Source organism: Malania oleifera, chromosome 12 (assembly GCF_029873635.1).
Source record: "Malania oleifera isolate guangnan ecotype guangnan chromosome 12, ASM2987363v1, whole genome shotgun sequence".
NCBI lineage: Eukaryota > Viridiplantae > Streptophyta > Magnoliopsida > Santalales > Ximeniaceae > Malania > Malania oleifera.
Window position 1 is genome coordinate 48,121,836 of NC_080428.1, and position 72,089 is coordinate 48,193,924.

Sequence of the window (72,089 nt, forward strand, 5' to 3'; positions counted from 1 at the left end):
TCAAGTCTCAAATCCTCACCTGATTAGGGTTTCATTTTCATCCTTTCCATTTCCAGCTACACAGGATGCAGCCACATCCCAGTGATTGGTGATCCCACGACGTCGAGTCAACGGTGATTCCCATTGCTATCGCTGACTGCCACCCACAGCTGAGCCACGGCCACGACTCACGAGCGGTGTAGACCAAGTCTAGAGCCACCATTTCCTTACGCTCGCGGCCTCACCGACGCCCAGTCATCTTCGTCTCTCGCTAGCGGCCACTCGGCCTCGGCCCTGCCCCTTGCCCAGGCCCCAGTCTTCCTTTGCAGTTTGCACTTGCAGGCCTCGCCCAGTCGTCCCCTTTCGGCTTGCAGGTACTAAAGATTAATCTTGCTTGATATGATCCAATAAAAAAAAATTTTAAATTCTTTGATGTACTCACTAATAAATGCACAAATATGTATGAATTGCATTTATATGTCATATAGGTAATTATCAATTAGTGACCTTTAGAATGAAAAATATACTTATTTGAATTTTAGCAGGTAAGGGTGAAATAAACAACAAGTGCCTTATAAGAGTTTTTGAGATCAAGTTAATGAGTTAAAAATTATATTTTCTTTTCTTTCTTAAAAACAAATCCAAGTTAAAATGTGTTAATAATAAACCCCAAGGGTTGAATACTTGAATAAGTGAATATAATTTTAGATATCAATAGTTTTTGGGAGCATATATTTCTAGGCTTGAATTTGAATTTGTGTTGATTTGTAAGAAATTTAATACAATTTTGCATTATATTTTGTCTAAGTTTATACAAATTCAAATCTAAGACCCGAAACTCATAGTCTCAAACGTAAGATAAATTCTTGGGAATTTAATTGGCACATTTTTTTAAAGATTTATTAAAGCCTAATCTTTTCTTTTTTTAAAAAAAAAAAAATTGATTGTTGGATAGTTGACATATATCTACGAAGATTTGAGTTTGTTAGAAACTTAATTTATATATTTATGAAAGGGCAAGCTTACCAACTTTGATTAATTGACATCTAAAGGTAATTTTGTCCAAAAATTTTTGTACCATGTGCATAGTTAATTTCATTAAAAGTTTAGCATTATTTCTTAACTGAAAAGTTTTAGTGTCAACTAAAACATTTAATCCCATTTCATAATTTTTTGCAGTGCATTACAAGGATTCGGGAAAAAAATGTCTCAGTCAATAGCGAATTCAATTGATCAAAATGATGAAATGAGTGAAGAAGAAGTTCAGTTGCCAGATTCATCAAACACAGAACCTACAAAAGAAACAATTCCACAGGTAAAAAGAGCTAGGAAAAAAACATCTAGTATTTGGACAGATTTTGAGTTGATTGAAAGTGGAGATAAACAATATGCCCAATATAAGTATTGTCCTAAGAAATATTTCTACCATAGTAAGAACTCTGGGATATCAAACTTACATTGTCATACAAAAAAATGCATGGGAAAGAAAAACAATGATCTGAAACAAATGCTATGAGTCAAGGTGATGGAAAGTTGTCTCTGCATACACGAAAACTTGATTAAGTTGTACAACGTAGGAAGTTGGCAATGGCAATTGTGAGACACAATTTGCCATTTTCTTTTATTGAGTATGAAGGAATTCATGAATGAGCTTTAAAATTAAATCCAGAGACAAAATTTGTGACACGAAATACTACAAAAGCTGATGTTATAAGGGTTTTTTTCAAGGAAAAAGAGCACATTCGTGAGCTTTTATTGAATAATTCTAGTAGAATTTCTCTTACTTCGGACTTATGGACTTCGTTAAATACTGATGGCTATTTATATTTAACTGCACATTTTGTAGATAAAAATTGGAAGCTTCAGAAGAAAGTATTAAGTTTTTCAAGCATGCCTCCTCCACACACTGGTCCAGCACTTAGTAACAAAGTCATGGACTTATTGGTGAATTGGGGTATAGACAAGAAACTATTTTCCATAATATTGGACAATGCTACATCCAATGATTGTTTTGTAGAGTATTTGAAGTCTAATCTGAACTTGATAAATGCTTTGGTAAGGGAAGGAAAATTTTTTCATGTTCGCTATTGCACTCACATATTGAATCTCATTGTCCAAGATGGCCTAAAATTATCTCATTTCGCTGTGGACAAAATACGAGATTATGTCAAATATGTGAAGCATTCACAACATCGAAAGTTTAGATTTCATGAATGTTGTGAAAAGGTGAGAGTGCCACGTGTGAGAGGATTTCGCCAAGATTGTCCTACTAGGTGGAATTCTACTTATATGATGCTTGAAAGTGCTTTATACTATAGAGATGCTATTTGCCAATTCAGGTTTAGTGAGGAGAATTTCAAGTTTTGCCCAAACGATGATGAATGGAAGGAAATTGAGAAAATTGCTAGTTTCTTGAAGGTTTTTTATGACTTGACAAATCTTTTTTCTGGGACATCTTATCCAACTACAAATTTATACTTTCAAGGAGTATGGAAGGTACAAGTAACTTTACTTAATGCGACATTGGGTGATGATGTCTTTTTAAGGAATGTGGCTACTCAAATGCAAGGGAAATTTGACAAATACTGGTCAGATTATAGTAAAATTTTGGCAATGGCTGTTATTTTGGATCCTCGTTTCAAGATACAATTTGTATCTTTTTGTTTAAAAGAAGTGCAACCAATGTCTTGGAAAGATCGAGTAAACGACATCCAACGTGAGATGCATTCACTTTTTGATGAGTATGTGAAGCACCACTCCCCTTCAACTTCTAAGAAAATGCCTTCCTTTGAAGCAACTATTAGTCATGATCGTGGTCATATGACACCTATTGCAACATCAGTTGATATGACACTAAAAGTAAGATTTTTTTTTTAAGTACAAATTTTATTTTACTTTTATTATACATCTATAGAATTTTTATATTTCTATTGTTATATACTTGTTTTTAGGGTTTTAAAGCTTTTGCTAAAGAAGATGAAGAAGCTCCAATGTCAGAACTAGAAATGTTTTTTAGAGAGAGGATGGTAGATTGTGATAAAGAATTGGATATTTTGGACTTTTGGAGGAGTCATGAATATAGGTATCCAATTCTTTCTCGAATGGCAAGAGATATCTTATCAATTCCAATATCAACTGTTGCATCGGAATCAGCATTTAGTATTGGAGGAAAAGTGATAAATATGTCACGTAGTTCTCTTACGCCTGATAATGCTGAAACTATCATTTTAACTCGTGATTGATTGTATAGTCGAGGAGGTATGCTTATTTAATTATATTATAATTACTATTTATTATGCAATATTTATTTATTTATTTATATTTTGAATTTTGAATGCAGTTGAAGATTTTGTAGATAAGGAAGAACTTGCTGAAGATATTGCTCAAGCTGAAAGAGCAGGTCGTACCTCATCTAGTGTATCATCTTACTCTATTTGACTTTATTTGAATATTACTACACTAGCACAAGTTGTGCAGCTAGTACTTCTATTTATCTTTGAAAATTATGTAGTCAATAAATTATTGTTTGTTTGTTGTTTTAACTTGTAGTGTTGAATAAATTATTTGTAAATTTTTTTCCCAGTTTGATAACTTGTAACTTTTGAGATGCTAATTAATAAGTTCAATTTATGTTATTTGATTCATAACTTAAATTATATTTTGAATTCTTTCATGATAGGCACACGAGGAGAAGAAGATGAAAGCTTTGATGTCACAAATGAAAGCATTTCAATTAATTTAAGGCATTCAAATGATTTTGAAGTTATTTGAAGGATGGATTGAGATTTTATTTTTGTTTGTTGATTGTTTTATTTTGGGAGATTCACACGATTTGACAATAGTTGTATTTAAAGAAACTCACATGCTGTAAGAACAATTATAATGTTTAGATTTTAGACTCACACGAGTCACACAGTTTGAGTTTTTATTTTGAGTTGGATTGAGATTAATTTATTATGTTTTATTGCTTATAGTTTTACTTGCATGAATTAGGAGTTGTTAATTAGTATAAATGATTGAATGATTGATATAGTTACTAAAAAAGTTAATACACAAACTAATTGCAAGTTATCATATACAATTTAAATTATTATGACAAAAATAAATTATTAATAAAATTATATTTGAGAATGGCGGATTTTCTGCCCATCCTCCATGAATTATCCAACCCGAAACCGCCTAATCCGCCACTTAAACGAGTCGAATATGGATTATGATTTTTTCACCCGATAATCCGCCTTATCCGTCACGGATAAACCGACCCGATCCGCTTTGCCAGGTCTACGGCCGGGGCATTCTTCAGACCAACGACATAACGAGGAATTCATAGTGCCCGTACTTGGTCTTGAAGGCTGTTTTCGTGACATCCTCTGCTATTATTCTCACTTGATGATACCCAGATCTGAGGTCAATCTTGGAATATACCCATGTACCCTAGAGCTGATCAAACAAATCGTCTATACAGGGTAGAGGATATTTATTCTTAATGGTAACCTTGTTTATCTCCCTGTAATCAATACACATCCTCATGGACCCATCTTTCTTCTTTACGAATAACACTGGAGCTCCCCACGGCGATACATTGGGTCGTATAAATCCCTTATTCAACAAATCCTACAACTAATCCTTTAATTCCCCCAATTCAGTTGGAGCCATATGATAAGGAACCTTAAAAATCGGTGCAGTCCCTAGAGGTAAGTCTATAGGAAAATCCACCTCGCGCACAGGAGGTAACCCAGTAACTCCTCTAGAAAAACATATAGAAATTCTCGTACTACTGGGGTGCTATCAATCTTTAATTCATTTTCAAATACTTCTTTCACAAATGCTATAAACCCCTGACCTCCATCCAGGAGTAATAAGCTCGCCTGCATAGCTGATACCAACTGCGTCAGAGCACGTACCTGTGAACCAACGAATCTGAATTCCTGTGTACCAGGGGCTCTGAAAATTACTTCTTTCCGACGACAGTCAATACTGGCGTGATTGGCAGCCAACCAGTCTATACCCAATATTATATCAAAGCCATACATATCAAATAAAATTAAATTAGTTGGTAACACCTTCCCCTGAATTTCTATCGGATAGCCTCTAAGTACCCTCCGACATCTAATCACTGACCCTAATGGTGTAGCTACAGACAGCGCTATATCTAATGATTGGGTCTTACTCTCAGATAATTTAACATAAGATGCAGAAATGAAAGAATGAGTAGCACCCGAGTCAAAAAGAATAATAATTGGATATGATGAAATAGTAAATGTACCTGTCACCACATCCGTAGCAACCTCTGCATCACCTAGCGTTAGAGCGTATACTCGTACTGGAGCCACATTCCTCTGCTGGCCACCACGAGGCGCCTGGTGTCCTCCCCGAGCTGCCTGATGTCCTCCCTGATAGGGCCTGGGAGCTAGGACCTAATCCTGCTGACCTGGGCATTCACGTACCACGTGACCGAGTCTCCCACAATGATAACATACACCTCTGCTTACCCGCCACTCCCCCAGATGATGTCTCCCACATGTATAACACACCGGGTAAGTAGGCGCACCTTGGTTCCCATGAGGTCCTGCCATCTGCCTCTGGTCTCCCCTATTGCGACCTCCTTTCCATGGACCCCTACTGGTGCCAGCCTAAAAACCCTGAGGTGCAGGCCTCTTCCTCTGACTTTGAGTTGCTACACCTATTTGAATGCCACTCTCGATAATCGCAGCTCTGTCTACAATCTCCGTGAATGTCTGAGCTCTAAAACCAATCACCTACTCAAACAGATTCTGCCTCAGTCCTTCTTCAAACTTCCTTACTTTTTTCTCTTTATCAGGTGCTAAATGTGGAGCAAAATGCGACAACTCAACAAACCGAGCCGCGTACTGGAATACAGTCATCTGCCCCTGTACTAGATGCAGGAACTCTGCCGCCTTCGCACTCCGAACGATAGCAGGGAAATACCGCTCGAAGAATAGTTCCTTAAATCGGTCCCATGTCACTGGAACTGGATCTGGTCTCTGCTCCTCTATCAGACGCGCTGCTCTCCACCAGCACTTCGCCTCCCCTGTCAACTTAAATGCTGCAAATACTACCTTCTATTCATCCGTACAAGGAAGCACCACCAATGTCTTTTCGATATCCTGGACCCAATTCTCAGTTACGATCTGGTCATCTCCTCCAGCAAAGGATGGGAGCTTCATTTGCGTAAACTACTCAATCGAACAGCCACGCTCCCTAGAGCTCCTGGCCATCTCAGCCATCACTTGCTGAGTGACACTGTGCAGTACAACATCTATATCTCCTCCACCTATGCTGGAAGGTCCTGGCCTATCCTCTCCAGCATTCGTGCCACTGCTTCCTAGGTCCATCTTGAAAACAAGAAACACACTTAAACAACTTATCTCCTATAGGGACCTATCCTGTACCAACTCAAAATTAATTACCTTCCCTGACCTTACCCAATATCCAGTTCTGTCACCTAGACACACGACCCGACAATAGTTTACTATGGTTTCCCAAAAATCGTCACCCCAGGAAAAACACAGAAACCACCACGGAAATCTTGCATCTAGACAACCAAACAAACCTCAAATCCTTTTCCTATACTTTGGTATTGCTTCTGCTGCACTCTAAAGTCTACAAAACCTAGCAACCTAGGTTCTTATACCAAACTGTAACGACCTGCTTAATTTCCATGTTTTTTTTTTATACTATGACATTTTACATGCTCTGATACGATATTAGGATAAACCCAATCATTAGCCTAAGCAGCGAGATGCAGAAATCAAATAAACATATCCATATATAAATATATACAATACAATACTAGAGTGCTAACATGTTTTCCAAAATATACACATATCACTATTCTCAAAATATCCCCAACTATGCTAAGATATACAAAAATCCTCCACAAACATACTCACTATCTACTAACAGGGCAATACTGGAGCCCATCTATCTATGAGCTTAGTCTGCTCGCCTACCTGAATCACCTGAAAAATGATTCAACACTGGTATGAGCCAACGCTTAGTAAGACGAAATATGTTATTACTAGTGTGTGGCAAATGAGCTATAATATTATGAAAATATATTTCTATATTATCGTGTATAACTAGATACGTAAGTACAGTACAAGTAATAAAATACACCACCCTTTCCATGTTGCTTAACATAACAATATTGTAGGTTACTATTCAAAATACTTCTAGTTTACATAAGTATGTTCCCTGTTTCTGTAAATCTGTATATACGTAATAATAACTGAAAATTTTCCCTGTGGATAATTGTGTGTCATGATTTAACCCCTCATGACAGGGATGTGCGGCCCGTAGGCGAGATCTACACTGGCTGGCCGACCAGGGTAAATCACTATACTCCATCGGTCTGATCTACCCACCTCAACCTATATCTGATGGGGAGCCTATCCACGTCAAGGGCCTAGGTGATCGACCTACTACCACGTATTATCTAAATAGGTGGTTGCACTCATAACATAAATATCTATAGCAATGGTACCATGCTCTGTAACTGCATAGTCCAACAGGGTCTGATATTATATAATATATCTCTATGTACCACTATTTGATTTACCATAATTTTGAAATAACTGTAATAACAATGATACTGAATAAATTGTAACTGTAATTCATACGCCATGGTACAGAGAACTGTATAATCATAACACTAAAAACTGCATAATCATAATACTGAAATTCGTATAATCATGGTACTGAGATTCGTATAATCATGTTACTAGCATTCATACAATCATGGTACTAAAATTCGTAAAATCATGGTACTGCCATACGCAAAAACATATCTCCGTACTATATTCATATTCTCAAGCCACATCATACTTTAATACATAATATTCATAATTTAATAAACTGTATAATATTTTAAAATTACCTAGCATAGCATATTTCCCTTACCTGACTACTGGAAAGCCCCTATGGTATACTGGCCTAACACATGTAGGGCCTCCTACACAACACCCAGAAAACAACATTTTTCAGAACAAAATATCAGTATTTTTTCGCCTACATCATTTCCTATAATTGTCATAAGATCAAAAATGGACTAAAATGTCTTACCCTGAATTTGGAATGAAATCCAACTTCGTTTTACTAACGATCCGCTCCGGCAGACTTGTAGAGAACTTTGTTAGGAGCATCGTGGTGGTTTCGAATCGTCGATCCGGTGATTGGCGGGACCGAAATCGAAGAGAGAAATAAGAGAGACCGTAGGAGAGAGAGAGAGAGAGAGAGAGAGAGAGAAGCGCTTCAATTGAATAAAATTTTGATTTTTCACTATTTATAGGGCCAAATTCATCGACGAGACACGTCACCTCGTCAACGAGTCCTTCAGTAAATTCGTCGACGAACATTACCCTTCGTCGATGAAATTAGTAGCCCAAATCCTTCTCTCGGTATTTTCTCATTGATGAGATGAGACCTCGTCGATGAGACGGGACCTCATCGACGAGGTCCTGAAGACTTTCGTCAACGAATCCTTGTATTCGTCGACAAATCCCTGTATTTGTCGATGAAGCTTGGAAATTTTTGAAATTATTATTACTTCTAAAATGCAATGTCATCGACGAAGCCTACTGCCTCCTTCTGTTTATGTTTCCATTTCTCTCTCTCATTATTATTTAAATATTATCATTCTTCGGGTCACTATAGGATTTCCCTAATACAGTAACCATTTTCCAAACTTTGATTTTGCACCTTAATACTACTTGAAGTGGCTCGAATCCTTGTATCCGCTATGGCTCGGATTCTTACATTTGCAGAAAGTCATCATTGTGTTGTGTGGCTTGGATCCTCGTATTCGCTACGACTCAGATTCTTACATTCGCAAGCCATCATTGTGTCGTGTGGCTCGGATTCTCGTATTTGCTATGGCTCGGATTCTTACATTCGTAGCAAGTCATCATTATGTCGTGTGACACGGATCCTCGTATCCACTACGACTCGAATTCTTACATTCGCAGCAAGTCATCATTGTGTCATGTGGCTCGAATCCTCGTATTCGTTATGGCTTGGATTCTTACATTAGCAGCAAGCCATTATATTGTCGTGTGGCTCAGATCCTCATATCTACTATGGGTTGGATTCTTACATTTGAAGCATACCATCATTGTGTCAAGTGGCTTAAATCCTTGTATCCGCTATGACTCAGATTCTTACATTCGCGCCAAGCCATCATTGTGTCGTATGGCTCGGATCCTCGTATCTGTTACGACTTAGATTCTTACATTCGAAACAAACTATCATTGTGTCGTGTGGCTCGGATCCTTGTATCCGCTATGGCTCGGATTCTTACATTCACAGCAAGCCATCATTGTGTCGTGTGACTGGGATCCTCGTATCTGTTATGGCTCGGATTCTTACATTTGTAGCAAGTCATCATTGTGTCATGTGGCTCGGATCCTCGTATCTACTATGGTTCGAATTCTTACATTTGTAGCAAGCCATCCTTGTGTCGTGTGGCTCGAATCCTCGTATCCGTTAGGGCTCATATTCTTACATTCGCAACAAGTCATCATTGTGTCATGTGGCTCGGATCCTTGTATCCACTATGGCTCGAATTCTTACATTCCCAGCAAGCCATCATTGTGTCGTGTGGCTCGAATCCTCGTATCAACTATGACTCGGATTCTTACATTCGCAGCAAGTCATCATTGTGTCGTGTGGCTCGAATCCTCGTATCCGCTATGGCTCGGATTCTTATATTTGCAGCAAGCCATCCTTGTGTCATGTGGCTTGGATCCTCGTATCCGTTACAGTTCAGATTCTTACACTCACAGCAAGCCATCATTGTGTTGTGTGGGTCGGATTCTCATATCCACTATGGCTCAAATTCTGGATTCTCATATCCGCTATGGCTCAGATTCTTACATTCGAAGCACACCATCGTTGTGTCGTGTGGTTCAGATCCTCGTATCCATTACGGCTCAGATTCTTACATTCGCAGCAAGCCATCATTGTGTCGTGTGGCTCAGAACCTCGTATCCACTACGACTCGGATTCTTACATTCGTAGCAAACCATCCCTGTGTACCTCGGCCTAGATTCTTACATTCAGTATAAGACCTCCCTATGTACTTCCGCCTGGATTCTTACATTAAGTGAAAATCATCCCTGGTTGGCAAAAGCAAACAACACTTGATTAACCTGAAAGCCATAGGTAGTTGTATAGCCTGATTAAAATAAGTGTCTTTTATCTTTGCAAACTTGCTGCTACAAATAACGTAAGTTACATTGAAACAACAAAGCCTACAAAGAGAGGCAGCTGTAGACACCCCATTTTGTCCAGGCCAAATATAACAAAAGGGTTATTATTATTATTATTATTATTATTATTATTATTATTATTATTATTATTATTATTATTATTATTATTATTATTTTGTATTTTCAACTATTTTCTATGTTTATATTTTTTATTGCAATATTTATTATTTCTAGTATGTTTGTATTATTTTATTAAGTATTTTTGTGTAGTACGTTCATTATTATTATTAGTATTACTATTATTAGTATTAGTATTATTATTATTGTTAGTCTTATTATTATTATTATTATTATTATTATTATTATTATTATTATTATTATAACAAAAAATACAAAAAAATAATAAAAGGAGAAAAAGACTTTCTTTTTACGGTTTTAAAGGAAAAAGCCTATAAAAAGAGAGAGAGAGACACACACACACGACTGTTTGGGGGTGGAGGCCAAGCAAAAAAAGAAAAAAACCCTAACTTGTTCTTACTCTCTCCCCCTCTCGCTTTCTGCCTCTCTCCGCAACCTTACGACCCCTCTTTATCTCTCTTTGTCTCTCTCATTCTCCCATATCCCCAACACACAGCACATCACCCTATTTTCTTCCTCACGGCCAACCTCCCACGACCACACCAGCCTCCCTTGACCCTAGCCCCTTCAGTCACACAACAGCAGCAGCTTACTCCGAATCTTTTTCCATGATTGCTTCATTGGCGGCTATAACGTCTCCATCCTCAGAGTACTCTACCACAACACCACCCTCACCAACCTCGCATGCCCCGCAATAGCACCATCTCCAGTTCGTCGTTGTTGCTCACGCTCCTCACTGTCGTTCGTCTTAGTCACCGTCGCCTACACCACTCGCTGTCGTCTCTACCTCTGTCACCATCATCGCTCTCCGGCCACGCACTGCTGCTGCAACTCCACACATGCCCATCCCAGACCACTACGCAGTAACACCTCGCGGAGCTGCGGTCTCTTGGTCGTCCGAACACAGCACCCTGGGTGAGTATTCTCCATGTAAACACTCACACACTTTCATAGCACATACACCCTCACACCACTCACGCACGCACACTATGCATGCACAACACACACATACTGACTTGTTTTATTATTATTAATGTGGTAAGTTTTTTTATGTTGCAATAATTGTTTTACTAATATCCATGTTTATATTTTTGTAGCATTTATTATAAATATTAATTGGTTTATCCCTGTTATTGTAGGATTTTTGTTGTTGTAGTATTTGTTTTATTATTTATTATTTGAGTTTAAATTTTTGTTGTATCTATTGTGAATATTAAATGATGTATTATCAAAGCAGAGTTTTTTATCATCATATCATATGTAAAGTTATTATCATGTTTCATTATTATATCTAATAGATTAAATATTTAGGATGGTATTCATATTGGGTCACCATATTGATTGTTTACGTATTAGTAATAGTTTGAATTTGTTTCCATAATTTCACAACTTTCTTGCCTTGGTATAATTACCTACTAATTTTAGGGTTACTTGGTTTCCATAATTTGATTATAAGATTGTTTCCTTAGTTTTGGTAATTTTGTTTCTATATGTATTGTGTATATCATTGATTATGTGTTCATATTAAGGTAAGTACTATATTAAGTATATTATCATTATTACTATTATTAATATTATTATTATTATTATTATTATTATCAATGTTGGCATTATCAATTAGAAGTATTACTAGTATTATAATCATTATTGTATATATTTATATGTACATAAATATATGTAGAAGTATCATCACTATTAGTATTATCCATTAAAAGTATTATTGTTATTACCCTTATGATGTGTGTGTGTATATATATATATATATATAGTATATATTTATATGTACATAAATATATGTAGAAGTATCATCACTATTAGTATTATCCATTAAAAGTATTATTGTTATTACCCTTATGATGTGTATATATATGTATGTTTGTATGTATGTATGTATGTATGTTTGTAGAAGCACGCATTATTATTGCTATGTGACATTACTCTATATTATGGTGTGTATCGGGGGATAGCTTGTTGAGGTTATTATAGTTAATATGTATTCTATTTTAATATTTTAGTTTATTTTATTATAGTATTTTATTTTTAGTATTTTATATATTTTTGGGTGGGTGCATCCCTATGATTGTAAGAAAGGGGTATGAGCTTTTCAAGCTCTGTGTACCCCAATTCTGAGGGAATATATATATATATATATATATATATATGTATATTTTTGTGTGATTAATTTCTTTGCATATGTATTTCACAAATTCACAAAGGGAGTAATTTTAAAGATTTATTAAATTTAATTGGTGGGATAATTTTTTATTAATTCGGTACTGTTCGTAAAAATGGCCGCGTAGGGGGTGTTCGTACCTTCCTCTCAGGTAATCGAACTTCCGATCCTGGTTTTGGTAACGCAGACCGTTCTACCCTCAATTGAGTAGTAATCAAGTGTTATAACCACACTAAAAGGTTAGTGGCGATTTCATTCATATTTTTCCCGAAAATTAGATATACAATTTTTATTTCGCTACCCCTGGGCACCCACGCTCCAAGACGTCGCGACAAACACTTTATTGTATGCTTTAGATACTAAAATCCTTCATGAAGTTATGGCATGTTAGAATGCTAAAGAAATGTAGGAGCAACTCGAAATGAGTTATGGAAAAACTAAGCGAGAAAAGGCTTTCACTCCAAGCAAATCAAACTCAAAAGATCATGGAGGAGAAAATTAGTGTTTTATAGCCTTAACCGACAAAGAGGTAAATTCATCTCCTTCTATCTCATTAAATGATTCATGCGATAAATCTTATTATACATTTGATACTGAATCATGTGATAGTTCTGGTAGTGAAAGCATGCCCACTTATGAGGAACTCAAACAGGAATATATTAAAACTCACAAGTCTCTTGTTAAAGCACTTAAACACTATACTAGTTTGAAAAACAAGAATGAGGCATCATTGAAAGAACTTGAATAAAAAATTCTTGTTGAAAAGGAAAATGATTTGAAAATCAAAAATTTGATAAACAAGAATGAAAAATTGGAAAAAGAGCTGAATGTCTTAAGATCCCAAATCTCTAGTAATAATAAAAAGAATCTTCTCATTTCAGAACTTGAGTGCAAAGCAAACACAATGTCTAAAGAATTCATAAAACTACAAAGTGTTTGCAAGGGCTTAAAAGTTTCAAAAACTCAAGGCCTTGAAAGAAAAATTGAGGACCAAACCAAAATCATTCATACATTTACTAGGGGAAAGAAAACTTAGACAAGCTTCTAGGTTCACAAAAGATGACCTTAGACAAAGAAGGTATATGTTATAATGGGATTGAAAATAGGAAAAGAAAGAACCCATATATAGGATACTTTGTAAGAGCATCAAAACACTATGCTAGTACCTCCTCCAGTCCGTATACTAACACCACTTGCATCTTGTGTAAAAGGAAGGGGCACATAAAATTTGTTTGCCCGTTTAAAAGGAAAGATGTGAAACCCAAATAGATCTGGAGAGTCAAAGTACCACCTGGTCCTAACCTATCGAGATTCAAAGATAGAAAAATGACTTGGCTTGTCAAGGAAGCAAACCCCATAGGACTTGAGGAAGAATGGGATCAAATAAGAATTATATATTCGTTTTAAATTCTTCCTTAGTTCCTAGGCTTAGGGGGTAGTGATGAACAAAAGGCTAGGAAGTGGTATATGCTTAAAATGTCAAATCTTAGTATGTGCATATATTATACACTATCATTATATACTAAGATCATTAGAAAATCTAGCCAATATGAAATCTCAAATAAAATATCCAATCTAAACTTAACACGAATATAAATCATAATGATTGGATAAAATATGAAAACATTGGCTATAGCATACTTGAATGAACTCCACTTCCAAATGGACATGACATTCTTGCTTGGTAAATAATTATAAATGCTTAACTCATGCATAAAAATAAAACATTTTAAATTAAACAACTATTATCCATTGTACAGAGATAAGCTTTAGGGATCCATCCTATTTTATATATCTTTAACCCTAATCTCATTAATCAAAATCTGGTCATCACTTTTGGCATAAGCACCAATGATAATAAATTCCATATCTATCTAGTGCTAATAAAAAATCATCCTCCTAGTAACCAAAATTAGAGGCATCCACTAGGGGATTGTTCCCTTTGAGTTCAAAATACAAATCCTCTGATCTTGGTTCACATATCTCCTCCAAAGGAAATCTTTACCACACCATGATCACATTCGGTAAAAAGTCACCTATTCCTTGGTTTGTATCCTTGCTTTAAATTATGATTATATTTATAGGATACTTTCCATTCTCCAAGGAGCATTGTTCAAGAAAATTCATATACTCACAAATGCTCTTTGCCTAAGCAGTTGGACATATTCAATTCCACGCAAATATCTTGAATCATGTTCACTTATAATGAATACTCTTTGAACTTAACAAAAATTTAATTATTAAGAGTATTTATCCAAACTCGCTTCATAAGCTTTAAAAACTTGAAGTCAATCCATTTAGAGCTTTATTTCCTTTTGAATTTGATTGAATGGATAAAATGATTGCTATAGGTTTTAATATATATGGAAACACAAATAACCAAGAAACCTATGCACAAACAGTAAGACTCCAAAGCCATTCTGATCTTGTGCCTCTTACGCATTGAAAATGATAAAGAGGCAGAAACTGGCTTATCACACCTAAACAAATATACATTATGACTTTTTGGTCCAATAAGCTTAAAGCATTCATTGCCAAGATTAAATCATTGAAAATCTTAAAACACTTGGCTAAAAATTTGAAAATTCAAAAAGACATAAAATGAATAAGTGCATAACTCAGGGGGAGCATTTCCATTTCATGGCTATATACTTTGAATGCTCTCATGATATTTATATTCATATGCCATTATGATAAATGCATTGCAAATTAATGTCCATATCATACTAATTAGTTAAATATCTTTGATGGATAGCTTATTTTTTTATGAACTATTGATTACTACTAGATTGCATACTTGTATTGAAAGCCTCCTGCATGGCGGATAGAGAGATGTGAATTGCATGCTAGTAGTGAAATTTAGGTTGTTGCATGCTTTATATGAATATTTTATTGAGAACAATTATTTATCAGGTATAGGTTTTATGACAAAATATCCAATTTATAGACGGCATGCTGCCGAAATTTTGAAAAAAAAAATTTAAAATAAAACCTTATACAAAGATGATTATGATAGAATAAATGTTAAAATCTTTTTGAAAGGATGAGTGAAAATTAAGTGAAAATTAAACTTCATCCTAACATAATCATTGGATATTTAGAGAAGCCAAGCACCATCCCTATAGAAAGAACATAAAGGATCCATATGCATCATTTTCATTCCTTTTAAATGTTGAGGCTATTCTAAAAAATCATGAACATTATATCCCACGCTTAAAACATTATGAGCTGATAAGAAATGTTCCTGGGTCATGAATTACATAACATGTCTTAATATACATTCTCTGATGCATTTATGGTCTATAGGGACAACTATACTGATAAGGTAATAAATATAGTTGACAAATATTCGGTATAGTTGATTTAAGAAATGCAAAAATGATTGCTTATACTCTTGACATACTTAGTGAAATGAATCTTGATGAGTATAAGTGGTTTATTTCATCTAAGCACAGATTCAAATCGAAAAGGGGAAACATCCAAAATCAAATTTATATCATATTATGCTCACCAATATGTATAGCTTAGATCTTGGATAAACCTATTGTGGCATGTGTTAAAATGTATTGATTTTATTGAAAATCTTAAATAGAAATGTGTTGTCTAGCCACACTCACTTGTTCAAAAGATTTTGCACTTAAAACTATCTATCTTTAAGTTTCATATGGCTATAATTTTTCTGGTCACAAGTTGTTTTGTGCTTAAATGTTCACCAGAAAAATTCTGCTTGCCTGAACATGATTTTTAAAGTTTCTTTTTCAGCAAGCACACCCCCTAATATCTTTTGAAAACATCAAAGGGGAATTCTTTGTTTGTTTTGGTTGTTTAATTTTTTATGGCAAGAAACATTTTCCCAAACTAAAATTCTTTATCTCTTGCCTTATTATATATATATATATATATATATATATATATATATATATATTATTGCATGACTGGTTTATAATTATATATAAAAATGCATGTTAACCTGTTAGACCCAATTTATGCTCAAACCTACATTTGTCATCATATGTCATACAATTTTCACTTCAATCTTTTTACGGGTCTTATAATGTGTTTTTGAACTGCAAAATGTTTGTGGATATTTCTTGTCTGACTATGTTTATCAGGTTTTTTTAATCTTTGGTGACCAGTTATATTGTTTTGTGTACTCAATTGCCATATTTTTTCAAAAGTAGTTATGTTTTTTTGTATGCCCAATTTTTTTTTAAATAGGGGGATTTTTCTTAAGTTAAGAACCTCTAAATTGCCCAAATCTTATATTAAAAAGAGGGAGAATTTTACTATACCTAAATGCTAAAAAGGGGGAAAGTTTTCAAGAAAGAGGGAGTTCTTTTAGCTAAGAAGTTTCTTATACTCAATATTTCTACACTTAGCCTAACCCTTTTGCTAATGCCAAAAGGGCAAGAGGGAGAGAAAAATGATAAAATTTTGAGCAAGCTATTTTGCATGCTACATGTTTGTGCCTTACGGTCAAAACTAAATGCATATGATTTGAAATGTCTTCTTTTCTTAATATGTCTGAGTTATATTGTCTATCTTTTAAATTATGCATATTCTTAGGGGTGCCTTTTCTAGCTTATCCCATTTTGTTCACGTGTGTTTGTCATCATCAAAAAGTGAGAGATTGTTAACTTTTTTATTCCGATCCCTGTTTTGATGCTGACAAAGCACAAATATCTTATTTGTGCAATTAGTGTGTGAACAGGTTTACATGACTGCACGGGCATAAGATATAAGTGAAATGGAAGCCTAGACGGAACTTAAAGCTCACATCATCCGGCATTTTCCATGCACACGAGCAAAAAGAAGAAGAAGATATTTATTTTTATTGTAAATGCATTTCAATTTTTAGGTTGTAATAATTGTATCACGTGCATGATAAGAATTTAATGCTCAAAGGTTATAGATTGACCATAGGGAACCGAAGGTTGATTGACGTTGGATTTTTTAGGTCAAATTTAGGGCAAAATAATAAACTTAAAATGCCCTCGGTCGACCGACCACCTTGTGTTATATTACCACGGTCAACTGAACCACTATGCCACGAAGTCAAATTTTGACCAAGCCTCGGCCGACCGAACCCCATCATGCACAAACTGACTCGGTCGACCGAATAGGTGAGAAGTTAACATTTTGACTTCCTTTGGTCGACACCGTTCTGAATTGAATGCACTTACCTCAGTCAACCGAACCATAAAGCATTGTCACCCCAACTACTTGGTTGACCAAACTATGTAGTTCAAACTTGAGATGATCAACCGAAGCTATATGAATGGTCAACCAAATTTTGCCTTGGTTAACCGAACCCACGAAGGGTTCAAAATCACCTTGATATGGTCGACCAAATCAGTAGTTCAAATTTGCTTCGGTCGACCAAACTTATAAAAGTGGTCGATTGAACATTTCCCTTGGTCCACTGAACCTCTCGGGTTGCCAGATTTTTAGCGTGGTAAACATAGGTTAATTTTTAATTGAACATGGTTAAACTTTTCCTAAAATTCCCTTTAAGTCCCCAACGGTTATATTTTATGAGAAATCTATAAATACCCTTTCATTTGGTCAAATTAAGGGTGATTAGCATTTTTTATTAACAAGTTTTCTCTGAAATTTTTTTTGTGCTTAAAACCTCTCATACTCTCACATTTTCATAAACTCATTGTTAAACCTCTTTCTTATACTCTTTTGATTGCATATTTTTTGAAAGAGTGCATTTGTTTTATTCATCTTCATTTGCAAAGTCATTGCAACTTGAAGTTTGAATAAACACTCAAATCTAGTGGGCATTTATACATCCTGATTAAGCTAACTACTCTCACACACTTGCATTGTTTGATCTTGATTTTTGAGAGTAAGCTAAAGTTTTTCCCATTATATTTTTTTGATAAATATTATTCGGGAAGAACTCCTCCTTGCTTGTGAATCTTGGCATCCTTATTGCAAGGTTCAAAAGCTTGCTTTGCGTTCTTGATAAAAATATCATTTGCAAGCTTAAACTTTAACATCTATTGTGCTTGATATTTGATAAAATATTTTGAGATAATTGTTTAGGGTTTTTAAAGCACCTTTGATTATGCATTTTTTGAATATACTATATTGAACCAAAGGTATCACTCTCTCTCACACACACACACACACACATTCTTGAGAGTTGACATATAAGTTCACATTAACATCTCTCACATTATCATATAATTTATTTATTTGATTGAGATATATATTTGATATACTCACTTGAGTATTAACTCTTATCATATTTGAGTGTATTGGTTGTATTGTGGTACATATCTTTTTAGTGAAAAAAGTATCTCGATTGTATACAAAAATTTATATTTCATTATCAATTGTATTCGAGGCGTGGCCTGAGAGAGTGTTGATCTAGTCCGTAAGGATTGATTGTAAAGGTTGGGGTCAACCATGTTAATCTGACTTGTGATTTCCTTCACCCAGTAAGGAGAGAGTGTTGTAAACGTTGTCACTTTACCCGTAAGTGAGTAAAGGTAGTGAATCCTCCTACTTGTGAGCTTGAGGCGAGGACATAGACAGTGTTGGCCGAACCTCGATATCATACTGTGTGTCATTCTCTCTTTCCCTTATATTCTTTATATTTCAGCACTTTGATATATTTGCATGTATGTTTAATTATTTATTGTTTTGGTCGCTCTTTACATATGCTTTGAATATTGTGAGTATTGGAATTTGTTTAGAAAGACCATCGGTTGCAATACATTGCTTGTGATTAGGATTTAACCTACGAAGATATTTTAAATTTTCAATTCATCTCAACTTTTGGAAATACACCAATTCCAACACCTACTTATTACTTTTTTTTTTTTCTATTATATATGTGTGTGCGAGCATGCACACAAATACATTAAAATTCAAAATGTATCATAATTTTTTAATTAGAGTGATTATGTCATATCATAGTTTTATATTTTTTAAAAATTTCATGCCTTTATATTTACATGATGTTATATAATATCTTATATTGATGTTTATATTTAATATTGTTTAGAATATTAATTTTTATAAGTAACTCTGAATATCCATACTTTAATGCTTGTAAATTAAATTATTATAATATATTATTAATTTAATTTAAAAATATACCTAAAATTATAAAAATATTTAATACAATATTATTCACATTCAGCCACCTAGTTACATATAATATATTGACTAATTTATATAAATTTAAGTATTATAAATTTTAGACTTATATTCTCAAGCACTACTTTCCTTCTCTTCCCGTGTCATATAAATAAATGGAGTTAGACCTTTCTCCTCACACCCTACTTACGCCATAGGAACGACGTCGTTTCGACTTTGGTATTGTCTGTTGAAGTTACAGAAAAGCCCTTTTCAGCTCGGGACGCGGCCATGGCGGAACCAAGACGATTGAGAGGTCACAGGGCTAGCACCACCTGCTGCGTCGCCTCTCGCTCCAGGCCTGGCCTTGTCGCCACTTCCGGCGAGGTAACATTCGCTCTTACTTGTGCGTACTTGTGTATAATGGTGATGATAGATTGAGAATGGACCGGGGTTTTGGTATCTTCTGGGTTACAAAGCTGTGGCTTTATACTAAATCTCTTGGTTTAATTATTCTGTTTTTAATCTTAACATTGCAAATAGGATGGTTGCATTTGCTGGTTTGATATTCGATGCAAAGATGTGCTATATACGATGGATGTTGGCAAGAATCCTATTTCGTCGTTGTGTTTCAAACCAGGTGAGTTTTATAGTACCTCTGATACAAGACATGCTTTTGCACTGATTAATTGTTGTAATTCATGCTGTTTTTCGATTGGTGTCGGGACATTACCTATGCTGCAAACTCTCTCTCTCTCTCCAAATTAAATTAGGCTGATTTTCTTTTGTTCTTACACTTTAAGAACTTCTTTACGAGAGTTTGAGCCCCAAGCCTCAAAAACCCCATGGACATGCAGTAGGTTTAATCCATTACCTTCTGAGTTCGGAGTGGAATTGCCATGATATGGGTATTCTTTTTAGCAAGAATCGCGGCATAAAGGCTAGGAGGAATTAAAAGGCATTTTTGCATTATGATTTCAAAGCATAGTGTCACAATCCCACATCAAATGTGTACTAGGAAGATCCTAGGCTTATAAGAATGGGTTGGGGTATAACCATATAAGGCACTTTTTATAGGACAAACTCATGAAGTTAGTGGACCAAAGTTGACAATCCCTCATCAAAGTTGGGCCCAAAACCGTTGCATTTGGTATCAAAGCCACCCTAGAGGTACCATCATGTGGGACGTAGAGGTATAAGTCACTCTGACGAGGACGTGATAGATTGGATGGGAGAGCCTATCACAAATCCCACATCGGATGTGTACTAGGGAGATTTTAGGTTTATATGGATAATTTGGGCTACAACTATGTGAGGTGTCTTTTATAAGATAAACCTGTGAGGTTAGTGGGCCAAAGTAGACAATACCTTATCGAAGTTGTGTCCAACTCCGTTACACTTGGCTAGGGGGTAGCCCTGGAACCCACCACTTGTCATATTTAGTTTGGTATTGCCACTACATGAGGAATCATAAAGATTAGAAAACGCTGAAAAAAAAACATGGGTATTATGTAGAAAGGATAGGCACAATAAGAGGATACCAGAATACCACACTAGATAGATTGAACTACAAAAACGATTCACTTGCCCACTCTAGAATGCTTGCTACTTTTTTATTTAAATCTTGTTGCTATGTCTATGAAGTCAAAATGAGGGTTGGGTAGGGGATCAATTTTATGCTATAAACTTGAAAGGTGAGTTTGCTTCTTTTGATATCATATTTATCTTTTGAAATTCTAATAATTATTTTAATCTTTTTGAACGGCTGGGCAAAATTGGTGATTTGTTTCTTGCAAATGATTCTCATATGGCCCAGGGAATGAAGATATCATTTATGTGTCCTCGGGAACGGAAGTCAAATGTTTTGATGTGCATCTGGTAATTACTGTTAAATAGTTTGTGATGTTATCTTTGTTGGATAATCACTTGTTTCTAAAAGGTTAAGCTCTTAAATTTGTGTTGTAACACTCTTACAATACCCACGTGAATCCTCCCTAACATGTGGAAATTTTGAATGAAGGACGTTGGTTTTGAAGTTTGAACTTCATACCTTGAGGCCATAATGGTGTTTATACCAGAAAAATTTGAGCACTATACCTCAAGGCTGTAAAAGATTAAGCTCTTAGATGTTGTGACACCCTTCCATACCCATGCAAGTCCTCCCTGTTAGCATTGGATTTGTCTAGTTTAACTCTGTACTCTTAAAAAATGAAATGGTTGATAAAAATTTATTGTTTTCTCTCTCTTCCCACATCTTTTCTCCTTCATTTTCTAGCCTCTTTTTTCTCCTTGCTTACCTTTCTTTAGTGTTTTAGAATGATCAAGAGAGGGCAATGTGGGAGTCATTAAACAAAAATCAAGAACTTTCCTCTTATCTAGGATTTTCTTCTCGAATTTTTTTAGCTTCCTGGAATTGATTGGAAATTTTTACTATATTTATTGTCTACGAGTTAAAGTTTTCTTTCAAATAAAAAAAAAATTAAAATTTTTTTTTGAAGTGTGTATGTAGGTGCTCACATGTGTATTTGCACATGCCTAATCAAAATGGCACTATTTTGGACAATATTTTTTTAAAAACTTATTTTCATTAAAAATATTGGCATGCAGCACCCACTCGTGGTGCATGCATGCACGCGGGGAGCATGTAGACATGCACCCAATCTTCTTCCTCTTTTTCCCACCTCAAATGCACACCCTCACGAACTCCTCTATAATTCTCAGCCAACCCGTCCTTTCTTGGGTGCACAGATGCACCTAGTCTTATTTTGAAATTCTTTTCAAAGTAAAAAAATATGCATTTGCATGCATGCTTTGCATGCATCTGGGCAGCCATTCTTTTTCCTCTTTTCCAACCCTAAATGCATGCCATCACTTGAATTCCACCATGATTCTCCCCTCCTTTTTTTTTTTTCCCTATCATAACTAAACATAAAAAAGGGTACTTTTATTTTCATTTTCATTTGTTATTGCTCTCTTTAAAAATTTTTTTTTGCTATTTTTATTTATTTATGAAAATTAAGTAAAATCATAAAAACATTAAAAGCTCTCAAGATTTGTATAGAAATTAAAAACTCCTAAAAAAAAAAAAAAACTATTAAATTTTTCCGAAAATTCAAAAAAAGTTGCAGAATGCCAAAAAAAAAAAGAAGTGGTTACTTTTTTCTTTTTTGGGCTAGACTAAAAAAAAGTAGGTACTTAGTGCTAATTTTGTTGTGTTTATTTATTTAATTAGACCTTTAAATTTTTACTAGCCATTTTTTCTCATTGCATTTTTTTTTTATATAAAAAATTAAGTGATAATGGGTTTCTATATGCATTGAATGGACTTATTGCTTCCTTCACATCTATGATTGCTCATTTACCTTGAAAACCCTACTTGCAATCGATCCATTGGATTCCCTGAAGTAGCATGTCGGTGCTTTCCTAGGGTTTCTTTAGGTGATATGATCTTCATTGCCTTACTTAGGAGGGTCTTTTGGGGATTCTAAAAGGAAAGGTAAGAACCGTTAGATTAAAAAACAATATTAATTCAATTAATGATCATCCATGCTTCAATGGTGCCGTTTATGAATGGAAGTGATGGGGGTGCTAGTACTTTCCCCACGCTTAACTGCACTTGTAGACCTGACTTGATTAACCAACTCTACTGGTTTTGTGACCTATGTTTGATGTATAGTTTCATAAATTAGTAGTTAATTAGGTGACCTAATCACACATAGATTAAATAAGGTTTGTGGCAACTCTTTTTAAAACAAGATAGAAAACTATGCCCTATTTCTGCCACACTCTTGCCACCCCTTGTGGTGGTTGAGTCCCTGAGCTCCACACACATTGACACTCCCTTAACAAGTGGAAATTTTGGGGAAAAGAAAAAGGTTTGTTCTAAAATTTGAACACTATACATTGAGGCCATAATGGCTTCAATGCCATGTTAGAGAACTACTATTGTAAAAGCTTATGAGGTGTAACAATGGTTTAATAATCTCATTGCAAGTTGTCATAAATCTTGGTTGTATATATATAATGTGCATGAGCCATCTTACTTTACTTCTTGTTTATAGCTTTCAGTTTATTAGCTCAAACTACAATGCTGATATTCTATTCTTTTATATTGCTCTTGGAAGAATTTGGGCCCTATCGGTGGATCCCTTTTCATTTGTACCAAACAAGATGTTGAGAGAAAAGAACCAATGTGGACTGTAAGTCCCTAATTACAAAATTCGCTGCTAGTTTTGGGCCTTTTGGCAGACTGCATGGACCTGAGAATTCTAAGAAATTGACTGTGGAAAGCTTTTTGCACCAAAGCTTGCCTCATTCTCTGTCCTAGGAATTTGCAAACCTCCCAAAATCTCAATCTGTGACAGGAGGTGTAGTTTCTGAGATGATTAGAGATACGTTACTACTGGGAACAGATCAAGGATAGTTATGAGTTGCTTTTGTATTGAGAACATGACCTTCACAATTAGTGTCATCTCCTTGTTTAGTTATGTTGCAACCACCAACTCTGGTGTCCAATCCTGTATTAGAGAATGATCTGGGGATTTAATGAATAAAGCCTTACTTATTTTTCATGATGAGCAGAAGAATCAAAATTATCTTAAGCTGATTTCTTAGGGAGGGTGTTGAGCAACCCAAAACTTTCTAAATGCTTTACCTTTTTATTAATTGCTTTAGGCTCATATGTTTTACCATAAGCTTTTCTAACACACAACGGGATAGGTCATCACATGACATGGGGAAAAAAGGCGGGGTTGGGGGTTGAGGTGGGTGGGCTGATGAACTTAAAAGAAATGATATCCACTGTACTGAAACTTAAGAAAAAGTCATGTTAGAGAGAGAAGCTCTCTCCTCTCTCTAGAGAGGCGCATGGCTTGAGGTGAGGGTTGGGGTTGCTCCTTCTTTAATCTTTTGATTATCCGAATTTCTGTGTGATTGGTGCTGGATCTCCTCATTGTTGGTTTGATTGAACGTCGCTTGACTGATTGTAGACTAAGTTTTCAACCTCCAATCTGTGATTTTGATTTTAGGAGGTAGTTTCTACTTTCCCGCCCACTCGGGAATTTGAAAATTTTTGAATTCTTAGGTGACAATGGGGCATTGCGGTGCTTCTAGGGTTGCTGGGATTTCAAGTTGAGAAGCTGAGATGAAAGAGGAGATCGAATATGCTCTGAAATTCATAGAAATTAAAGGAGGTTGTAGGAATGACTGGGTGAAGAAGAAGCACTCTGAGATTATGGCAGACTTCGAAAGATTGGCTAAAATGGCGAGTCAGAGAAGTAGTGATGGATTGAGTGGTTTAAAGACAACTTTGGAACTACATGAATCCCTTTGAGGTCAGAGGGGGATGGAGATTGACTGTTCCAAGCAAATGGGTGTGTTAAAATCTCAGGAGGGAGTTAGGGCTAGTTCAGCTTCTTACAGCTCGAGTGATGGAGATATCTGCTGCAATCAAGAAGGGGTGAAGCAAAATGCGACTCCTTTGACCTTGAATGACAAAGAACTTGAGACTGTGGGGTCATCTGATGATAGTATGAAAAGCAGGGATGAAGAAGATAAAGGTAATGTAGATGAGAATCCCCTGGTATCTGATACTCTGGATTCGGAAAACTTGAGTGATAATGTAGCACAAGTGCGCGAAAGTGTTAGCAAACATAAGGATGACAGGGAAGAGCCTGATGCAAGGAAGATTGATCAGGAAGTAACTGGAGAAGGGAGAACCATTCTGAAAAACAATAAGAGAGTTGCATGGGCTGACGTCTTTGCCAAGAACAGGGACCCCTCAAACTGTGGTTCCTTGCCTGTTTTTAAAGCTAATGGAGACAGAGTCTGTATCTCAGCTGAGGAAATGTACAGCTCCGAGGGGATTACCAGTAAGCACCTTGTTGGTTACTTCACAGGCAAGTTCCCTGGTAAGGTGGCCTTCAATAATCTGGTAAGATCGTGGAAAGTTCAGGTGGTATCAATACAACACGATAAGGGATGGATTGCATTTAAATTCCATAGGGAGGAAGACCTCATTGAGGTCCTCATGAATGGACCTTACTCGATCTATGGAAGAACATTAATGCTAAAGAGAATGCCCAAGTATTTTCAGTTTGGCATTGAGCATGTCGTTCCTGTATGGATCCAACTGAAAGACCTCCCCTTTGAGTTGTGGCATCCTCTTGCAATCGAGAGGATCTGTTCTGAAATTGGGAGACCCCTTTGTATGGATAAGTTGACTACGAACAAGGCAAGAATTTCCTATGCCAGAGCTATGGTGGAGGTAGAATTTCCTATGCCAGAGCTATGGTGGAGGTAGACATTGCAAAGGAAATCAAGTATGGTGTGAAGATCTTGTTACCTGATGAGGTTGAGATTGTTCAGGAGGTGGTATATGAAGGACTCCCAAGGTTCTGTAAGAAATGCAAGGCTATTGACCATTTTGAGGACTTTTGTAATCCCAAGGAAGAATATAAAAAGCCTGTAGGTGCACAGTACAGACCCAAAGAGCATGCTCAGAAACCTACATCAGAGAAGGGAATGGGAGATGATAACAGGGTAAACTGTAGCAATAAGGAGATGCAGGTTGAAGGTATTAATTCAGAAAAAGTTCTGGTTAATGTAAATGATGGTACTGCAGTTCAGGATAGTGATGACCCTTTTGAGGATGTCGAACTGGATAACCAGGGCTCCTTTAATTCTGATGATGGAAACAGAGCCTCATCCTCCCAGGTACAGAGTGAGGATGTGCATTATTGTTGAAGGGAGAAATATCAGGATTTATTGAAGGTCTCAGATGATGGTACCACTATCTGTGATGTATCCGTGAACCCACTGAGATCTGAATCTGGTAGTAAAGATACTCCCAATAGCAAAACTGGGGAGGTAACGGGAAATGCACAGATTCCTGAAATACATGGTAATCAATCTGGAATGGGGAGTATGAATGAAGGAAAAGATGAGAAAAGGGGAGAAGGGTGTGGAAAAGAAGATGTTAATGACACTAACAGCAAAACTGAGACCCTGATGCAAAAGGGTAAAGATAATGAAAAAGTTGAAGGTTTCTTACCATCTAAGAAGAAAAAGAAGGGTAAAGGAAATCAGTTCAATCCTTTGGTATTTGGAATGGGGTTAAGACCACCTTCTAAATTCAAATGAAGATAGCAAGCTGGAATTCAAACCCCTGAAACAAAATGGGGTATCTAGCCTCATTAAGAAGAATAAACTAGATGTTATTGGTGTGCTGGAGACAAAGCTAAAAACTGTGAATATGGAAGAAATGATGAGAAAAAGATTCAAAGCTTGGCAGCAGGTTAATAACTTTGAACTTCACAAGCCTGGAAGAATACTGGTGGTGTGGAACCCTCAGAAAGTACACCTTCAGATTATTGACATGAGCCCCCAGGTATTACATTGCTTTATTGAATGTTTAGTTACTTCTAACAGATTTAATGTGAGCTTTGTCTATGGTTTTAACACAACAATGGCTAGGAGGCCTCGCTGGCATAGCATTTATCAGGTGAGCAGGCTTCCCTCCTGCCCTTGGGTTCTCATGGGAGATTTCAATTGTGTTATGTCAGCTGAAGAGAAGGAAAATGGCCTCCCTGTTACTGCATATGAAACCAATGACATTAGTGAGTGTTTCTTTAACTCAGGACTTACAGACTTGAAATCTTCTGGATGCTTTCTTACATGGACAAATGGGAAGGTGTGGAGTAAATTGGGTAGGGTGGTTGTCTGTATGCTGTGTATCATTGTTTGAGGAGGAAGGATTGGGCGGAAGGCCCTTTAAATTCTTTAACATGTGGACTCTACACCATAGCTTTCAGGAAGTCATTAAGAAGGGGTGGGAAGTTCAATTTCAGGGATGCAACCAGTACAGGTTGGTGAGGAAATTATAGTCTTTGAAGAGACCTTTGAAAACTTTAAATGCAGTATACTTCTCCCGCATCTCAGCTAGCGCTGAGAGAGCCATATGGAAGTTTTGGAATTACAACAGAAGCTACATGAGACCACCACAGATGCAGATTTACGGCTGGAATTGAGTATAAAGAAAAAAAAGGCTTCCAATCTGGCAGAAGCAAATAGAATGTTCCTTGCACAGATTGCAAAATGTAGATATCTTAAGGATTGTGACAGAAATACTTCTTTCTTTCATGGCCTGATGAGAAGAAATATAAGTAGAAACGATATCACTGCAGTAGCTAGAAGTAATGGTGAATTGACAAGATCTCATACCCAGGTTGTTGAAGATCTCCTGACTTTCTACAATCAGTTGCTGGGAAGGGAGGATGATTGCTCTGAAGTTGAGAAACAGATCATTGAGAATGGTCCCTTGTTGAAGGATTCACATCATGAGGTCATGATGGCTCCTATATCAGAAGAGGAGATTAAAAAAGCCTTATTCAGTATAGGTGATGGTAAAACCCCCAGGCCCTGATGGATTCTCTGCCTGTTTCTTTAAAAAATCTTGGAATACAGTTGGCAAAGACTTTACTCTGGCAGTGAAAGAATTTTTTGAAGCAGGGAAGTTGTTAAAGCAGGTTAACCACACAGTGATTGCACTTATCCCAAAGTCTCATCATGCCTCATCAGTGGGTGACTATAGGCCAATTTCATGTTGGAATGTTCTTTATAAAGTCATTGTAAAGATTATTGCTGCAAGAATCAAACCTTGCCTAGTTGAGATCATTAGCTCAGCACAGTCTGCATTTGTTGAACAAAGGAGTATGGTGGAGAACATCTATCTTGTTCAAGAGTTGGTGAGGAAGTATGCTAGGAAAAGGGTGTCTCCAAGATGTATGTTGAAAGATTGATCTTAAGAAGGCCTATGATTCTGTCTCCTGCAACTTTCTTAAAGATATGCTGATTCACTTGAATTTTCCCCTTCCCATGATTCAGTGGATTATGGAATGTGTCACCACTACCTCATTTTCTATTTCCTTGAATGGGAGCTTTCGTGGGTTTTTCAAAGGAAGGAAGGGATTGAGACAAGGTGACCCCCTCTCCTCATTATTATTTGTGATCTGTTTTGAGTACTTATCAAGGATGCTGAAGGAATTGGAAACGAATTCAGAATTTAAATATCACCCTAGATGTGAGAAGTTAAAAATCTCTCTTCTAGCCTTTGCAGATGACTTGATTTTTTTCTCAAAAGGGGACTTCTCATCAGTGAAGACTATTATGGACTGTCTTAGGAGATTCTCGAAGTGTTCTGGGCTGAGTGCTAACTGCCTCAAATCAAACTTATTTCATGCTGGAATTAAGCGGTATCAATTGGAAGGCATTAAACAGATTACTGGTTTTAATGCTGGTGAATTCCCTTTTCGATATCAGGGCATACCACTTGCAGCTTCCAGATTAAACTCAAGTCATTATTCCCCTCTGGTGAATAGAATTGCTGAATTGTTTAAAGGATGGCCTAGACAAACTTTATCATATGCTGGCAAACTAGAGTTAATTAACTCTGTCATTCAGGGTGTAGAATGTTTTTGGCTCTCTATATTTCCAATCCCAAAGAATGTCCTGAATCATGTGGTGAAGTTGTGTAGGGCCTTTCTATGGGGAGGTAGGAAGAAGCTGTTGGTGGCTTGGAGAGATGTGTGCCTTCCAAAATCTGAAGGTGGGTTGGGGGTTATGGACCTCAATGCTTGAAACAATACACTTCCCACAAAAGCTTTGTGGAATTTTCAAGCCAAGAAGGATTCTTTATGGTCAAAGTGGGTACACCAGATCTATTTAAAGAGTACAAATTTTTGGGAGATGTCAGTGAAACATGATGACTCCATTGTTTAAAAAGATGATGAACATCAAGGATCAGATTTTGCAGAAGAGTGGTAACTAGGTTAATATTGCAGAAAAGCTGTTAGAAGAGTGGGAAGTGAATAAATCTGGGTCTGCTCAATGCTATAAATTCTGGAGAACTAAAAAACACAATGTTCCTTGGTTCGAAGAAGTATGGAAAAGTGGCAGTACTCCAAAGCATTCCTTCAAACTCTAGCTGGGAATCAAAGGGAAATTACTCACATGTGACAGGCTGATTGGAGTAGATGGGCACATGCACTGTGTATTCTGTAGAGAGGAGACAGAATCTATTGATCATATTTTCTTCAAATGCAGGTATTCATCACATGTCTGGAACAATATTAGAATTTGGCTCGGGCTTCATAGATCTATGACAACATTGAAAGCTGCAGTGAAGTGGCTTCGTATGGAGGTAAAAGGAACTGTGATACAGTCTACTAGTAAGAGAATTGGAGTGGCAACTACGGTTTTCTTCCTGTGGCAATCTAGAAACAGGAGGAGGTTTGAAGGAAAGATTATTGCACCCAAGGAGCTAACTATGATAAATCAGAAGCACATATATAGAGTGGTATTTGAAAAATATGGCCTACACTCCATTGACTGAAGGTTAATTTCTTTTGCTTAGTGGTTGTGGGTCTTTTTGGATTATTAGTTTTGTCTTGTAATCTTATGTTTTGATGGCCTCTGGCCCCTGGGTATGGCCAGGTATATGTAGATTGGAATGTGGATTGTTTGCTTGGCAAATTGATGGGCCTTGTTCCCCCCTGGCCTGCGTATGCCCAGTGTATATGTATATGTAGAAATTCATTTTGATCAATATATTTTACCCTTCGATAAAAAAAAAAAAAAAAAAGATATCCACTGTACTGTGTTGATATTTTGGAAACTCAGTACTCCCTGTAGGCACAACCCCACAAATTACCCTTTTTCTTGTAGCTTGTTGGCGTAGATTCTACTTGTCCTTAAACTTGGGGTTATGTCATAAGTCAAAAGTGGCAGAGCAGATATGGAGAGGGAAAGTGACTTGGTATAAAAATTAATGAGCTAAATGCCTAAATAGGACTGGGAAGGAAGAGGAATTTGCTTAAGGAACTGTCATTTAGCACCTATTTCTTTGGGGTGCATTTGTGTTACTAGATAGGACTCAATCAGAGAGTATTGGACTGGATGAAATGATAATCCCATCCTATGTTTGGCTTACTCCATATAGCAAACAAGGATAGGATAGGCTATTTTGAAATGATAAAAAATGCAATGTCCTCCCCTTCAATTTTATCATTTTGAATGAAAGCAAAATCTTGGAGACTACAATTTTGGAAATTTATTGGAGATAGATCTGGTCTTAAAGTGTGGATTTGCTCTCAGATAATAATAAGGAAAAAATCTACATATATAAAAGAATAGATGTTTGTCCATGTGTTTCTTTCACCGTTGTCCTCACAAGTGAGGGCATTTGGGTTTTTATAGTGCTCCTTCCCTCTTATCTGTTCCTTCCCTCCCACATTGATTTTGGGCATTTATGAGGAATTGGCATTGGGCTATAATGGTGGACGAGGAGGAGATCATCACTTGCCAACACCAAGCCACTCACCTTGCTGCTAACCCCGCCGGCGTACTTCACTAAGCAGCCAGCTTCTGCACCTTCCTCTCTGTGCTCTGCCAGCTACATCGAGTTTGTGTTGACAAGCTGTCAGTTTGGATGTTTATGCATGTTTTTCTTTTGTTGTCATCCTCTGTCCAATTAATCACTCTCTGTGGACTGTAACTTGCTCTCACTACACTGAATTGAGATGGTCCTTCTCAAAGATCAAAGATTGAATCAGTTTGTGATGAGTTCTGTGGTTTGAGCCCTGGTCAATGGCCAAAGAGGTGGCTGGAATGCATTGTCTTGGACGGTCATTGCCAGTGCACCTTGGGCAGTGCCAGAATTGAGTTGCAGAGGGCTGGTGTGGTTGCAGAGGCTGATGGAGTCTGTGGTGGAGAAGAAAGATGGTGTGGTTGTCGGTAAGAAAAAAGGAGGATGGTCAAGTGGTGGTTCAAGCTATTGGGGGTTGAGACAAAAGTGATTGGTGGAATTGGTGGTGATTTGGTTTAAGACAAGTCGAATTGATCATGCTTGGGTTGAAGTTGAGGGCTGTCTGCGATTTCAGTTTACATGGTGGTCTAGCTATGTTAATTGAAATCACACTCCTTGATCTTAGATAACACGGTTTGAACTTTGAACTTATCCGATTCTGGCTGATTTGTCAATCTGAATTTAGTTTATTTGTGTTGGTAGGAAAGAGTGCTGAAGATTTTTGACGTGCCATGAATGAGCTTAGAAAAATGCCCTAAATATGTTTTGATGAAATAACTCAATTTCAATTGTATTGACTTCATCCAGTTTTCAAATGATTTTATTTTGAGGAGAAGGGAGAGAATAAGAAGTCTATGGTTGGAATGCAGCAGTGGAGAAGATATCAATTTTAGAAAATGGTTTCAGATGGATTTTTGAGAGGTTTGTTAATTCCATTAAAATTGACCTGCTGTTGAATAGGGCAGCAGCCCACACCTCCAGCCGAGTTCTGATAGCCTCTCACCAGATTTTCCTACTTTCCTTCTACTTCATAGTGGGATTCTTGTTCCTTCCATCAGAACTTGTCTCAATGCTTTCATCAACTTCAGTTGATTCCTTTTGCATCTTCAACTTTAGTTCTTCTACAGTCATTTTAGTTTCTAGGAGCATGGAAGCGGGAGTAGTGGATATTACATAATGGGAAGTGGGTGTAACGGCCATGAATTTTTTTGAAGCACGCACAACCTTGTGTATATTAGCGTACTTGCATGTTTTAAGCTTTTAGCCCTTCTTAGAAAGAGTTTTAGTGTGTTTTGGATCCTTTAGTTCGTGTAACTATGTTATTTGGTAAGGGCAACAAGTTTACATTTGTTTTGTTGGGGTTATCCCACATTGGTTGTGGAACGGGCTTGGTGGTCTGTTATTAAGTGTGAGGGAAAGTCTCACCCCATGAGCTAACTTTTGGGGTTGAGAAGGCCCAAAACCACCCAACACTGGTATCAGAGCCTATGGTTCAACATTCTCCCCGGGATGCCGGGTATGTGGCCGATTTGGAGCCCGATGTGTGAGGGGGAGATTGTTGGAGTTATCCCACATCGGTTATGGAAGGGGCTTGGTGGTCAGTTATTAAGTGTGAGAGAAAGTCTCACTTCATGAACTAGCTTTTGGGGTTAAGAAGGCACAAGACCACCCAACAATTTTAAACCACCATTGATAGAAAAATTACTTGCGTGTGCATATTTATACTTCTCATTGTTCTTATCTATGATAAATTCTTTTGTGTGCTAAATTAAATATAAAAAAATACATTATACCCTCCATTAATCTATTAGACACATAAGACATACAAATAATACAAATATAAAATAGTTAGAAAATAAAGAAGGTTGAAGTTGAAAAATTTAGAACATAAATATCACATTACTAATATTAACAAAATAAAATATTTTCCTAACAAGTTAGTATTTTCAAATTGTTAATTAATGCATCTATTGTTAGTATTTAAAGAAATAGTAAATTTTGTATCATTGTCATCCTCATTATAATCTTTTTCCCCAATTGCCACTAGGTATATTGAGAATGATATACGAAAGAGATGGAAAAAGTGAGAAAAAAAAGTAAAAAGTAAAATAATTTTTTGGTGTAACAGTCCTGTAGTGGTTATGTAATAGCCATAGTGTCCTTTACATAACGGTCGCGGTCCGTAGGCCGCTATTGCTGTGATTTGCCTTCCCACCGATTTCGCGGTGTGTAATGGTATCGGTAACCCAAAAAACCTTTACGTAATGGCGTTACGTAATGGTCGCGGCCTTTATTTAAAACCATGGTAATATCTTGCAGGATAAAGAGGGAACAATTAGAGTGTTGGATAAATGAAGAGAGGGTGATAGGGTCACAAGTCCAACCCCTGTGATAGGTGAGACCACTTCATTAGCATTCGCAATGCTGGTGTGCCTTGGAGATGAGTGGTGGGAGAATTGCAGGGCCTGTAGTGGAACATAGTTTTCATTTTCCTTTTTAAATTTTTCAAAGAATTGCAAAATAAAAAGCAAGTGCATTTCAATTTTGAAATATTTGTATAAAAAATGGAAAATGATAATAAGTTTTGGCACTATTCACTTGTGGAAAATGGTTTTGCTTTTTATTTTCAAATTTTCAAATAATTACAAAAAATGTCATTTTGGTTTTCAATTTTTCAAATTTGTGTAAAGAACTTGGAAAACATCTTTTATTGTTTTCTGGATTTTTAATCTTATATGATTTTTGAAAAATTGGAAAATAAGGTGTACTTTTTGTAATTATTTTGAAATCTTGAACTGAACAATGAAAGCCGTTTTGCACAACTAAACAAATCTTTTATTCTTTTTACCTATTTAATTAGAATCTTGGAAAACTGAAAAATAAATAGAATTTTTTATAATTTTTTGGAAAGCTGAAAATGGGAAATCGAAACTCTTTTCCACAACTGAACAGTCCTTAATGTCCCAATCTTTGTATGATATAACAGCTAATATCACAATGTTAAGAATCTTTCAAAGCTTTAGACTTTCATTTTGAACAATTCAATGGCCTTCAATACTTTTCAATTATGAAATAATTAACATCCTGATGTGCCAATAGCCTTTTATAAATTCTATAATGCTATTTTACATTGTTTTGATCCTTTACTAATACAAACTTGTAGTATTTGCATAGGCCAAAGGAAGCACAATGTAGTTAAGTTGCAGAAAAAAAAAAAAAAAAAAGCAGATTTGATGAACAAAATTTAAAAAATGGCTAACCGAGCACTTGTATTGGTACTGATAGACCACACTGGCATACAAAAAATAAATGTATTTGTTGCCATTTATTTAACACAATTGGAGTTAAAAAATTTTGTCCAAATACATGCCTACATGTATTCATATATTGAAGATTTCCTTCAACTTATTTACTATAGACATGTATGTGAAATTAAATCAATGTACTTCTCATAAATAAGTTATTTTATTTTTAAAAAGCCGTTTATCCCATATTTAGGAGCGGAAATTGAAGGGGAGCTTAGGCGCAACCAAGGTCTTAAATTTCGATTTTGACTCAAATTTCGAAGCTCCAAAAGTATGGAAATTTCGACGGAAATTTCGATTTCGATGTCAATTTCGATTTCGATTTGAAAAAATAACGGAAATTAGTAGTGAAGCATGGAATTCTTTGTGAAACTTTAGAAATGGTTAACAAACATAATAATATAAGTTTTAGGACTAATATATTATAAATTAAATACATCTATGTTTTGTATGAGGTGGAAAAGTTGTAAAATGGTACGTGCATTAAACATATTTGTAAGATAATATACATTAAACATATTTAGTTAATACAAATGAAATTCATAAATCATTTTAATATTATTTATTATACAAATAATGATAATTTAGACATGAATGGTTAAATAAAATGTTACCGTAAGTTTATTTTTTCATATAATTTCAAAAGAACTTGTAATAATCTTTTGTTTCAATAAAATAAATTAAATAAATTAAGATAGAAATTTCAATTCACTCTTAAATTTCTCATTTGAATTTTGACGAAATTTCAGTGTATAGTTAAAAATTTCGACAAGTTTTGCTAAAATTTCGAGGTTTCGATCAATTTCGGATGATTCGTTGAGATTTCGATGGAAATTATGCAATACGGAAATTGATTGCCATTTCGATTTCGAGGGTGATGGAAATCGTAAATTTCGACGGAAATTTCGACAATTTCGTGGAAATTTAAGACCATGGGCGCAACGGTAAGGTTGTCGCCATGTGACCTGGAGGTCATGGGTTCGAGGCGTGGAAACAGCCTCTTGCAAAAATGCAAGGTAAGGCTGCGTACTATAGACCCATTTTGGTCCGCTCCTTCCCCAGACCCCGCGTATGCGGGAGCTTTATGCACCAGGCTGCCCTTTTTTTTTTTTTTTTCAGGAGTGGAAATTGGATCTTGAATTTGAATTTGCATGGATTTAGATAAAATACAATTTAAAATTGCATTGAATTTTGTTCAAACTCACACAAATCTAAATTCATAACTTGAAATTCATGCTCTGAACATAATTTTATATAATTTTTATTTTAATTGAAAATGATATGGTGCATGTGCTATGCACGTGCGACACTTGCTAGTAATATGAAAAAGGTGAAAAGAAAAGATGGTGGAGTTGTTACTATTTCATATATGTCAGAGATGGTGCACCAGAGGTGGGTCGCAGGAAATAAAAAATAAAAAATAAAAAATGAGATAGAGGGAAAAGTTGGTGGTGTGCTGGTGCTAGTGGAAAGCTTTGCTGGAGTTAATGGTTTTCCAGAGATGGTGGTGCTATATTCTTTGCAGTTGTAGATACTTTTGCTCTCAGATGGTTGGATTGAAATTAAAAAGCACCCAATTTGTAAGCATCCTAAGCTAGCCCCTCCCAGAGGGGGGAGGCAGCTGGCAAATATATTCCTCATTCATTGGATAAGTGATAATCTATCATCCAAGCCCATCCTCTCTTTTCGATGCAGCAAGCATGGGACAAGGACCCCTTGTCCAATCCAGTGGAATGCTATCCAGCATGCCAAATGCTTCCTTGGTGAAACAAGAACAGTAGATCACAGTGTAGCTTCTTGTTTCAATTTTTAAGAGCCATTCTGTCATGTGTCCCTGGATCCCAGATAATTTATCTTCAACTTCATCCATGATCATTCACAGGGCGCTTTGGGCATATGACTGTTTAAAAATTCTCTTCACTAAGCCCCCATTTGGAATGTCTTAAAAAAGTACTTAACTATTACAAAATTGAAATCATACTTTTAGTTAATTTCATATTACTTCATTCCACATATAATTGAAATCATACTTTTATGTACCAATTTCATATCATGGAGGCAACCTCATGGAAGCCATTGGAGAGTTACAACTACAATAAGGAGGAGATAAACCAGGTATAATCACGAAATTGTTATTTAATTGTGAATCCTTTATAGCTTTATTCCACTATTTTTGTTGTAATCAGATGCTAGGCGCCTATGCTTGTGATCTGCATGGATATATTTTTGATTTGTTTGTTAAAGTTTAGTTTAATGCAACAGAATTATGCTATTGACATTGGATTTGTGTGTTATTTATTTTCTGACATCTAAGATATGACTCAGTAACAGTCATTGTGGGCAGCATTAAACGCTTTTATTTGCCTTCCTCTGGCAAGGGTGGCCAAATTGAACTACCATCCAAATCATATGATCTCTGACTCTTATCTTAGACGTCTGAATTTGTATCTGAACTGGTTTGTTCTTGGCGCAATACCTGAACTGCCTCTATTTTTTGACAATTAGTATCTTTAATAGCATATGCACCATGCCCTCATTTTATCTGCTTTTCTTCCCCTCTTGTCTTTTTGACAAAGGGGCACGATATTGACATAAAACTATTATTATTATTTGATAAAAAAAAAATAGTTATGAAGAATTTTAGATAGGGAATGCATAAAGAGGATGAGAGATCCTCAGAAAAACAAAAATAAAACAAAATTCATTAATCTAATACAAAATGAAAACCAAAAATAAGCTATTTGTGCTGGATATCAGAAAAAGACGTACTGCCAAACCTGTAGCAAACACTTGCTTGGAAGTGAGAAAAGCAATCCGGTCCCAAATCAAATCTCCAGATGAGCCACAATCTCTAAAATTTGGGCACTCCTCTCCAGCCAAAGAACCCATAAAGCTGCAAATACTGCACCCACCATAATATCCTCCTTACCTCTTCCAAATCCTCTTAAAACTAAAATCAATTATAAAAAATTCATCCAAAAAGTGAGGACAAAACAACGCTCTCCCAACTAACCTAATAGTTTGTTCCATATGCACCAAGCCGCGGGACAATGAAGAAATGAATAAGAGTGATCCTCATTGCTAACACAACACATAAGACACATGCAGTACGAGAGCCATATATGGACTTTGAATTTGCATCAGATTGTTGGTGGTAACTCTATTAAGAATGGCAGTCCAGACAAAAGGCTTTACCTTTGAAGGAATTTTAGCTTTCCAACTCAATTTGAAAGAGCAATAAAGAAAAAAAAAAAAAAAAAGGGAAAAATCCAACAAGAAAAAAATGGTTTCTGAGAGAAACTTGAATTATCTGGACACAAAATACAAATATCCCCATGACGAGAATGTCGAAAACAATCTAGCAAAAGCACTAGTGAAGAAAGTTCCTCCTCATCCCTATCATTAAGATTCCGACAAAACTGGAAAACTGAAGAAACAGTAAAAATATCCATAATGAGAAACAAAGATACGGGTGCATCAAGACACAAAGAAAGACCAAGGATAGAAGGAAAAACAATTAATAAGAATAATTCCTCATGCCAAAGGTCCTTCCAAAAATGAACCTACACTGATCTTCCACTTTGTATTTGGCATGAAGAAAGACAAAAGGAGTTGCATATGAAATGAATTTCCATGGGCTTACTTGTGAAACCATAGCTACAATAGCCTCCCATCCATTCTCCTGTGGATCAAACCAAATTTACTTTTAATAACTCTGACAAAAAGAGTTTCCACTTTTAAAAGAAAAAAGCCTTGACCACTTGTCCACCAAAGCAATGTTTCTAGACACCAACATACCAAGACCCTAGCCCCTCTCCTCCTTGGACCTATGAACAATTTTCCAACTCATAAGATGGCCCCTCTTCTCCCTGACCTCTGACCAAAGAAAATCACACATAATCCTCTCTAGTTTACTGGCCAGTCGCAGAATCTTAAACAAAGATTGACAAAATACTAGGGAATCAAAGAAAGACATGCTTGAATTAAAGTAATGTGGCCCACCAAGGAAAAGAGTGCACCCTTTCACCCATCCAAATGTTTAGACACCTTAGCAATCACTGGATCCTAGAAACTCTTAGATTGAGGGTTCCTGCCTAAAAGAACTCCTAGATAAATCAAAGACCACTGCAAAATTCCACAACCCACATGAACAGCATTCCTAGAAATCACCTAGGTTAATATCAGCCATACCACATTTACCTAAATTAATCTTAAGCCCCTTAACTAACTCCAAAACCTTGAAAATATTAAAATGACTATCATCTGACTAGAATAGAATAGTATCATCCGCAAACTGCTGATAAGACATGATCATTCCATCCCTACCAACAGCAATACCTTGAATAAAACCCATATGTTATTGTGCAAGTATTATTGTAATATGGTGTACTAGCATATGACATGAATATAAAGTGCATGAGCAAGCGTTCCTTGTAAGAAATGCTGAGTGTCATTAAACAACTCAGCACACAGCTGACTGTACCGAATTAGTATTGTTTAATATGCCTGATATTTGAGCAAACATAAGGTTCCCTTTAGCGTGCTAAAAGGAGTATTTCATGTGTTTTCAAATTTAGATGTTTATGCCCTTGAGGGGGTTTCTGGTTCACAGCATAAAAAATATTCCCATGGAATGACATTCCCAGGAATCTCATTCCAAGGAACAGGATGCCTACCTCATGTTTTTTTTTTCATTTTGTTTGCATTGTAAGATTCCCAGGAGTGTGCACAAGATTCCAGTGTAAATTTTTGGTTGAACATGGGAATCCTAGTAGGCATTTCAAGAAGATGACCCTGGTAGCCTTGATATGTGTATACCCAATATATGAAGACTATTATATTTCAACACAAAAATTACTTAGAATGTGCTTAATTTGTGATAAAATTTTTCAACAATCATAAATTAAAAAAAAAAAAATCAAGAACCTTGGAATGAGACAATATGTACTTGATTTCTCCTTCTTTCTCTCTATTGATTATCTTTTGATTACATTTCTTTCCATGATGCTTGTTAAAAATCTGAATCTTGAGATTTCTTAAACCAATGCGTATATCCTATCATGAACCCAAGAAGGTATGGGATTTCTCTGCAATTCTTGAGAGGTTTGCTCCTGGGTTTAGGAGGGTTTGCCTACCTTAGCAAGAAGCCCTGCCTCAGCTACTGTTCTTCCACTTCTTCTTCTTCCTCTATAATTTCCCCAATGCACTACAGTCATAATCACCCCTTCTTTCAATCTTAGCTTAGAGTTCCTCGTCACCCCAAAGTTTCTTTCTGCCTAAAGCTTCCAAAAGGTGATGAAGTCTGTTACTACATTTCCTCTGCTGGCTGCCTCCCGAAGGATAAGTACGGCTCTGTTGTCACTCTGTCCAGCCATCCATTGTCACTACTACTGCAACAGATCTTCTTTGAGATTACCAAGTCTTCTGGTGCTGCATTTTCTTGGTTTTTTGGAGATTTCCTCCCCAGAATCAGCTTGAAATTTAAAAAAAAAAAAAACAGAAACAACCCAGAATTTCAATTTCTAGGCACTTTGGCATTCCACGGCACTTCACCTTCTTCTCTTTCAACGTCACCGTTGCCACTGCAAGACCAATCCAGCCACCACCAGAGTTGCTCTTCGCTTCTCTCTTGCTTGGTCATGGTCTACCTGCCGCCACTGCCGGCTGCCCAAACCTGACAGCTACTGCCGTATTTCTCTGCTGATAAGGTACCGCGTGTTTACCAAGATTCACGATCTTTGGCTCTTGGCTGGTCTTGGGGAATTTGGCCTAGTTGTGTTCTGAAATTCTTGTTTCTTGGGCTTCTTATGTTATGTTGATCTTTTGGTGGTTTTGGCGCTTTGTGGGCGCTATTGTTTTGGAATTCTGGCGAAACCCGTTATATATTATTTGGTAATATGTTGATCACGGTTGTGTGATTTGCTTGTCCGAAATTTTTTGTTTCTTATGAATGCTACTTCTTGGTGTGTGGACACAGCACAATAAGTGCTTGACAAAATGCCAAATAGAGATCATTTCATGAAATGTCATGTTAAGTGGCATATGCAATGAGGTTTCTTTGAGGTGGTCCATTCCCTTTTGGATGGAATGCTTGAAAGAAATGTGGAGTCTTGAATTCCATGATCTAGTTATATGTGGGTGTCAGTTTGCATGAAGAAGCAACTAAGATTTTATGGGTTGAGGAATGTTGTTTCTTCAATATTTTTGAATTTGAATCTTGAACTTGATTTAAAATTTATTGAAATCTCTCATTTCTTAATATTCTTCGATTGATTTTCTTTAGCAACATCAAATTTCCGGTGCCTAAGGGTACTTACTGTAGTATTTTTTGTCAGTTGCCATTAGCTTTTGTCTCAACCACTGGTGAGATATTCTCTTCTCTTGTTATTTCTTTTCTTATTACTGTTATTATTTTTCTACTTGTTGGTTAGTATTGGAGATTTTGTGTTTATGATTTATAGGCTTAATAAATGCATTTTTGTGTTTTTTTGTTTTCTATTTGCAAGTCTTGGGGTATAAATTTTTTTTCAAAAAGCACTATTGCACGGTTTTGGTTTTTTTTTTTTTTTTTTTAAAAGTCTAGCTTGGATTCACACCCAAAATTGTATTCTTTAGATTGATTTTGTTTAAATGCATTGTATTGTTTGTGTGGTTTCTACTAGTTGTGGGGTGTGATTTAGAAAATTGTCAATGTGAAATAAGTTTGCAAAAAGAAAAAAAAAAGTTCAAACATATACTTTGCCTGTGTAACACAAATTTACTTTTGTACATTGTCGGTTCTAAGCTCGGATAAAGGAGCAGGGTTGTGTTAGATAGTTGATAGCCAACACAAAACTTTGTCAGATCTTATTATTGTGAATTTCTTACCAAATTCATTTAGGTCAAGGGAATAGACCCGGTCAGTATAGAAGAGAGAGGACTAAAAAGTTAGCATAAGATACTAAGATTAGATTAGCAACTTGAAATATAGGTACTCTTACGGGAAAAAGTATGTGGAAATAATGTTTAGAAGAAAATTAACTTAATATGTCTTCAAGAGATGAAAGGGTAGGAGAGAAAGCTAGAGAAATTGAAAAATATGGATTTAAAATTTGGTGCACTAGTAAAGAGAAACATAAAAACGAGGTGGGAATTATTGTAGACAAAGACTTAAAAGACAATGTAGTAGATTTTAAAAAAATAGGGGGTAGGATCATTAAAAGCAGGATAGCTTTAGGCCTGGAGATAATGAATATCATTAATGCATATGCTCCCCAAATAGGCTTAGCAAAAAATCTTTAGAAGAAAATTTTAGGAAGATATAGATAGGGTTTTACAAGGGATAGCAATAGCTGAAAAGACATTCATAGGAGCTTATTTGAGTGGACACATTGGAAAGAATGATATAGGATATCAGAATATATGTGGTCATAGATATGGGGGTAAAAATGAGGCTGGTGATATGATTTTAGATTTTGCCATTTCTTACGATTTGATTATATTGAATACCTGTTTAATAAAACGAGAAGAACACTTAATAACTTTCAAGAGTGGGAATAAGAAAAGCCAAATAGATTTTTTCTTAACTAGGAATGGGGATCATCAATTTTGTAAGTATTGTAAAGTTATCCTTTTTGAAAGTTTGGCTACACAACATAGCGTCTTAGTATTAGATATATATATTAAAAAATGGAAGAGAGTGAGTAACATAAATCAACACAAGAGGACTATATGGTGGAGTTTCAAGGGAGATAATATAGTAAAATTCAAAGATAAAATGATCAAATAGTGCGATTGGACAGTAGGGAGTAAGGTAGATGCAACTACTGTTTTGAATAAAATGACTAATTCTATCGTAAGGATAGCAAAAGAGGTTTTAGGTGAGTCCAAAGGAAGATACTCGGGTAGTAAAGAAAGTTGATGGTGGGATCAAGAAGTCCAAAAAACAATTAATACAAAAATAAATTAGTATAAAATATGGAAAAATTGTAGAAATATAGAAAATCTTGAAAAATATAAAGAGGTGAGAAAAAATGCTAAAAAGACTATTAGTGAAGCTAAACATAGAGTTTATGATGCTTTATAGACTATTATACTAGACTAGATACAAAAGAAGGAAAAAAAAAAAAATATTTATAAACTTGTTAGAATTAGAGAAAGAAAATGCAAAGGTTTAGGTAATGCAAAATGTATAAAGGACGAGAATGATAATGTCTTAATTAAAGAAGAAGACATAAAAGGAAGGTAGCAAAGATACTTTGATAAATTGTTTAATGAAAACCAAAGTGAAAGATTGAAGTTGGAAGTGAAAAATGAGGAGAAGACTAAAATAGGAGATTTATTCGCAAAATTAGAGTCCTTGAGAAAGCATATGATAGAGTACTTAGGGAAGTTCTTTAGTGGGTCTTAGAAAAGAAAGGGATATGCAGTAGATATACTAAGGTCATTAAGGATATGTATGATAGAGTAGTGACTAGCGTTAAGACTGTAGGAGGGGAATCTAGAGATTTTCCAATCACAATAGGTGTACATCAAGGTTCTACTTTGAGTTCTTATCGTTTTACTTTACTAATTGATGAACTTACTAGGAATATCCAAAATGAGATCCCTTGGTATATATTATTTACAGATGATATCATGTTGATGATAATAGGAGCGAATTAGAATCTAAGTTAGAACTTTGGAAGGTCACATTAGAGTGTAAAGGGTTTAGGATAAGTAGGAATAAAGCAGAATATATGAAATGTAATTACAGTAATGTAAGGAGTAGCAATGGAGAAAAGATTAAATTTGATAATCAAGATATTAATAGCACCAATAAATTTAGATATTTTGGATCTGTTATGCAACTAGAAGGGAAAATTGAAGAAGATGTAGTACATAGAATTAAAATAGGTTGGGTGAAATGGTGGAGTGCGTCAAATGTGTTGTGTGATCATAGAATACCCTTAAAATTAGAATGAAAGTTTAATAAGTCCACTCTAAGGCCAGCTATGCTTTATGGTTCAAAATGCTGAATAACTAAGAAACAACATGTATAAAAAGTAAAAGTTGTTGAAATGAGAATGTTCAAGTGGATGAGTAGTATAACATTAAAAGATAAAATAAGAAACAAGCATATACACAATAATTTTATCATAACACCAGTTGAAGACAAGTTAAGGAGGGACGGCTTAAATGGTTTGGACATCTGAAACACAAGCCTAGTAGAGCACCTGTGAGGAGTGAGTTAGTTATCGTTCTTGGCATAAAGAGGGATAGAGGTAAGCCTAAAATAACTTGGAATGAGGTAGTGAGAAAGGATTTAATAGTCATTAATCTAATAGAGGAAAATGCTCTCAATCAGGTGAATTGGTGAAAAAGGACTCATGTAGTTGACCCCATCTAGTGGGACTTAAGGCTTGTTACTGTTGTTGTTGTATAAATTTTATATATAAAAAAAAAAATCATCATTTAAACAACCTAATTAACTAAAATAATTGAGGTAATATGGTGTCTAAATATTAATAATTAAATTATATAACAATCATAAATTAAAAGAGTCGATACTTAAATGATCTAATTAATCGAAATAATTGAGGTATGGTGTCTAAATGTTGATAATTAAATTATATTATTATAACACAATAATAATATTACTTTTATTTTATTAATAATATATTATTTTAAATATAATAATTGAGTTTAATATATATTATTTTAAATATAATAATAGAGTGTAATAATACTAGATTATAGGGGTGTTGTTGTCCAACTTGCCAAAATAACAGGGGCAATTTTGTCCAAAAAGTAGGATTCTTATGGTAATGAGATGCCCATGTTTTGTGGGAATCTTTTATCCCAGGAATGTTAAGATGCCTACCACGTAGAATTCCTATCGCCATGCCCAAACAAACATGGAAATGAGATGCTATGGGCATCACATTCTTAGGAATGTTGAAAGACGCTGCGAAACAAATGCCCCTTGAATATTTGTTGAGATCATCATTGAACTTATATTGAAGTTAGCTAAAAATGCTTCTTGTTGAATCCGTGACAGTCCTGGACTTGAGATCTTCAAACCATCTAAATTTTCCAAAATTTTATGGAATAGCAATTACCATGTGCATGATTTTCAATTTCTGGAACTGCAAACTGGGTCCTTAAATATTATTTATTTTATATTTTGTAATAATTCTAAAAGGTTGTTTTTAGTTGTTCAATAGGTTTTCATTGCACATTCTATAATTTATGGGCTTGTTAGTTTACTGGTGCTTCAATAATACTTAAATACATGCATCATGCATGCTTATCTAGTGACTTTTAATATTTTAAATTTTGCTGGCCTGTGGCTCTCCATTCATGTTTTCTTCCGCAACACTACGAAATATGAATATACAGACATAACAGCACACTTCATTGCTTTAATTGATATTATGCATGCTTAGGGGGCATTTGGTTAAATTAGGTGTTAAGTGATGAAGACTTAAATATGACTATGAACTGATTCTCATTTAAACTTTAATGGATCACTGAAGCTGATACTGAATTATTTTAATTGTTTAGTTTTTAATATCTAAATATGTTGTTTTTCAATTTTAACCCTCTCATCTATCAACAGCATAACTATTTGGAAAAATCAATAGGAAATTACATAAATCAAATTTTTTAATTTAATATAAATTATTTTCTTTTCATATATTTATTCAATAATTATGAATAAAAAATAATATAATTTATTGTTAGAAAAAATTATTATTTTAATTTTAACCATTGGGTGTTGGTTTTTTTTTTTTTTTAATTTTTCATAAATGGTAAACATAAAAAAGATACCTCTGAATTTTCTCACTTACCGAATCAGAGATGTTTCCATATTTGTTTTGGTTAGATCAATTTAAGAAAATTAAGAGCAGCCACCTAATGCTCTGATGTTGGTTCTCTTATTTAGTGAACTGGTTTCGACATTACCTCTATTAAAAGGCCATTAACATCAAACAAATGCCCTCCTAAACTACAAAGTATTAATAGAATCTCATTTTCGTCTATGCAGATTGTTTGCAACTCTAGGTCATCTTTTCTTGCCAGTGCAGACGATTGTGGTGATGTTAAGGTATTTTTTCTTTTCTAATATTTTTCTGTGCATGTGTGTGTCTATATTTGTATAGTAAAAGTCTTTAATAAGGTTTTATGTCAGAAATATGGTAAATGTGCCCCCCGACCCCCCCTCCCCACCAACCCAAAATGTGTGGATATGGCATGGCATTGAGGCTTTGTGCACTGGGTGTTGGGCTTGTCATGTGTCTTTGGGGAAGAGAGGAAGGGGGTGGAGGGTAGACATTAGTGAATTTAGTTGCCATTAATTTTAATTGTCTTGTTAACTTTTTGTGCCTAATCACTCTGCTGCTGATGTGCTTATTTTTACATCAGCAAGAATGCAGGTTTTCCATATAAAGTGAGTACAGAAATTAGAAAAACTGGAATGTCTGATTGATTGGGTAATGCTATTATTCCCAAAAGCATTGACCATTTTCTCTGTGGCAGATCATTGACATTAACCAACATTGTCTTTATAAAACACTACGAGCTGGCCACACAAGTGTATCCTTTATCATTAGTTTACGCATGTTTCCATTTGTTAATTTCCATGATTGTAATGTAAGCTGCGGATTGCTTGTCTAAATCCCTGCATTTTCTCTGTTATTTTAATTGATTTATTATTTTCTTTATTGAGTATATTATTTGCAATTGAAGATGTTCATGATTGCTTAGTTTATGAAGCTTTTTAGCTGGTAGTGGTTACTGGTTAGATCTGGGTAGCGTTTTAGATTGCAGAGGCTTGTCCTAATCTATGTTTACTCCTTTTCTGAGTAGGTTTTATTTGTTGTTTTGAACAGCCTGCCTATTTTAAGACACTTCATCATATTTCTGTTGCCTTAACCTGTGTATTCTAGATTTGCAGCAGTGCACAGTTTCTTCCATGGAGACCTTGGGAAGGTAAGGACTGGTTTGGTTTAGGATCCAAAAATGAGTTTCCATATTGTTGTTTTTGAAAATGAAAACAAGGGATTGTAGCATGTGCTTTTTACACTTAAAAATGTGCTATTGTCAAAATTGTTTCCACTAATGAATAACAGTGGAACTGCATGTGGTTAAGGTTGATTGAAGTGGCAATTTTTTAATAAAATAATAATAAAAAATAAAAACAGTGGAAAAAATGATAGTAATAATAATAATAATAATTATTATTATTATTATTATTATTATTAGTATTCTTATTATTAAAATGTGAATTATAACTGTGTTTTCATTGCATTTGAAAAACAATGTCCAAAAACATAAGAAAGATTGAGAGTCCAAAAACATAAGAAAAACTGAAACACCTTAAAATGGTTAATATTGAAAACCTGTACTTTTAGGGGTTTTTCTGGATATGTTTATGAATTTTCTTTAAATGCATAACCAAACGCAATTTTTTGTATATTCTATGTTCTCAGCATTTCTGGACACAGAAAACTATATCCGAAAACTTAACCAAACATGCCCTAATTTTTTTATTTCTTCAGTGATCCGCTTTAAAATATGCTTGAATGCATTCATGCTCATGCACCGTTTTACTGCTATTAAGAGGCTATCTTGTTGTGCACGTACAATAGCTGCTTTATTTGTCTTATTCATTTGCTTGTGAGCAACCTATATTAAGCCCATCCGTGACCACTTTCCTTTAAAAGTGATTCAACAGTGCAAAATCATTCTTAAGCTAGCTTCTAATTATTTTTCTGTTAAATCTTATTACTATACTTGGAAATTCATTTTGAACTTTAAAGGGAAAGCTGGTTGTTGAAGTTTCAGAAGTTAATTTTAGATTAAAAGTCACTTTTCATTGAGGGCTTCATTTGGTTGGATGAAAATATGAAAACCATTGTTATGATTTGATTAAAAATGAATGACCTAACATTAAGACAGGTCTCTCCCTCTATTTATAATACAAATTTAAATACATTCTAATGACAATAATACCCTTACTAACTCTCACTAATTAGCATATTAACACACTCAATAATAATAATACTAAGAGACATATATAACCTCTAACACTCCCCCTCAAGCTGGAGCATAAATGCCATAAGCTCCTAGCTTGTTACAAATGAATCTAACATGAGCATCCCCCAATGCTTTGGTAAAAAAATCAGCAAGCTGCATGTCCGACTTCACATAAGCGGTTGTAATGAGCTGCTGCACACGTTTCTCCCAAACAAAGTGGCAATCAACTTCAATGTGCTTCGTCTGCTTATGAAAGACTAGGTTAGAGGCAATATGAAGAGCAGCTTGATCATCACACATCAACTTCATAGGCTAAAAATGCAGAAAATCCAATTCTTTCAACATGTTCTTAAACCAGACAAGTTCACAAGTAGTGTGAACCATAGCTCTATATTCTAATTTAGCACTTGATCTTGCCACCACAATTTGCTTCTTACTTTTCCAAGAAATCAAATTACCACCAACCAAGATACAATACCCAGTGGTGGATCTCCGATCTGCATCTGTATATCCATGGATATAAGTGTGACCCTGATCACAATATAAAATTATCTCTCCTAGGTGCACCTTTGAGACATCTCAAGATGCGAATTATTGCGTCCCAATGACTTGTCCTTAGAGAATCTAGAAATTGACTCACAACACTTGTTGCAAAAGATATATTTGATTAAGTAACTGTGTGATAATTCAACTTTCTAACAAGTCTCCGATATTGTCCAATATTAGGTAGCAAATCACCCATATCCGGCATTAACTTGTTGTTAGGATCCATGGGTGTATCAACCAATTTCATCTAGCATATCAAAAACATACTTCCTTTGTGACACAACAATTGCGATACGAGATCTCGATACTTCTATACCTAAGAAGTATTTCAACGGTCCCAAATCTTTGGTTTGAAACTTAGACTATAAAAAAATTTGAGACTCTAAATTCCTTTATCATCATCATCTGTAATAACAATATCATCCACATAAACAACAAGAAGGATCCTACCCGATGAAGTATGACGATAAAACACGAAATGATCCACAGCACACCTTCGAATACCAAACTCAAGTATAGCAGCACTGAAATGACCAAGCCATGCTCTAGGAGACCATTTTAAACCATATAAATCCTTCTTGAGCCGACACACTAAGCTTGACTCCCTCTAAGCAACAAATCCAAGTAATTGCTATATATAAACCTCCTCGTCAAGGTCACCATGCAAAAAGGCATTTTTTACATCTAATTGATGCAAAGGCCACTGACAAGTAGTGGCCAAGGAGACGAATAGGTGTATTGATGTAAGTTTGACAACCAAAGAAAAAGTATCAAAATAATCTAGACCATACACCTAAGTGTATCCCATAACAACAAGACGAGCCTTTAGATGAGCCATAGAACCATCAGGGTTGACTTTCATAGTGTAAACCTAGTGACAACCAGCCACAAACTTGTCAAAAGGAAGAAGTACCAAGTCCCAAGCATGGTTTTAAATAACGGCCACAACCGTTACGTAACGCTATTACGTAATGGTTTTTTGGGTTACCAATACTGTTACACACCGCGAAATCGGTGGGAAGAAAAATTATGGCTGTAGTAGCCTTTACGGACCGCGACCGTTACGTAAAGGCCGCTACGTAGCCGCTATAGGATTGTTACACCAAAACATTTATTTTATTTTTTACTTTTTCTTCTCACTTTTCCCCTCACTTTCATAAATCATTCTCAAATACCATGTGGCAAGAGGGGGAAAAGATTATAATGAGGATGACAATGATACAAAATTTACTATTTCTATAAATACTCACAAGAGATGCATTAATTAATAATTTGGAAATACTAACTTGTTAGGAAAATATTTTATTTTGATAATATTAGTAATGTGATATTTATGTTCTATATTTTTCAAATTCAACCTTCTTTCTTTTCTAGCTATTTTATATTTGTATTATTCATATGTCTTATGTGTATAATAGATTAATGGAGTGTATAATGTATTTTGTTTTATTAATTAATTTAGCACACATAAGAATTTATCACAGATAAGAACAATGAGAAGTATAAATGCGCACACACACATAAATTTTCTATCAGTGGTGGTTTAAAACAAGTGTAAACTTGTTGTCCTTACCAAATAACTTAGTCACTCAAACTAAAGGATCCAAAATACACTAAAACTCTTTCTAAGAAGGGCTAAAAGTTTTAAAAATGCAAGTATGCTAATATGCACAAGGTTCTGCGTGCTTCAAAAAAATTCACGGCCGTTACACTTGCTTCCCATTATGTCACATCCGCTACACTCACTTCCCCTTACGCCCATTACCGCTACGTTACGCTATCGGCTACCGCGATTTAAAACCATGTTCCCAAGCACCATTGTCATGTAAAGCATTCATCTCTTCTACCATAGCACCCCCTCCACCCTGAATGGGCTAATGCTTTCGAAACAGATTTAGGAAGGGTAGTAGATGACAGAGCAATGAAAAAACAATAATAGGAGGGTGATAAGGAGTCAAAATAAACATACTTGGAAATGGGGTGTTGAGTAAATATGTGTTTACCTTGTAGAGCAACAATAGGAGGATCAATATCATGGGAAGTATGATCACTAGACGAGGAAACCAAAGGTGTGGTAGTAGAAGTTAGAGGGGACTCTCTTCCTTGGAGCCACCGTCATGAATGCACCTACATGTTAGGATATTAGGATGATCAAGGTGATGAGAAGGACTTGAACTACATGGAGACTCAGGTTGGTTAGGCAAGGACAACAATGTAGAATCTGGAAGTTTAGGCAAAGGAAGAGACTCATTGAGCTTAGAAGCATTTAGTGACTGGGTGTAGTAAGGTGTAGACTCAAAGAACGTAACATCAATAGAAACAAAGAAGTGATGCAGCACAGGACTATAACAATGATATCCCTTTTGAGTACACAAGTAGCCCAAAAAGACCACATTTTATAGCATGAGGATCCAACTTATCCACCCTAGGAGTTAGTTGATGAACAAAGGACTCGCACCCAAATATACGAGGAGGAAGAGAAAATAAAGGTGAATTAGGTAAGAGAATGGAGTAGGGAATTTTACCACTAAGAACAGAGGATGACATTCTATTGTTCAGATAGCAAGCAAATTTTACCACTAAGAACAGAGGATGACATTCTATTGTTCAGATAGCAAGCAGTAAGTACAGCATCACTCCAAATCACTTTAGGTACATGCATTTGATAAAGTAAAGTGAGAGTGATTTCAAGAAGATGTCTATTTTTCCACTTTGCAACCCCATTTTGTTGAGGAATGTGAGCACAAGATGATTGATGAACAATACCAAATTGAGTCATATAAGGAGTAAATTGTGCACTGAAAAACTTTTTAGCATTATCACTTCAAAGTATTTGAATTGGTAAGCTAAATTGAGTCTTTATTTTAGAACGAAAGGCACAAAATACATGAAATAACTCAAAATCGATCATTTATTAAATATAACCAAGTCATTCTTGAATAATCATCCACAATGGTTACAAAGCACCAGAAACCCAACTTGGACACGACCCTACTAGGATCCCATACATCTTAATGAACTAACATAAAAGGGCTTGCAGCCTGTTTATTGACCCAGGAAGCGAAAGAAACACAATGGTGCTTTCCCAACTGACAAGACTCACACTCAGGACTAGACACAAAACTCAAACTTAAAACAAAACATTTTAACTTTTCGAATGAAGGATGACCCAAGCGACAATGAATTTGGAAAGGTGTGGCAGCAATAGTGCAAGCAATAGAAGGAGATAGCGGGTTAAAGTGATAAGAGTCCACCAGCTTCACGCCCTCCATCAATCGTCTTCCTCGTTTTCAAATCCTGAATAACCATAGAATCAGGGAAGAATGTCACTGAACAATTCATGGATTTAGTAATTTTGCTAGCGAACATAAGATTGAAAGGAAATTTGGGAATATATAAAATTGTAGGAAGAGATATAGAAGAAGTGTTATTTACAGTCCCAATTCCCTTGAATGCAATAGTGGATCCATCAGCTAGAGTAACACAAGGTAAATTTTCTGGATATTAAAGAGTGGAAAAAAAGTTAGGTATACCTGTGATATGATGAGTGGCAGCGGAGTCTATGACCGAAGGACTAGGACGAGAAGTATTGGATGACAGGAATACTGTGTACTTACCAGATTGGGTGAAAGATGCAATGGGAAGAGAAGCTTATTGTGATGCTTGATACTACTGGAACTTGGAATACTCTTCCTTTGACATAGAGATAGTACGTTACCCCCCACTCGACCCCAAAGGTGAGGAGTCTGTGGTGGCTGCATTGGCAACACGTGAAGGTCTTCTTTGAAGATCCCAACACTGCTCAATACTATGATTATTCCGTCCACAATGAATGCACTTGTGAGGAGTACCTCTGCCTCGTCCACCTCTACCACTACAACTACTTGAACTAACACGATAACTTTTGCGGTTGTTTGTAGAGAACAAGAATCACTCTATGTAGAAAACTCTATCCTTTCAGAGCCAGATGCAAGAATAGGAGAATGCATGCTAAAGGAAGCATGAAGGACGCGAGAATTAACATCAGCAAATGATTTTGCTCCCTCTACTTCTGCATCTCATGAAAATGTCAGCAGTTATAGGTTGCACGACATTAAGCTCCTAGTGAATACACTTCATCTCTCCAAAATAATTTGCAATGCTCCTATCTCCTTGTTGTAATTGAAAGTACTCCTGGTTAAATCATACATATGCGTAATGTTAGTGGAGTAAAGAACTTCGACATAATCCCAAATCTCCTTGCATATACCTAGTTGCATACGCATCCGTTCAATCTACGGCTCCAATGAATTCCATAAAATGGAAACAATCAAGGCATTTTCCTAAACCCACATGTCTTTTCTCTTCTCATCTGAAGACTTAGACTGGAGCAAGTGGTCAGATTTCCTAATCCTGCTAAATAACTCCAAACAGCTTTAGAACATTGAAAATAGTTCTTTCTGTCCAATTTTTGAGTTGTTATTTGCGGCAACGATGTAGGAAACAAATTTTTGCGACTTTTAGACTCCATCCCAACACTCACAAATCAGCAATCACACCAAAACAAAGAAGAACAATCAAAACTAATCGGGAGAATCACAAACTATTTGAAGCATCGATACAACGGACGAGGTGAACAACTCACCTATGGATATAGCGTTGCCACAACACTCATAAACAGAAACCACACCAAAAACAAGAAAAACAATCAATAATCGAAACAATTGTTGACTTTTTGAGTTTAATCCCTGTTTTGATGCAGACAAAGCACAAGTTACTTATGTGTATATTTAGTAATTAAACATGTTATAATTCAACACACACATAAGGGGACTTGAAATGGAAGTCATGAAGGACGTAAAGGCTATACACTTGGCGTATTCCATAGAAGACTGAAAAGCAAAAGAAAATAAGACATTTGATTTAATTTGTAAATGCATTTTGTTTTTATCCTTGGTTTGTAATAATGCATACATCTGCATGATTTGACTTAATGCTCAAGATAGGACCATAAACTGACCTTAGGGGACCCGACCTTCCATAGAAAACCTTTTTCATAAAAGATAACATCATACAAAGGTTTTTGAATGAATTTAGGGTCAAAATTAGGGCTAAAACTTGGTTTTTAACTAGGCCCGGTTGACCGACCTAATCACTTTTTAAACCCCTCAGTCGATCGACCACACTTAAGGTCAGAATTCAAATATTTGACTAAGCTTCGGCCGACCGACCTAAAAGTGAACATAGCGCTTCTACGGTCGAACGACCATTGAAATTGACTTTTTTACCTTCCTTAGCCAACCATCCTTTCTAGTTCAAAATTAGTCTCAGCTGACCGAACCCATGAAGAAGGGGAAATCACCCTTTACTTAGGCGACTAGCCCCTGGCTTGGCCAACCGAACCCTTTAGAAATTCAAATATCTCTGTGAGAGGACAGCTAACCGATGCCTTGGTCTGATCGACCGAACCTCTCGAGTTTCGGTTATTACCAGCGGTAAAACGTAATTAATTTTTCATTAAACAAATTCCAAAATACCAAACATGTCCCTAACTGTCATAATTTTCTGAAAATCTATAAATACCCCTTCATAAGCTTTAATTAGTAACTTTGATTAATTTCAAATTCCTTTCAAAATATTTTTTAATCAAAGTTCCCCCACATTCACTTTCATTTCAAAAATCTTTGGGGCAAAATTTTATACTCTCCCATTCTCTTCCACTCATTTTTTTGAAAATCTTTTTGAAGAGAACATTTTATTTGGGCATTTATTTTATCATCTTAGATCATTTACTCTCATTTATATATTCATCTTGAAAATCATTTTTGGAGAGTAAATCTTATGTTTCTTCACATAATTTTTTTTGATAAATATTTTTGAAGAAACAATCAATCTTATTTGAATCTTTGAGTATCTATCATATATATCTTTAACTCAAAGATTATCATGTTTATTATTTGCAGAAGGCCTTTGAAAGTAAAACCCTAGGTTCTCCTACTTTTTATTGAAAATATTTTTAGAGAATTATTTTATTAGGGTTCAAATCTTTGAAGCATCTTATCATATTCAAAGATTGCAAAAATTATTTTGAAAAACATCCTTACTCTATTGAGCGCATTATTTCATATCATTAGAGAGTGCATTAGAGTTTTCAATGTGTACATTTCCGCTTATGTAAGAAGCATGTATCTTGTACAAAAATGGTTTAATGTAACGGTTGGGTTTAGCCCATAAATTGAACTAGGGAGTCTCTGCCCCGTAAAGGAGACCGGTTGGGTTCAGCTCGTAATTGATTTGGGAAGTCTCCGCCCCGTAAGGGAAACCAGTTCGGTTCCGCCTAATAATTGAGTTGGGGTATTCCTTGCCCCATAAGGAGAGGTGTGTAGGTTGGGGTCAACCCTGTAATGTGACCTGAGGTAATCCTCGCCTAGTAAGGAGAGGAGGTTGTAAACGGTTTTTGCTCCACCTGTAAGTGAGCAGGATTAGTGGAATCCTTGGGGGGTATGCCCAAGGCGGGGACGTGGGCTGATTTGCCGAACCTCGGTAACAAATATCGTGTCTCTCTCTCTCTCTCTCTCTCTCTCTCTCTCCCTATTTCATTTATTTTTTGCACTTTATTTTGCATATGTGTATGCTTGTTTATTTACTGTTATAATTATCTGCATGCACACATTTGAATTAAATGAGATATGCTGTGCTAGTGTATGTTCACATTAATTGGTAAATCATTTTACATACACACCTTAAAATTTAAATGGGATATGATGTATGCTAATATGTAATTTTTTATGAAAGCCTTATTGGTTTTAAATATTAGCATACCTGGTTAATTTGGCAATTGAGTCTGCTTAGAAAGACCCTAGGTTGCGAAATGCTGTTGTTATCTAATTTAACCTAGGAAGAATTTTTAAAATCTCCAATTCACCCCCCCCCCCCCCCTAGGAATACACCATTCCTCACAACAATCACAAACCATGTGAAGCACCGGTGCAACCATGGACAAGGTGAACAACTCACTGTCGGATATAGCATTGCCACAGCCTCACAATTGAACATACGAATGCTGCCACGGCTCCAAAAAATTCACAAGGAAGCCGTCATAAACCTTGAACAGAAATCAATGGAATCTTGCGAGTGCATGGTCGTAAAAGGTTGAATTTTTTAGCAAAAAATTGGCTTAATAGCTTGATAATATAGTCTAAAGAAGGAATCGGAGCATGGCAGAAGAAAAAAAAAAAAAGAGCCTAGAACTGCTCTCATGCGCCGGTGCATGGGGTTGGCCCTACCGGCATTTTTATGGAGCATGGGGGCCCCTCTGGCGATGGGGTTTTGTGGGGTGGGTCGTTGGGGGTGTCTAATTATGGGTATATGGTTGGTTTTGTGATTTAGTATGGGATGGAGGTGGATTAGGGAAGAACAGTTGTAGGAATGGTGTTTTTCGACGACGGCTGAGGGAAATAGGATTTAGATAGGATCATGCTCTGATACCATGTTAAGACTTGATTAAAAATGAATGACCTAACTTGAAGATATGTCTCTCCCTCAATTTATAATATAAATTTAAATACATTCTAATGACAATAATACTCATGCTAACTCTTACTAATTAACATACTAACACACTCTAATAATAGCACTAAAAGACATATATAACCTCTAACAACAATTTTCCAAAAGATGTAATATTTTTTTTATGGAGTGTCAAGAGGTCATCTATGAGCAAGACTGAGGCATTTAGAGTCATTTATTGAATTTTTTTGTAGATATTATTTTAATTTTCTATTATTTTCTATTTTTGTGATATTTTTTAATAGTGTTGTTATTAGTTCCAGAGAAAGGGTAACTATGTAGCAGCTGGGAAAATAGGTTTTTAGTTATATGAACTTTCCTTCTTTTGTTTGCTTGAACTTTCCTTCTTTGACCCATAAATATATGACCATAAGATGCTTTAACTGGACTTAAACAACATCCATTGGGTTTGAGTTATTACATTTTATTTCTTGTAAGGACGTAAGTCCTGCGGGATGGAGATCATCAAGAGTCACACATATTAAGGCATTTGGAATCATAAACTGAATTTGAAGATGTATGTATGTATGTATGTATGACAATATATATGTATGTATGGTTGTATGCATTCTTATTTATGTGATATTTCCTGGTGGCATTTTTATCAGGTGCTAGCTTAGTGGATTTTAATTTTCAAGTATCTAGAAATTAGGAACAGTATTTAGTTTTATTAGGTTCCACAATGTTATTTGCTTGATTCACAAACTTGTTAGGCCTATAAATATATTATTGTTAGAGATTTTAAGTACAGTTGAATGACATGAATTGGGTTGGAGTTGTTGGGGCTTATTCCTTCTGCTAAGGATGTAGGTCGCGCATAAATTTCTTTAAATTTTTCTTTCTTTTTTTTTGGGGAAAAATTGCTTTCTTTTTTGTTTTTGTCATTGAGGGAGTTTTTTACACCAATAAATAGAAGATATATTCTCTTAAAATACTTACCCCAATTTCATGCATGCTACCAAACAAAGGAAAATAAGGAATTTAGTTTTCAGACGAAATATTTTTCCCCAACCAAACTGGGCTTTGGTTTCAAGTTAGCATAGAAATAATTTTAAACTGTAGAAACTGCTTTTACACTAAAGCTGTTCCAAAAGGCATCTTAGGATGTGGTTAAACCTAAACATCAAAGTAAGGTCATGGTACCTAGCATTGGAGTGTGTGTGATATTTGAGGCATCAATTGACTTAGCTTGTGGGCATGGGGTTCTTCTTGCCAGTCATTACTGGTGGTCTTGATTCAAAGCTTGTGATGTGGGACTTCTCTAAAGGGCGGCCATACAAAATTATGGATTTTGGTATGTATACTGTACACATTCTTATTTCTTTCTTCACAAGTTCTCGTTCTATGCTTTCTTCAACTCCAAAATAAACAGATTAATGAAGTTTGAATTGGGAAATGATCTCGCTTGTCATTTCTAAAAGACCAGTTATTTTTCCTTCCTTTTTTCCAATCCCAGTGGTGGATTGTGTCCAAGCAAAACTGTCTGAATGCTGGGTTTATGGTACTAAAGTAAAATTTATTCAACCCAAAGGATATTTTTGCTGACTGATGATGTTGGTCAAGGGAGAGCATTATTTTTCATCAAAAACTAAGAGACTTTCTGGTATTATTTCTCATTGTAGTATAATAAAGGAACTGTTGGCAACGACGCACGTTGGTGTGTGTTGCTAGTTTTTAGCTTCTCTTGTCAAATTTCAGCTATTGTGGCAACTCAGAATCAGATTTTCTGACTTTCAATTGTTGTAGCATATTGCCTTAGTACTTTAACATCTGTAATTTAATTTTTTGGATTAAATCGTTATGTGCGCACTAATAAAAATTGAATTAAACTTAAATTTAAATATTGCTAAAATTTCTGAAATTTTGGAAAAATAATAAAAATCATTCAAAAATATTTTCACCAAAATTTAACCTTCATATACAGTGGGCTTGTTCTTGGAGTGAAAAGGTGAGTCAAAAGTTATTATAACAATTAAGTAAAATATTTTTTTTTATTTTATCATAATATCTTTAGTTTGTATTCTCTTGAGTTAACATTGTACTAATTTTAGTTTTATATATATATATATATATATATATATATATAATATTATTTAGTTTATACTCTTTTGTATTTTCATCATTCTAATCATATTTGTTAATTATTGTTTGGTCCAAGGACAAAAAAAAGCATGCATTCAATTATGTTATCAATTTGTTTATGTATAGAAAATATTAACCAAACATGTTACCAATTTTCACTTTTTAATTTCTGCTTTGATTTTTTTATTTTTCATTTCTGATTTTCATTTTCATAATTTTTTTTATAGTAATACCATATTGCCATTAAGGGCCTAGTTTTTTTTTTCTTTTTTTCTTTTTTTCAAGACTTGTTCTGGATATATGTAAAAATATGCAAAACATAAATTTTCAAACTGAATTTTCTCCAAGTTTGAACTTCAGGACCTTTATTTTGGAATTCACATATTTGTCAAACTGTTGGTTGTCTGCAGGGAACATTATGAATGATTTTTTATATTAGCAAATTTAACCAATAATCTTCAGTTTGGATTAATATTGTCAGTCTTATCTTATTATCTTATAATTACATTAGGAGCATATAGCTGGTACAGATTCTGGACGTGGTTCCCTCACATAGGGGCAGAGCATTGGTTAAATAAATTTTACTTTCAGTACTATAACCCCAGCATTCAGACAGTTTTGCTTGGACACAATCTTGTGTGATAGTAAGCTTGGGCAAGTCTATTACCAAGCAACCTGGCTAAAATCAGTTTGAGCTAGTTAACCAGTCCAAGAGTTCTTTGGTAGGTTAGTTGTTTGGCCAGGGACATTAGGCAAATAGAGTCTTGTTTTCCTTTAATTGATAGAAAACTTGCTAGTTAAAACTTTTTCTCATTGCAGGCATGCCTGAGTTGAACAGTGGCAGTAATGCAGCAGAGTGTTTGAATCCTGCTTTTATTCATGCAATAGCTATTCCTGAAGTTGATATGTTGGACAAATCAGGCAAGATATGTTTAGTGGCTAGGGGAGATGGTGTTGTTGATGTGATTAATATTGAATCAGAACTGGCTGCCATCAAGTCAAGAAGTTCTGCAAAACCTCGGAAAGAATCTCAATCGAAATCAAAAGCGGGTGCTTCAACTGCAGATACTGAAATGCTAGATCAAAATGGAAGACAGAGATTGCATTTGGATTACACTTTGGGAGGCCATACTGCTGCTGTATCCTGCGTGTAAGTAGTCTACCTGGATTTGATGTAACGGAATTATTTTCGCTTGCTAAATCCGTTAAAATCATTCAGGATATTTTCACTGTTTGGAGAGAGAGGCAAGTTCATAATTTCGGGCGGGAATGATAAATCAGTGAAAGTATGGGATTTGTCCAAATGCCTTAATTCCAGGCAAACTAGCAGCAATAATGACCTTCTTTGCATGGACATTAATTTAAGTAAAAAGGTGAGTTTTCAACATTGTATAATCTCCTAGGGTTACTGTCATTTTGTTCCTTCACTTTACATATCAAGTTTCTACAATCTCCTACTGTGGCAGGTCAATTGGCTTTGTACAACTCCATGCAATTCTGAAAACCTTGTTGTCTGTGACACAACCAAACTAGTCAAGGTTTATACTGTTTCATAGAGTGGCGCTTCATAATCATCTCGAATCTCGAATCTCTCTCCTGGAAAGATAGCCCTGATTTAACTGGTTGAGTTGCAAAAGCGCTTCTTATTACCAGTGACAAACTTGTCGCAAGTGTGGATACACCATTATCTAGTTTTCTTATTGTATGTCAGCCAGAAGGCAGCTGGGCAATAACTGCTCAGCTGTTAAGTAGAATTGAGAAGAAAAGGCCAGGAGCATTTTTCCCATGCTTGAGCTGGGAGAAATAGATGTTTTGTGGGTTTTCCAGGTTGGGGCGAAATTGATGAGTAATTTGTGTATGTTTTGTACAGTTCCTTTTATGTTGCCTGATCATGGATGCTAAGCTGTGAAACCCATATAATCTCGTTGAGGCTTTTAGGAGAAAAGGGAAAGGATTCAATTGAAGATCAGAAAGATTTATCGTTTTGAAATTTCTCAACAGTATTCTAGTTTTCTTTTATTTTAAATTTTAAATTGCAGATTCCACCACTTCTTTTTTTTTTTTCTCTCTCTCTCTCTTGTCAAAGTAAACCAATAGTTGTTTCAATTGCTTATTGGCCGAGTTCAGCAGCAATTTAGGCTACCTTTCCATCTCCGAAGAAAGGATTTATTGTATCTTTATGTATTAATAAAGCTTTATTTTAATATAATTAAAATTTAAGAGAAATTAAATATTAATTATATGTAAAATAACTTTTCCTTTTTCTTTCACTTTTCTTGGGATCAAACATGAAGAGTAATTTTTTTATGTAAAATAAAATTTTCCTTTTTCTTTCACTTTTCTTGGTGCCAAACATGAAAAGTCATTTTTTTCCTTTTGTATACAGTTTGCCCTTTTCTAATTCTGTGTTTGAGACCATGTATAGGAGTCTCAAATGGAATTTGAGTTGATTTAGGGAAGTTAGGATTTGTTTGGTTCTACAAAATATTTTTATTTTTCATTTTAGTTTTCTAAAAAAATTATTAAAAGGTTAGTTTAATTTTTTTAGTTCTATAACATTTGGATGTATAAAAATAAAAATTTAAAAAAAATGTTTGTCAAAAAAAATAGTTTATTTTTATTTTGAAGTTTTAAATAATTTTAAAATGCCACTTTTTTCATTTTTTAAAAATTTTCATACAAAATTTGAAAAAAAAAAATTGTTTTTTGATTTTTATTTCTTAGCGGAGTATGGAATTTGGTTTTTGTATTTAAAATTATATTGAGTGGCTTTCATAAATTTAAGTCTCAAAATATATGATTCTAAATGTATTCTTAAAGAATTTTAGAGAATCAAAAAACAGATTGTTGTTTTTGTAATCATTTTAAAATTTAAAAATAGAAGAACTATTTGCATGATTAACCTAATTTCTATTTTTTACCTTTTTTGATACAAATCTTGTAAAGCTAAAAAATAAATTAGGAATTTTTATAATTTTTTGATAAATCTAAAATAAAAATTAAAAAAAAATATTTTAAGAAAGAAACAATCTCGTATATTTTATTTTAATTTACAGAAATACATTTAATTTTCACGAATTTATTTTACAAATGATTTTAATTTTGTGTGCTAAACAGAGTTGGATGCATTTTTTTTTTCTCGCGAGGTATGCTTTATTATTATGACATAAATAAATAAATAAAGTTTATAAGTTCTGCATTAAGAAAGGAAAAAGAAAAGAAGCAGGAGAAGGAGAAGGACATCAACCGTGGTTCATTTAAAACTGTATTGCTTTGTTTGGTGGTGCCGACACTACAATCAAAGGTAAGAGCCCTATATACGTGGCCGGACAGCCTGCCATAATTTCATATATATAATAAAAGTGCCTAGTTGCAGGTGCAGGTGCTGGCTGGTCGCCTCCTGTTTTTTATTTTTTTTTTTGGGATTACGTACTGTATTCACGCGTCCGTTTTACGGTCCACATGACTAATCCTGCACCTCTTGAAATTGATCCCACAACTTCAAAGGAAGGGTAAATTCAAAAGTCTAGGGGCGGAAACGAGCTGAAAAGCGTTTGAACGTCTGATCTCGTGAGAGGCACTCCCGCAGCTCATACTACTACCTGAACCACACCCTGGGGGTTCTGGTCGACTCCTACTTCTTCATAGCTGGCGTTGCTCCTATTTATTTACATCCAGCACCCCCACCGCCACCAGCCTCCCACCCTCCCAGACTGCTATCAGTATATGTAAGCTATAGTTGGTGAGGACACCTTCTTGACTTCTTTAATTTAGTCTTTCAGCTATGAGTTGGAGCGTAATCAATTTGTAAGTCAATTGTGTGCGCGCGTGTGAGAGTGAGAGAGCGAAGAGCAAATATAAATAATAAGAATTAAGGCTCTTTTCATTAAATGATTAAAATTCAGATCTCGAAAGATTATGACTTTTCATTTAAATAATATCGGTGGGCTCATTATTCTGATAGATTAATCAAATATCCAAAGGCTATCGGACACCGTCCTCTAAAAAAAAAAAACTAAGATTTAGTAATCATAAAAAACATGTGCCTAATAATGGTATGAACTCTTATAAGAAGCTTCCACAACCATATCCTTGAAATAGTTGTAAATATCCAAAATTACAAAAATAAGCCCACAATTAGGGAGAAAGTGCAGTGCATCCCAATGGTTTATACTTGAAATAGTCATAAATATCCAAAATTACAAAAATGAGCTCACAATTAGGGAGAAAATGCAGTGCATTCCAATAGTTTATATATATATATATATATATATATATGTATGTATATATATGTATGTATATATATGTATGTATATGGCAAGTCAATAAAATGCTTGTATCGAGTTTTCTTATTTAGAAAGACTAATAGTATTGATATTTATACGAATCTTGTGGTCACTGATAACAACATATGATCTTGTGACCAATAATAACAAGAGAAAGGATGATCTCGAATTCTACAATCTTATCAGTATATTGGGATAGTAGGAAAGAGAATCGATACAATGAAATCAAATGATCTAAAGATGGACTCGCATGCATAGTGGAAGGCCAGAATGTGCCCCCAATATGGTAACAAATCCTTCACATTGAAAAACAAGTTAAAACACACATTAGAAGATTTTCAAAGAATATAATGAAGACTAGTGACTCATGCATGCAAATTTTTGAAATGATGAGGAGCATAGCATTTTGGACTATATGTGGTCTATATATATATATATATATTGCTAGGTCATTTTTAAATGCGTGGACATTAACCATAACAAAGTCTTCCTTCATTAAATGCAAGATCTTGATTATGTATGTCAATAACTATTTCATAATTTAAAGTATTCTATGCAAGCTTGCATTGAATAATGGCATACGCAAAATATGTCAGGCAAAAGACTTGGTAGATTGGCAAGGACAAGAACCAACAAGTAAAAGAATAAGGTAAAAAATATTGCTTAGTGTATATAACCTTGCATGCATTGAAATGGAATAATTACTTCGATAAACTAGTTACGAATATTATTGTAAATAGATTCCCAATCACTTAAGAATGTGCACATGATACAATGACGTGTAATTAACTACTTTAGTCTAATCATCTATTGGGGAAGGGGGTTGGGGGAGTAAACAAGAAAAACAATATTTTTTGCCAAACCACCAACAAAATGTCTTCCGAAAATAATTAATGGACTTGACATCTTTATTGAACATAATAGATGTTAGTCATAGAACAAACAACTTTTCTAAACAACTTAGCCATGTGAAAGGCATCAACTATCCAGCTATCAAGGATGAAGTAGGTCATTCATAAAAAATCAATTAACTTCCCTCTAGTAGTAGTTTAGAATTACCCTAGCACTATACACTCATATCTACCCATAGATCATGTGCCATATGCAATGAGGAATAAAAAAACCATGTTTTAATTTTTAACTTTAGCAGTTTGACAAATATAACACTAAGTCACTATCTTAATAACATTCCTTTTAAAAGTGATTCATAAAACCAGTCAACCACAAGAACAACATCCATATCGTGTCCAAAATGGCCAAATAAATGCCCAATATGTAGTTTCCACACCATGAGATCTTAAATGGAGGTGTAGGGAAGGCACAAACTAGTCCCATGAAAGAAAACCCATCCTAAGGTAAACATTAACATGCTTCCAGTGGTGCTTCCAATGGAGCCCATTAAAAATGATACTTAAATCTTGACTAGATGGGCTTCCTTAAGTTGCTCAACCCCTATAACACATTTATGGATTGTAAAGCTTAGAAATCCTAGCTCAAATAATCAACTGCTTTGTTCTCAATACTTGACTTTTGAGAAGAAAAGTTAACTCTAGAAAAAAAAAAAACCTTCATACTTAGAAAATATGGACTTAAATGGATAGAGATAGTATGACTAGCATCACAAAGCACATCAATATGGCTAGCACTCCTTTACATAGAGAATTTTTTCCTAGACTTCATAAGATTTGCACAATTAAACACAATAGGTTGGATTGACACCTACCCTAAAATCACAAGAAATCCATACAGGAATAGAGAAAAAATAGGAGTGCAACACAAGAGTCTCAACTAAAATTTGTTCATGATTATCTAGCAGTAACAACAACAACAACAACAACACTAGTCCACTGAAAATGCCCTTCTTCATGCAATTCGTGATGAGGCAATTATGGTGTTAAAACCCAGATTAAATCGCCCCTAAGGGTATGTTGAAAATTGGCGCTCTGATACCAATTGTTGATGTTGAATGCGCAGCGAAAGACCTCGCAAACATGAATCAAGCCGGACCAACTAAGGCAAACACTCAACGATGAATATACGAAAATTAACAATCAACTACAATGAATAAAGGAAAACAACAAATCAAACACGACACAAGAAATTTATGTGGTTCAGCAATTTTCCTACGTTCACGAGAACAAGTGGTTGTTTTTCACTATCACATGTGAAACTTACATCAAGCTTATCAAACTAGGGTTACAAATATTGATAAATACTAACTATATGTGTGACGACCAACTTAATTTCCACATTTTTTTTTCGTAATACAATAAAACCCAGCAGATCATAATCCACTTGGACCCGTGGGTACCAGGGATACATCAGAACACATAACGGAAGTCTAAACAGTAGGAAACACGAAATCATAATATCATAAATACAAAATCATCCATCACAATACCAGAGTTACTACAACCACTGTATTTATATACACACGGTACACAATCTCACAAGATATTTTAGGGTCATCCTACAAAATACATCCGACCCTATCAAAACACATACCCTTCTAGATGGGCAGATCAACAGTACTAGATCAGTAGGGCTTTACCCGCTTTCCTATCAGGGGCTCCTGAAATGTTTATAAAATTTTGGGGTGAGACATCTCTCAGTAAGGGAAATAAACTAACACTAATATGTGGTAATATGAGCATTTCTGTGGTATACATATAATCATAAACATAACCAATAGAACCGTATATCTATCATTTCTAGGAAAAGCATGTATAATCAAAATATGACAGAACATAATGATTTACATAGTATATTTCATCTCATATAAATAGTAATACCAAAAATAAACATCCTTGGAAGGTTAACTGACTATTGTCATGTATTACCCCCACATGACTGGTTTGTGTGGCCCGAAGGAGGGATCTGACAATGGTTGGCCGGTCACTGCCAAGTCAAAAGTACAGTCTGTAAGTCTGATGGGTCTACCAAACCTGGTCCGTACACCAGGGGTGCTCACACACTTCTTAAAACCCACATCGACCATCCAATCTCACACCACTCCGTACAACGATGTTAATACAAATATCATGATCATAATGACCATGGACACATAGCAACGGTACCGTGCAAGTGCTAGCCTAGACCAAGCCAATCAGGTTTTGATATCATATAACATATACTGAAACTGTGATACATGGATATTTCATATCATTAATTATCAAATCAATCATATCATTTTGCATATATATGTATATCATGAAAATCATCGGCCCGTACGCTGGTATTTCACATTTTACCATAGCTCGGCCCGTACGCTGACAAATCATATCCATAGCTCAGCCCATACGCTGGCAAATCACATCCACAGCTCGGTCCGTACACCGGAAAATCATATACATAGCTCAGCTCGTACGCTAGCAAATCATATCCATAGCTCGGCCCGTACGCTGGCAAATCATATCCATAGCTCAGCCCATACACTAGCAAAACATATCAAAATCTCGGCCCGTACATCGATTTTCCATTATAAAAATTCATATCTTTATCATATTCCTAGAAAATAGTATTTCATATTAATTTCAACTCATGCCACACGAAACAGGTTTTTCATATATTTAACATACCATCTTTTTCAGCAGTATTTCCCAAATATAAAACATATATAAATATATTTATTTTCCTGAAACAGAAATTGTAATAACATACATATATTTTTCATAAAATAACTAGCTTAGTTTATCATCTTACCTAATTCTTGAAAAACCCTTAAGAAAATCTGTCCTTCACCCGTAGGGTTCCTTACTCAACACCCTGAAAATCACATCTCCCAGAATTAAAGTTCAATATTTCTACGCGTACTACGCTTCCTACAACTGTCAAGAAACCAAATACTCAGTAGAAAGCCTTACCCTGGATTTGGGATGGTTTCCACCTCAGGCCCACCGACGATCCGCTCCGGCAAATTTGTAGAGAACTTTTCCAAGGGCATTGTGGTGGCTTCAGATTATCGAACTGGCAGAAATCTAGCCCAAGATCATAGAGAGAAGGTAGGAGGGGCGTAGAGGAGAGAGAGTGTGTGAGAATTTCTGAGTTTTGTGCATTTAGACGAAGTTTTAGGCTATTTATATTAGGGGATTCGTCGACGAGCCACGTCACCTCTTCGACGAGTCCTGTAGAAAGTTTGTCGACGAACCTGAACCCTCGTCGATGAATTTCAGACTTCCAAAAATCCTCTCTCGGTATCTTCTCGTCGATGAATTACACCCTAGTCGACAAGTCTAATATACCGCGTCGCGTTCGTCGACGAAGACTTGCTGTGTGTCCCTTTTAATTTTTTTTTCTTCCTTCCTTTTATTATTTAAATTTTATAAATTCTCTGGGTCACTACATTCTCCCCTCCTTATAAAATTTTGTTCTCGAAATTTACTGTTCACGCAACTCATTATTCCTTAAAACAAAGCGGTCTACTTATTTTATTACTTACCCTCACTTATGGCGGAGGAATACCGTGGTTACATTCCAAGTCCTAGGAGATTACATAAACAAAATAACATTCTCTCAAAACTAAAATGTCACTTACTAACTAAACTTTTTACATGTACCCGCAAAAGAAATACTATCTAACTACTTATATTTTGCCCGTTCGACTTCTTGGAATAGGTGCGGATATTTTTGCTTCATCTGCTCCTCGGATTCCCAAGAAGCCTCTTCAACTGTATGATTTCTCCACAAAACTTTTACCTAAGGAATCTCCTTATTACGTAACTCCTGCACTTTCCTATCCAGAATCTGTATTGGTACCTCCTCATACACCTGTGAATCACTGAGCTCTAATTCACCATAACTGATGATATAAGAAGGATCTGGGACGTATTTTCTCAACATAGACACATGGAATACGTCGTGGATCCTGGACAACATAGGTGGCAAAGCTAGCCTATAGGCAACCGATCCCACTTTATCTAGAATCTCAAATGGACCGATAAACTTAGGACTAAGTTTACCCTTCTTGCCAAACCTCATAACCCCTTTCAGCAGAGTTATCTTCAAAAACACATGATTACCCACATCAAATTCTAGATTCGTGCGACGATTGTCAGCAAAACTTTTCTTTCAGTTCTGAGCTACACTGATTCTATCTCTGATAAGCAGAACCTTATCATACGTCTGCTGCACAAGCTCTGGTCCCACTACTCTCCGCTCACCCACTTCATCCCAAAACAAAGGAGAATGACATCTCCTACCATAAAGAGCCTCAAACAGTGTTATGCCAACACTGGTCTGATAACTATTATTATATGCAAATTCTATCAACGGCATGAATTGAGTCCAACTACCCCCAAAATCTAATACACATGCTCAGAGCATATCCTCTAATATTTGTATCGTCCTCTCAGTCTGCCCATCTAACTGAGGATGGAATGTTGTGCTAAAAGACAACTGAGACCCTAGTTCTTCCAGCAGACTCTTCCAAAAGCGTGACGTGAAAAGCAGGTCTCGATCTGACACAATAGATACTGGCACCCCATAAGGACGAACTATCTCCTGAATGTAAATCTCTATCAAACAGTTAAGGGAGTAGCTAATCTTGATAGGTAAAAAGTGGGCGGGCATTCTGGACGTGCAATGCCATCGGCAGTCTTGACACAAAGTCCATAGATATGTGATCTCACTTCCACTATGGGATAAATAACGGTTGCAACTAACCTACCGGCCTCTGATGCTCAACTTTTACCTACTGGAACGTTATACACTGGACTACATACTCGGTGATCTCTCTCTTCATATCACCCCACCAGTACGACCCTCGTAGATCTCTATACATCTTCGTACTACCTGGATGAACGGTATACAAAGATCTGTAAGCCTCCTCTAGAATGGTCCTCCTAATATCCACATCGGTAGGAACATATAATCTGGAACGGAATGGCAAAGCGCCGTCATTTGTAACACTGAATTCCTCCCCCTGACCATTCTGCACTCTGTCCATCACCTCTGCTAATTCTGGGTCCTCTTTCTAAGCATCTTTAATTCGTTCTTGCAAAGTAGGTCTACTAAACTGGCAATGTGAGCATGAGAACCACTCTCAACTAATTCGATGTCGAGTCTCTCCAAATCCATCATGATCGGATACTGGATCTCCATAGTCGCCAATACTGATTCCGTGGACTTCCTGCTCAACGCATCAGCTACCACGTTTGCTTTCCCTAGGTGATAACTAATGGTACAATCAAAATCCTTAATTAACTCCAACCACCTTCTCTGCCTCATATTTAGTTCCTTTTGAGTGAAAAAGTATTTCAAACTTTTATGGTCAGAGAAGATCTCACACCGCTCACCAAACAGGTAATGCCTCCAAATCTTCAAGGCGTGTACTACTGCAGCCAATTCAAGATCATGCGTAGGGTAGTTCTTTTTATATTCTTTCAACTGCTTGGAAGCATATGCCACCACCCTGCCATGCTATATTAATACACAGCCAAGTCCCTTCAAGGACGCGTAAATGACATACCCCTCACCCCCTGATGGGATGACCAATACTGGTGTTGTGACTAATCTTTGCTTCAATTCCTGGAAACTCTGCTCATAGTTGTCGTCCCACTCAAATCTAACATTATTCTTAGTCAGTCGTGTCAGAGGCCCTGATAAAGCTGAGAATCTCTCAATAAAACAACTGTAATACCCAGTTAACCCCAAGAAACTCCTAATCTCCTGGACATTCCTCGGTCTAGCCCAATTCACTACCGCCTCGATCTTACTGGGATCCACAAAAATTTCATCTCCAAATATAACATACCCCAGAAACACAACCTTCTCAAGCCAGAAGTCACATTTACTGAACTTGGCATACATCTTCTTTTCCCTTAGCGTCTGCAGAACTTGCCTTAAGTGCATCTCATGCTCCTCATGGCTCTTCGAATAGACCAGTACATCATCAATAAAAACAACAACAAACTGTTCTAGGTATTGATGGAAGACTCTGTTTATTAAGTTCATAAATACCGTAGGAGCATTCGTCAAACCAAATGGCATAACAAGAACTCGTAATGCATGTACCTAGTCCTGAAGGTCGTCTTCGAGACGTTTTTTGCTTTCACTTTCACTTGATGATAGCTGGATCTGAAGTCAATCTTCGAATACACCCGTGTACCCTGGAGCTGGTCAAACAAGTCATCTATATGGGTTAGAAGATATTTATTCTTGATTGTCACTTTGTTAATCTCCCTATAATCTATACACATCCTCATAGACCCGTCCTTCTTCTTCACAAATAGAACTAGAGCTCCTCACGAAGATACACTAGGTTGTATGAAGCCCTTATCAAGCAGATCTTGCAACTGATTCTTCAACTCTGCTAACTCCACTAGCGCCATCCGATAAGGTACTTTAGAAATCGGTGTTGTACTTGAAAGTAGATCAATAGGAAAATCTACCTCACGATCGGGTGGCAAGCCTAGTAACTCATATGGGAAAACATCTGTAAATTCCTTTACTACAGGGGTGCTAGCAAGTTTCAATTCATTCTCTGACATCTCCTTCACAACTGCCACAAACCCCCGACAACCACTCAGCAGTAGTCTCCTAGCCTGGATAGCTGAAACTAGCTGAGGTGGGGATTGCATTTGCGACCCTACAAATCTGAATTCTGCTTTTCCTGGAGGTTTAAATATCACTTCTCATGCATGGCAATCTATGCTGGTAAAATTAGCTGCTAGCCAATCCATACCAAAGATCACATCGAATCCATTCATATCTAGCACTATCAGATCTGCAGACAAAATTTCCCCTCGAATATCAACTGAGCAACCCCGGAGCACCCTACTACACTTCACTGCCGACTCAGTTGGTGTAGATACCAACAGTTCAGTATCTAACAACTGCGTTTCTGCCCCACATAATTTAGTGCACCTCGTAGACACAAACGAATGTGTGGCACCTGAATCAAACAATGCAATAACTTTAAAAGTAAGCATAATGATCATACCTGTCACCACGTCACCTGCCGTCTCAGCCTCACCCGGCGTCAGAGTAAATACCTGGCTGGAGCCATATTCCTCTAATGGCACCTTGATAGAAGCTGAAAAATATCTATCGAAGAACAACTCTTTAAACCGGTCCCATGTCATGGCTATCGGAGTTGCCTTCTACTGCTCCAGCAGTCTCACCGCAGTACACCACCTCTCGACCTCTCCTGTCAATCTATTGGTGGTAAAGAGGACCCTCTGTTCCTCACTACACTGCAACATAGCCAAGGATTTCTCGGTCTCCTACATCAAATTCTCAGCGGCTACAGGATCAACTCCTCCTGAGAACGTCGAAGGATTCATCTTCGTAAACTTCTCGATAGTGCATCCATGGCCAACCGACGGACCACCTTGCTCTCTATAGCTCCTAGCGATCTCCATCATAACATGATGAGCCACACTATGTAATACCGTATCAGAGTCTATCTCGCCTGCACCTGATGGACCTGCTCCATCACTGCCACTCGCATGGGCACTACTTCCTTCAAGATCCATCCTGAAAATAACCAACGCAACTTAGAAATTATATCCTTATCTAACCTAACCTCTTATTCTAACATCCCCAACTTGCTTCTAACCTCAATCCTACATTCTAGGAACACAACCCGTCAATAGCTTACTAAGGTTTTGCTGAAATCGTAACCCTAGGAAAAACACAGAAACTACCACGGAAGTCCTGTTTCTAGACTGTAGAACAACCTTAAATCATTTCCTACATTGTGGTATCGTTTCTGCTGCATTCCAAAGTCAACAGAACCTCGCAACTTAGGCTCTAATACCAAACTGTGATGACCTGCTTAATTTCCACAGTTTTTTCTCGTAATACAATAAAACCTAACAAATCATAATTCGCCTGGACCCGTGGGTACTAGGGATATATCAGAACACATAACGGAAGCCTAAGCACCAGGAAACATGCAATCACAATATCATAAATACAAAATCATCCATCACAATACCAGAGTTACTATAACCACTGTATTTATATACACACAGTACACGATCCCACAAGATATCTTAGGACCCTATCAAAACACTTACCCTTCTAGAAGGGTAGATCAATAGTACTAGATCAGCGAGGCTTTACCCGCTCTCCTATTAGAGGCTCCTAAAATGTTTATAAAATTTTGGGGTGAGACACCTCTTAGTATAGTAAGGGAAATAAACTAACACTAGTGTGTGGCAATATGAGCATTTCTGTAGTATACATATAATCATAAACATAACCAGTAGAACCATATATATATTATTTCTGGGAAAAGCATGTAAAATCAAAACTTGGTAGAACATAATGATTTACATAGTATATTTCATATCATATAAAAAGTAATACCAAAAACAAACATCCCTAAAAGGTTAGCCGACTATTGTCATGTATTACCCCCACATAACTGGGTTGTGTGGCCCGAAGGCGGGACCTGACAATGGTTGGCCGACCACTACCAAGTCAAAAGTACAGTTTGTAAGTCTGATGGGTCTGCCAGACCTGGTCCGTACACTAGGGGCGCTCACACACTTCTTAAAACCTACATCGACCATCCAATCTCACACCACACCATACAGCAGCGTTAATACAAATATCATGATCATGATGACCATGGACACATAGTAATGGTACCGTGCAAGTGCTAGCCTAGACCAAGCCAACCAAGTTCTAATATCATATAACATATATTGAAACTGTGATACATGGATATTTCATATCATTAATTATCAAATCAATCATATCATTTTGCATATGTATGTATATCATGAAAATCATCGGCTCGTATGCCGGTATTTCACATTTTACCATAACTCGACCCGTACGCCGGTAAATCATATCCATAGCTCAACCCGAACGCTGAAAAATCATATCCATTGCTCGGCTCATACACCGGCAAATCATATCCATAACTCAGCCCATACACTAGCAAAACATATCAAAATCTCGGCCCGTACGCCGATTTTCCATTATAAAAATTCATATCTTTATCATATTCTCAAAAAACAGTATTTCATATTAATTTTAACTCATACCACACGAAACAGGTTTTTTGTATATTTAACATACCATTTTTTCTAGAGTATTTCCCAAATATAAAACATATATAAATATATTTATTTTCCTGAAACAGATGCTGTAATAACATACACATATTTTCATAAAATAACTAACTTAGTTTATTCCCTTACTTGATTCTTGAAAAGCCCCTAAGAAAATTTGTCCTGCACCCACAGGGTTCCCTATTCAACACCTTGAAAATCACATCCCCCAGAATTAAAATTCAATATTTCTACGTGTACTATACTTCCTACAACTTTCAAGAAATCAAATACTCAGTAGAAAACTTTACCTTGGATTTGAGATGGTTTCCACCTCAGCCCC

The 72,089-nt window shown here is 35.8% G+C and overlaps 1 protein-coding gene across 2 annotated transcripts; it reads left to right on the plus strand.

The window, feature by feature from the left end:
* Positions 1 to 19,806: 19,806 nt before the first annotated feature.
* On the plus strand, positions 19,807 to 59,446 carry LOC131145076 (uncharacterized). 2 transcript variants are annotated; one of them, XM_058094137.1, is made up of 11 exons: positions 19,807 to 20,001; positions 20,158 to 20,254; positions 21,431 to 21,492; positions 36,340 to 36,396; positions 45,290 to 45,349; positions 45,781 to 45,837; positions 46,191 to 46,233; positions 56,591 to 56,668; positions 58,276 to 58,606; positions 58,676 to 58,829; positions 58,923 to 59,446. In XM_058094137.1, exons 1-11 carry the CDS (start codon positions 19,906 to 19,908, stop codon positions 59,010 to 59,012), a joined length of 1,125 nt encoding a protein of 374 aa, XP_057950120.1. In that variant the 5' UTR covers positions 19,807 to 19,905; the 3' UTR covers positions 59,013 to 59,446. The 2 variants fall into 2 exon arrangements, with proteins under 2 accessions (XP_057950120.1, XP_057950121.1); XM_058094138.1 differs by lacking the exon at positions 21,431 to 21,492 and having other exon boundaries at positions 19,864 to 20,001.
* The last annotated feature ends 12,643 nt before the right edge of the window (positions 59,447 to 72,089 follow it).

What these genes read in the sequence shown, in the direction of transcription:
- LOC131145076 (XM_058094137.1), top strand. Translation starts at nt 19,906, where the DNA reads ATGGCGGAACCAAGACGATTGAGAGGTCACAGGGCTAGCACCACCTGC. An exon ending in ACGATTGTGGTGATGTTAAG is followed by an intron (nt 45,350 to 45,780) that starts GTATTTTTTCTT and finishes TCTCTGTGGCAG; the next exon opens with ATCATTGACATTAACCAACA. An exon ending in ACTGCTGCTGTATCCTGCGT is followed by an intron (nt 58,607 to 58,675) that starts GTAAGTAGTCTA and finishes AAAATCATTCAG; the next exon opens with GATATTTTCACTGTTTGGAG.